The sequence below is a fragment of the Nelumbo nucifera genome, chromosome 3 (genome assembly GCF_055504915.1).
Source record: "Nelumbo nucifera cultivar China Antique chromosome 3, China Antique-T2T, whole genome shotgun sequence".
NCBI classification, from domain to species: domain Eukaryota; kingdom Viridiplantae; phylum Streptophyta; class Magnoliopsida; order Proteales; family Nelumbonaceae; genus Nelumbo; species Nelumbo nucifera.
The window spans coordinates 7755880-7810845 of record NC_142651.1 but is presented as its reverse complement, the minus strand read 5'-3'; the positions used below and the strand labels follow the sequence as shown (position 1 = coordinate 7810845).

At 43.0% G+C, this 54966-nt stretch overlaps 3 protein-coding genes across 4 annotated transcripts; 1 reads left to right on the top strand and 2 right to left on the bottom strand.

Moving 5' to 3' along the window:
• Window positions 1–25668: 25668 nt before the first annotated feature.
• On the bottom strand, window positions 25669–27995 carry LOC104593102 (uncharacterized). The gene has a single exon (XM_010252788.3). The coding sequence runs from the start codon at window positions 27783–27785 to the stop codon at window positions 25971–25973; it is 1815 nt and encodes a 604-aa protein (XP_010251090.1). The 5' UTR covers window positions 27786–27995; the 3' UTR covers window positions 25669–25970.
• A 3812-nt stretch (window positions 27996–31807) lies between these two features.
• Window positions 31808–48132, bottom strand: LOC104593101 (spermidine copper dependent amine oxidase 1). 2 transcript variants are annotated; one of them, XM_010252787.3, is made up of 13 exons: window positions 47581–48127; window positions 45508–45617; window positions 45061–45366; window positions 44560–44672; window positions 44215–44333; window positions 44003–44136; window positions 43689–43904; window positions 43328–43564; window positions 42520–42705; window positions 41353–41493; window positions 40662–40930; window positions 33283–33364; window positions 31808–32127 (listed from the first exon to the last, which is right to left on the bottom strand). In XM_010252787.3, exons 1-13 carry the CDS (start codon window positions 47768–47770, stop codon window positions 32008–32010), a joined length of 2223 nt encoding a protein of 740 aa, XP_010251089.1. In that variant the 5' UTR covers window positions 47771–48127; the 3' UTR covers window positions 31808–32007. The 2 variants fall into 2 exon arrangements, with proteins under 2 accessions (XP_010251089.1, XP_010251088.1); XM_010252786.3 differs by having other exon boundaries at window positions 44003–44333; window positions 47581–48132.
• Window positions 48133–51269: 3137 nt separating this feature from the next.
• LOC104593299 (uncharacterized) lies at window positions 51270–52217 on the top strand. Its single transcript, XM_010253054.1, has one exon. The coding sequence runs from the start codon at window positions 51270–51272 to the stop codon at window positions 52215–52217; it is 948 nt and encodes a 315-aa protein (XP_010251356.1).
• Window positions 52218–54966: the final 2749 nt, after the last annotated feature.

Here is a 54966-nt window from a genome sequence, read left to right as displayed (position 1 = left end):
GCCCGCCTCACGACAGTTCGGGACACTCCCCTATCCGAACTCAATACTTCATCTCGTTCACCACTCCAGCACTTCGCCTCTAGGACGGTAGACTGAACAAACGTACCATACCTGACACCGAGGATGTTCGTATCCAAGGGCGGCGCACCCGACTGACCTGGGATCTGACGCTTGACAACCGCACTTCAACGGCCACCTGCCGCCGCCACCAGCCACCGTCGTCACCAGCCGCAGAGACGGCTTCGACAAAGAGAGCAGTGGCGGTTTCGCCCAGCCAGAGGGGATGACATCCGAACTGGCAGGAGCTCAGAAATAATCATACCCGATCTGACAGAAGCTTAGAAGTGAGTGCGCGAGGTGGTTATAAAAGGCTCCCTACCCCCAAAAACAAGGTATGTGAACTTTGCGTCATCTGGTTTTATCTTGCCTTTGAGAGAATTCTAACTTGAGCTTCGGAGCATTCATACCGGGTTCCCCCCGGAGTTTCCTCATCTTCTCCGTTTTCAGGCTCCCTGTAGCTCCGTTCAGAGGCAAGGTCGTTGATAGCTAGGACCAGCCGGATTGCGCACCATCAATTGGCGCCGTTTGTGGGAAACGCTTCTAAAAGCCTCCCTCTAAAACTCTCATAACCTCTTTTCTCCAAAAACCCCAACACTCATGGCTTCTTCCAGCAACGTCGGACGTAGCACGGAGACAAACACCACCGGGGAACAACTTCAAGTCCCCGTGGTGTGCGTCGGACAGTTCACCATCCCCCTTCCGGTGGATGGGATCCCCAGCTTGAATGCGCCACAAGCAGTGGCACCCGTAAACCTTTCTGCCATGAGCATCCCCTTTCCTCTCCCTATCGAAACAACCTTTACTGAACCAATTGTTGTCCCCCTGGCAACCAGCCAGAACCAGTTGGACGACCTGATGCAATACATGCGGGCAATGCAAGCCCAAATGCAACATCAGCTCCAGCAACACCAAGTAGTGCACAACATCTCCCAGTATCACTATCAGCAGCAGTTCCCCCAACTGCCTCTGAACCAACCACTACTTCCACCTTGGCACCCTGCTCCGAAGCCGGTTAAGGCCTCCCCTCAGGGTCGACGCCCCCACTAGGGAGAAATCGCCCGGCCCCAGAACCCCCCTAACAGCCAGGCCTCATCCCTAGGCCGAAGGGAAAGAAAAATCACCCCCGCCTCGCAGCTCGTAGGCGGGTCAGGAACCTCGCCCGCAAGGTCAGCACCTCGGCGCTTCAGGCTCGAGTTCCCACTCACGGAGAACCGATTCAGCACCCTGGCAGCAGACTACCAACATTTCGGGCCCATCGAGCTCAACAACACAGAGGCCAACAGGGCCAGTACCAGGCCCACTCGACAACGAAGGCGCCGGCGAAGTCGCCGAACTGCCACCCGTGTGCTGCCCGAGCTCAGAGGTAAAGAAGAGATGAGCTCGGACGAGGTAAAAGCTGCCACAATTCTCTCAGTTCCTTCCCCCCTCGCATCAGAACTCCTGGCAGTCCCCATGCCCAGAGACTTCAAGCTCCCACCTTTGGACAAGTATGATGGGTCCTTTGACCCCAACGACCACGTTGATGCTTTCCAATCCCAAATGCACATCGCCAGGGCCAGTGAATCGTGCATGTGCGTGGCCTTCCCCACCACCTTCAGGGGGTAGCCCACACTTGGTACAGGAACCTGAACCCCGGGTCGATAAGAAGCTAGACCCAGTTCGTGCAGGTCTTCACAGCACACTTCGTTACCAGCAAGCGGTGCCCCAGAACTGAGGAAAGCATCTTCAGAGTAGTCCAGAGAGAAAGAGAATCCATCCGGGGCTACATTAAGCAGTTCAATGAAGCATGCTTGCAGATACCGCGGTTAGACCCCGCGGTACAGCTCGCGGCGGCCAAGAGAGAAGTAACGCACAAGGAGTTCAAATGGCACATGGTAGCCAGCCAGCCCGCGACCGTGGCCGAATTTCTCAAGCTCGCGGACAAGTTCATGAGAACAGAGGAAGAGATCAACCAAAGGACCGAAGGCGGGGTCGAGAAAAGGAAAAGAGAAAGTGAGCCCTCCAACCCAGGTGACAGAAGAAACCCGGCCCGAGAGGCGAAGCCGAGCCAGCTGTCCCAAGCTCCCTTAGCAGTTCGGACGAATTACACGCCGTTAAACGCGAGGCGGACCGAGATCTTGATGATGATCAAGGATGCCCCATACGTAAAGTGGCCACCTCGCCTAAAGGGGGATCCGAACGAGAGAAATAAAAATTTGTATTGTAGTTTCCATAGAGACCACGGTCATAGTACCGAACAGTGTAATAATCTCTGGGACGAGATAGAGGGACTCATCCATCGCGGATACTTGAGGAATTTTGTACAGCATGATAATAATAATAACAATAAGGCAGGTCGGCAAGGGGAGCACGGAAATGATGCTCCAGAATCTAGTAGCAGACCAGTCGAACCGTCGCAACGACAGCCTCCGGAAGAGAGGCCAGTTCGGGGAACCATCCATGTAATAGTGGGAGGTTCGATGGTAGCAGGGTGTACTTCGGCAGCGGCTCGGACATCAGTTCGCGAAGCAGCCCGAGAGGAACAGAACCTCCAAAGAGACCGAAGACTGAAGAGCCGATCTTCTTCACGGAAGACGATGTGCGAGGGGTCCACTTCGAGGTCAGGCGCGTACTCGTGGATTCGGGCAGCTCGGCGGACATCCTCTTCAAGTCAGCATTTGACCAGCTACAGTTGTAGAAGAGCGAGCTAAAGCCCGCGAACACTCCTCTGGTGGGCTTCAGCGGAGAGGAAGTTAGGCCCCTCGAAAAATAATAGTACATGTGGAAGTCGGCACATGGCCTTGTGCGGTCAGACTCAACCATGATTTCCTGGTGGTCGCGACCCCTTCCCCATACAATGCCATAATAGGGCGGCCAACTACGCATATCCTGCGGGCAGTGGTCTCCACATACTATTTGGCAATGAAGTTCCCTACAGACTTCGGTGTGGGGGTAGCGCGGGGCAACCAGTTTGAGTCCCACAAGTGTTATGTTGCCGCCCTGAAGGGAAAAACCAAGCGGCCGACGACCTTGAACTGGAGCGGCCTACAGAGCAAGGTGAGGAACGAGCTTCACCCACAGAGGAAACGGTTGCAGTCCCGACTTCGGCTACAAACCCAGCTCGCACGCTACAGATCGGTGCTTCCGTCGAGGAACCACTACGAACCGAAATGGTGAGTTTTTTACTTCAAAATTTAGATATTTTTGCCTGGTCCGCGGCCGACATGCCCGGTATTGACCCCAACCTTATAACTCACAAACTTAATACTGACTCTGTAGTCAGACCCGTTAGACAGGAGAAACGCAACTTAGCCCTAGAGCGCTGGAGGGCGGTTGACGAGGAGGTCGAAAAGCTCCTCGCAGCAGACTTCATAAGGGAAGTTCATTACCCGAGCTGGGTAGCCAACCCATTGCTGGTGAAAAAGGCAAACGACAAGTGGCACATGTGCGTCGACTACACCGACCTGAACCGAGCTTGCCCAAAAGATTGCTTTCCCCTCCCCAGAATTGACCGTCTAGTGGACGCGACCTCGAGACATGAGTTGCTAAGCTTCCTGGACGCCTACTCGGGCTACAACCAAATCAGGATGGACCAGTCCGATGAGGAAAAAACCAGCTTCATAACCGAGTTCGGCCTGTACTGCTACAAGGTCATGCCCTTCGGATTAAAAAATGCCGGGGTGACCTTCCAAAGACTTGTAAATAGGCTGTTTTGGCCCTTAATTGGCACGAAAATAGAATGTTATGTAGACGACATGGTCGTCAAGATGCAGTCTTCACAGGAATTAATACAAGACTTAGATTCTGTCTTCCAAATCCTGCGTCAATTTAGCATGAAACTGAACCCTAACAAATGTGTCTTCGGTGTCACCTCGGGCAAGTTCCTAGGGTACATTGTCTACCGACGCGGTATTGAGGCCAACCCGGACAAGATAAAGGCCATCCTAGATATGAGACCACCCCGGAAAGTAAAAGAAGTTCAGAGGCTAAACGGTCGTATAACCGCTCTGAGCCGCTTCATGTCCAAATCAGCAGACCACTGCCTGCCTTTCTTCAAAGCAATCAAAGGCAAAGGGTTCGAGTGGACCCGAGACTGCCAACTCGCATTCGACGAGCTAAAAAGCTACCTCGTTAGTGTGCCAACCTTAGCCCGGCCCGAGGAGGGCGAGGTCTTGGAACTGTACCTCTCGGCAAGCGACGAGGTGGTCAGTTCGGTACTAATAAAAGAAGTAGATCAGGTCCAACGACCCATCTATTATGTTAGTAAAATTTTGCAGGGAGCAGAGACAAGGTACCCGCAGATAGAAAAGCTAGCATACGCACTAGTGATAGCAGCCCGGAAACTCCGCCCATACTTCCAGGCTCACACTGTCATCGTCTTGACTGACAAACCTCTGAGGCAAGTTTTACTCAAGCCCGAGGTTTCCGGTTGACTGACGAAATGGGCCATCGAACTCAGCGAGTACGACCTCCAGTACAAGCCACGAACTGCTATTAAGGCCCAAGTCTTAGCAGATTTTATCGCCGAGTGCACGTTTAGCCTCGAAGCCCCTAGGCCGGTCGAGCCTGAGATCCCCAGTTCGGGCGAGCCCGGAGCTCCCAAGCAATAGAGTCTGAACCCCGTGAAGTAGTAGCCAGTGTGGCATCTCTCCTGGTTAGGCCAAACGCGAACTGGGATGAGGAGCCCTGGATCCTTCACGTAGATGGCTCCTCGAACCAGCAAGGCAGCGGAGCTGGAATAGTGCTATGCGGCCCGAGTGGCATGAAATTGGAATACGCACTACGCTTTGAATTCGCGGCATCCAACAATGAGGCGGAGTACGAGGCACTGATAGCCGGGCTGAACCTAGCGCACAAGGTAAGAGCAAAGCACGTAGTTATCTGCAGTGATTCCCAGCTCGTGGTCAACCAGGTTACGGGCGAATACGAAGCACGCGAGCTCACTATGATTGTATACTTGGCAAAAGTAAAGGAGGCTCTGCTCAACTTCCAGTCACACTTCATCAGGCAAATCCCGAGGTCAGAGAACACTGAGGCCGACGCCCTGTCCCGGTTAGCCAGCACGAGTCACAACACCATGAGAACCGTGTACATAGAGGATTTACCTCGGCCTAGCATTCTCGGTGGGGCAGAGGAGGTCGCTCCCGTCCTTGAAGGAGAGCCGAGCTGGATCGACCCACTCGCGAGCTTCTTGCTAGATGGAACCCTCCCTGAGGACCGCAATGTAGCCAAGAGGGTGCAGCGCCAGGCAGCCAAATACGTCATAATAGACGAACGGTTGTACCGACGGTCCTACACGCTCCCCTACCTGCGTTTCTTGCAATCTGCCGAAGCCGAGCTCATACTCCGCGACACTCATGAAGGTCTGTGCGGCGGACACCTGGGGGGCAGAGCCCTCGCCCAAAAGGCACTTCGACAAGGATACTACTAGCCAACGATGAAGGCAAAAGCTGTCGAGCTCATCAGAAAATGCGACAAGTGTCAGAAGCATGCCAATATCCACCATCAGCCTGCTGCCGACCTCAAGTACCTCACCAGTCCATGGCCCTTTTTACAATGGGGCATCGACCTCCTGGGGCCATTCCCGCCAGCAACAGGTGGGAGAAAGTTCCTAGTGGTGGCAGTAGATTACTTCACAAAGTGGATAGAAGCGGAACCTTTGGCAACAGTCACGGCCCGAAACATACAGAACTTCTTTTGGAAGAACATAGTATGTCGCTTCGGGCTACCTCGAGTACTGATCTCCGACAACGACAAACAGTTCGAGGATATCAAGTTCCAAGAATGGTGCTAAGATATGGGAATTCGTCAGAACTTCACATCGGTCGCACACCCGCAGGCAAACGGTCAGACAGAAGTAATGAACAGAGTCATCCTCCGCGGACTGAAAGCACGACTAGACCGAGCTAAAGGGTTGTGGGCGGACGAGCTACCAAGTGTTCTATGGGCTCACCGAACTACGGAAAAAAACCGCCACGGGAGAGACCCCCTTTAACCTCACCTATGGCACTGAAGCGGTAATCCCGGCGAAAATCAAAATACCTACACTACGACTAGAAGCATATGACGATCAGACAAATGGAGACGAGTTACACACCAACCTCGACCTACTGGATGAGGTAAGAGACATCGCGCACATCTGAACAGCGGTCTACCAGCAAAAAGTAGCTCAGTACTACAACGCCAGAGTAAAGAAGCGGAGCTTCCGCGTCGACGACCTGGTTCTCCGTAAGATCATGGTACCCGAACCCGGTGTGGGCAAACTCGGACCAAATTGGGAAGGACCCTACAGAGTAAAGAAAGCACTCGGGGGGGGGGGGGCATACGAGCTCGAAACCTTAGAGGGTAAGCAAGTACCCCGAGCATGGAACATCGTCAACTTAAGGCGATACTACCTATAGACCACCAAGTGAAGTGGATAAAATCGCCACTAAAGTCTAAGGGATAGGATGCCGAGCTAACGAAGGAACCTCGGCATACACAAGCAAAGAAAAGTCAGCCAAAAGGCGAAATGGAGACAATGAACTAATAGGGACATCGGCATCTCAGAGACAGTTAACACCGAAACAGGCCGCGCGAGTGCGGTAACCCCGGCAGGAAACAGACTAGACGTATGGTCAGTTCGGCAAATACGTTCAGTTCGGGAGAAAGAACAACCAACACTTAACCAAAAGAAAAGTCATTCTATTTCAAAATAAGGGAGTACATTTCGAAAAAAAAAATTTATAGGCCCGGAGCTACTTCTTCATTATCGGAAGACACTTCAACGATACCCGAAGGCCCTGCCTCGCCCTCGGAATCTGGCTCACCATCAGCAGCATTGGCCATCTCCTGAGTTATGCGCGAAGTGGATATGGCACTGATATCGAGCTCGGGGTACGTATTCCGGATCATCCACCGGCTTAGCTTGAAACCCCTTCGGTACAGGTCCACCATTAGGTTGTCAAAGCTCGGCGAGGCGATGTACTCATTAACAGCCTTCTTTTTGGCATCTTCAATACATTGAGAAAAGATCTGCGTCCTCTCCCTAATGTCCTCCTGAAGGTATTCGACCTGATGCTGCAAATCCAACCTCAGGTCCGCCATGTGCTTCACTACGACTCCCATGGCCTCGGCATCTCTCTGAGACCTCGCCTGCCTGGCCTCTGCAGCACGAGCAGCCGCCTCAACAGCTCGGGAAGTCATCTCGGCAGCTCGCGCTTGCCTCAATCTCCTTCCACCTGGACCGCCAAGGCATGGATAGAAGAGTTCACCTACCAAAAAGAAAGAACAAGTGATCAAAAGAACGACAGCAAGAAGGATAAAAGCAAAAGAGCTCGATAAAAAGTCTGACTTACCACCATGGCATGAGTAACAGCACGATAGGCCACCTGGTGCAGAGGGAGATCAGTCCACGCCGCGACCTCCTCAGGGAAAATGGCCTCCTTACTCTTCTGAAGAGCGTGGGTCGGTGACAGCACACTCCTGAATTCCCCTAGGGCCCCCGAGCCCGAGGGCCCAGCTCGCGTATGAGCAGACCCAGAGTAAGCAAGAGCACCAGAGTAGGTGGGAGCCCCCGTGTAAGTAGTCTCAGCATACGGGTCCCCTACCGCTTCTTGCATTGGAGGAGCCATCTCGGGCTCCCTGGGCGGATCCTTTGACGGGTAGTCTGGTACCTCGGGCTCCGCATCCCGGGGCAGCTCGGCGCGAGTTCGCTTGGCGACTCGCTTCCTCCTCTTCATGCCTTGAAACAAGTGCCCACCATGAGTCCTTCCTGAAACCATCACACCTACAAAAAAGAGTTCGGCATCAGAAAAAAGCAAGAGACAGAGCAAAATAGAACCTCTAAGTAAGGAACCTACCCGAACTCAGGCCGACCGCAATGAGCTTGGCCTCCGTCAGATACTATTGGCACTTTAGCCCAAGCCGCGCCCATTGCCGGAGGCCCTTCACCGTCTCTTTGTCAAACGTAACACCGGAGTCAGGGGCAGCCATCCCCCACCCGGTCTGAAACGGCCACCCCAGCACACTTCGCACCCCGAAGTAGTCCCGCTTCCACGTCGGGACCTTGTTAGGAAGTTCATGTAAAAGCTTAAAACCCGGGCGAGGAGACATGTAGTATGCCCACCTACGCCCGGGGAGGAGACCCGCTTGCTTCTTAAGCATTAAGATGGAAGAGAAGATCTCCAAGTTTAAAGGAAAGCCCTATTCGCAAAATAGGGAGATTGTCCCCACCAAATTATGAATGGAGTTCGGGTGAAGCTGGCCGACCGTAACGCCGAAGTGATTCAAGACCTCGACAAGGAGGGGATGGAAAGGCAATCGCAGCCCCGCAGCGAGCTGCTCCCGGAATATCACGATCTCATAAGGACCGTGTTCCCAAGGAAAGCTACCCGAAGGTATGAAATAAGCGTACTCCCCAGGCAAATTGTAATAGGTAATAAGGGATTGGAGCCCCTCAGGCGTCATGGTCGAGGGGCCAAACTTGTCTAACGTCTGACCCCGACGAGAGGTGGACGCCAAACTACCTGAGGTGACTCGACCTACGGGTTCGAACTCTTCCTCGGGCTCTACCTCCGGCTCGCTAGAACTATCAGGGGATGCAACTCAGTTCGTGGAACCTGCATCTGACCCACTTGAAGAACCGTCTGAGCTATCCGACCTAGACATCGAGGAGAGAAGGTGGATTCCAGGAAGGTACTCACCCGGAAAAAAGTTTGAACAAGACTACGGGAACTTGAACGAGCAAAAACCTTGAACGCGAACTAAAAGCCTGGACGCGAGCTGAAACTTGGACGCGAGCTCAAGAGGCAAAGCACAGAAGTGGCAAAGCGACTGGGGTCCCCCACTATTTATACCCACAGTGACCGAGAAGCAACAGCATAGATCAAAGCCAATCTGACGGCCCATAGTCGCGTTGACCGCACGTACCCTGAAACCGATACGTGATTGGCGCACGTCTTTCTGAAACTGACAGAGCACCGACGCACGTCTTTCTGAAACTGACAGAGCGCCGACGCACGTCTTTCTGAAACTGACAGAGCGCCGACGCACATCTTTTTGAAACTGACAGAACGCCAGTGCACGTCTCCTTACATTAAAGGCAGCAGCGGCATGTTTTCAAAATTTGAAAAGACGCCTACTGTCACGTCTCCCAGCGGCGTGGTTTTTGAAATAAAGTGCGCGCTGTCACGTTTGTCAACATTTGTAGGCAGGTCGGCGCATTTCCCGCCTTGTGGGCGCTCAAAGAAACCCAAAGAACCCTGACAACGCACCTCGCGCTATCAGTCAATCGAGATTCGAAGTACGGGACAAATCCACCTGCCACCTTGCGAACTCCCCGCACCAAGGCAAGACCCTTAGCACGAGGAGTGGGGGGCAATTGATGAAGGAAGATTTGGCCCAACCTCGTAATCACTCAACACGTGGCAAAGGCAAACAGCTCGGCACAACAGCGCGCCCAGGGCGCGAGCACCAAAGGGAGGAACCAGCAGTCCGAACTCCCTATAAGGAGCCTGAACTCCCTACAAGGAGCCCAAGCTCTCCCTGAGGCCCCGAGCCTCACACAAGACAATGACCCGAACTGGCCCGCCTCACGACAGTTCGGGACACTCCCCTATCCGAACTCAAGACTTCATCTCGCTCACCACTCCAGCACTTCGCCCCCAGAATGCTAGACTGAACAACCGTACCATACCTGACACCGAGGATGTCCGTATCCAAGGGCGGCGCACCCGACTAACTTGGGATCTGACGCTTGACAGCCGCACTTCAATGGCCACCCGCCGCCGCTACCTGCCACCGTCGTCACCAACCGCAGAGACGGCTCCGACAAAGAGAGCAGTGGCGGTTCTGCCCAGCCAGAGGGGATGACATCCGAACTGGCAGGAGCTCAGAAATAATCATACCCGATCTGACAGAAGCTTAGAAGTGAGTGCGCGAGGTGGTTATAAAAGGCTCCCTACCCCCCAAGAACATGGTATGTGAACTTTGCGTCATCTGGTTTGATCTTGCCTTTGAGAGAATTCTAACTTGAGCTTCGGAGCATTCATACCGGGTTCCCCCCGGAGTTTCCTCATCTTCTCCGTTTCAGGCTCCCTGTAGCTCCGTTCAGAGGCAAGGTCGTTGACAGCTAGGACCAGCCGGATTGCGCACCATCAATTGGCGCCGTCTGTGGGAAATGCTTCTAAAAGCCTCCCTCTAAAACTCTCATAACCTCTTTTCTCCAAAAACCCCAACACTCATGGCTTCGTCCAGCAACGTCGGGCGTGGCACGGAGACAAACACCACCGAGGAACAACTTCAAGTCCCCGTGGTGTGCGTCGGACAGTTCACCATCCCCCTTCCGGTGGATGGGATCCCCAGCTTGAATGCGCCACAAGCAGTGGCACCCGTAAACCTTTTGCCATGAGCATCCCCTTTCCTCTCCCTATCGAAACAACCTTTACTGAATCAACTGTTGTCCCCCTGGAAACCAGCCAGAACTAGTTGGACGACCTGATGCAATACATGCGAGCAATGCAAGCCCAAATGCAACATCAGCTCCAGCAACACCAAGTAGTGCACAACATCTCCCAGTATCACTATCAGCAGCAGTTCCCCCAACTGCCTCTGAACCAACCACTACTTCCACCTCGACACCCTGCTCCGAAGCCGGTTAAGGCCTTTCCTCAGGGTGGACGCCCCCACCAGGGAAAAGTCACCCGGCCCTAGAACCCCCCTAACAGCCAGCCCTCATCCCCAGGCCGAGGGGAAAGAAAAATCACCCCCGCCTCGCAGCTCGCAGGCGGGTCAGGAACCTCACTTGCAAGGTCAGCACCTCGGCGTTCCAGGCCTGAGTTCCCGCTCACGGAGAACCGATTCAGCACCCTGGCAGTAGACTACCAACATTTTGGGCCCATCAAGCTCAGCAACACAGAGGCCAGCAGCGCCAGTACCAGGCCCACTCAACAACGAAGGCGCCGGCGAAGTCACCGAGTTAATGACAAGTTAACTGCTAATTAACGACAAGTTAACTGCTAATTAATAACAGGTACTGGATTGTTACGTTTTGAAAGTCCAAGTATCGAATTGTCGCATTTTAAAGTTTCATGGACCAAAGTGACACTAGGCACAAAGTACATGGTACTAATTAGAAATTTTCCCTTATTTTTACACACAAAAATACAAAAAAAGTTATAGAAAAAATTGAACACATCTAATAATTCTATATTTTACACTACTATTAAAAAATGAATAAGATTGTGGAACTTTCTTTTGACTAAGATACTCATTTTTTAATTTACTCACTATTTAATTATGAGGTTTAAGTTGTAAATTGAACTACTACTTTTCACTCTATTCAATTCACTCTATTTAAATCTTACATGTTTTTTTGATAAATGAAGAAAATAAAAAAAAACACAAAAAGGATTAAATATTGCAAAAAAGATAAATCTAACTAAGCAAGTAAGCCTATCAATGATACTTGAAACTTCATAACTCGATTCGGTTATCACATATTTGCATGAGGTGTTTACGTAATCAAATTTGGATTTTCAATTTGCATCCGATTAATAATAAAAAACAAAAAATAAATGATATATAAAGTTTATAAAAGAATTTGGATACATTATTACTATCATTATCATCATCTAGAATTACTACTTGCAAAGCACGTGCATACTTACTAGTAATATTATATAGAGAAAATTGTAGGTTAATACCATGTACTTTGGGCCTAGTCCTACTTTGGTCTCCGAACTTCAAAATCTGCCAATCCAGTACCTAATCTTCCAAAACATGCCAATTTAGTACAAAACCGTTAACAACCATTAAGTGGCATGTGAAATGACACAAATGTCCTTTGAGTGTCATCTAATTTTCTTTACCAACCATCCAAATGCCTAAATCTATTAGAAGCCAACATAGAAAAGCAATCTGTCAAAAACTGATATGTTGCTTTGGTTCAATCTTAATTTTTGATAAAAAAAGATGATGAATAGTGTTGAAGGATAATTTTGATATTTTCAAAAGTTTTAAGTTGTACATGTCATCACATGATAGAAATAATTGACGAATTGCTAATAGTAGGGACTAAACTAGCACATTTTTAAAGTTTGGGTACTAGATTGTTATGTTTTGAATTTCGGGGACCAAAGTGAGACTAGGCCCATAGTACAGAGTACTAATCTGCAATTCTCCCTACTATATATTATATATACAATAATTTCTATGTTGGGCTAGTAGGGTTGTCAGTGGGTTAGGTCTAAGTTGGGTCCAAGTACAACTAGTCCCAAACCAATTATTAACTGGGACAAATCATTGACCCAGAAATTGCCATGGTCTAAGTCAACTAGGTCTAGACCCAATAGACCTGATTTTGCTGAAAACTGCACTTGTTTATTTAAACAATAACTAAAAATTTAAAATTGATTCTATAACCTTAATAAAAATGATAGAACCATACAAAATTATTTATATGTTGATAAATTAAACATTTTTAACTAATATTGTCTTATTTATTATCCATCAAACTTATCATTTCAAATGTAAAGTATGATAAAAATTACAAAAATATTATATATTTGACAAAATGATTGGTTTCAAGTTTGAATCGATTCGGGATAGGCAAGAATCAAAACTGGCCCAATTATTAAATGAGACAAAATCATGGAACTAGAACTTCATAATCGGTTCAGTTGGTTCAAGTCCTATCAAGTAGACTCGATCCATTGACAGCCCTACAGGCCATGCCAGCCAGGCCTAAGGTTTGCTTTGCCGAGGCCTAGCCCGCATTGTGTGCAAACTTGATGCAGATCTAGATCGACTTGGGCTTGACATAAATATGGCCGCTTAGGCCCATAAATTTACAAGCCAAGCAAGACAAGCCAGACATGATCATCCCTAATCAAAGCTCTTCTTGTATCTTGTCATAGGTAGCATAGGTTTTGTGTATATCATAAATAATCATCCCTAATCAATGCTTTTCTTGGATCATGTCTTTTGGGTAGCATGGATTTTTCCAAAGAAAATAAAAAAAATATCAATTTTACCCCAAAGTTTTGTTTCTAGAAGGAAAGCAACAACTGCCTAGAGTATTTTCAAAATAAGAAAATTTGGTCCAAACCCTTTTACATTTTTCACTTGTTTTGAGAGATTATATGACCATTCTTAAAGGAAAATACAAATAGGGGTGCAAATGGACCGGATCATGATCTGAAGTCCAATCCTATTTTGTCATTCAGATATTTCTATCTTGGATATTCGGATCGAATCAGATCAGATAATCGGATCTGATTAGAAAACGGATTGGATTCAGATAACTTATATATATATATATATATATATATATATATATATATATATGTTATATATGTATATGTGTGTGATTTATTTATTTATAAATATGTTATTTATATTGTATTTTTGTAAAAATAAAATCAGATTGAATATCCAACGTCCTGATCGGATTCAAATTCAAATCCGTATTTATGAGATCTGATAAATCTTCAGATTAGATTCGGATATACCTTAATTTGAATCGATCCGATCCATTTGCATCCCTAAATACAAACAGTTATTGTCAATTAAATAGAGTAGCAAGAAGAGTTTTTTAGTAATATACAAATTATAATGACCCAACAATAAAAGCAAAAGCTAACCAACTGATGGTTCACTTGGTTATGTCTCTGGTTCATTGTAGTAGAGACTGGGATCAAATCCCATTCTCACCAAGCTAACCAACCGATGGTGATTGACTTGGTTCTGTGCATTCCATTATTCCGACATTCCTCAATTCTCGTGACACTCGTTCTCAACCGACCGCCCTCTAGAAAGATTTTTTTTTTCATCTCGTTCATCCTCAATTGACTGTGACACATCTCTCCTACTTTCTTCAGCTCACCCCTTCTCTCTCTCTTTGAAACCGTGAAACTGACCAGAGCATTTGCAAATCTACATCTCCAAATTGGTGCTCAATAACGATCAAAGAAATTAAACCCGAGTAGAAAAATCATGGTAAGTACATAATCATCATATGCAACTCTCTTTGTCTACTAATTAACTTTCAAGTATTGTTACCATTGTTAATCAGGTGGTAGCAGCCTGACAGGTATAGAAGACGATGACAACAGGTGGCTGCCCCCCTCTGGCCCTCTTCTCCTAGGGTTCACATTGGCTCTTCACAGCACACCCCACAGCACATCTATTTGTCACAGGGAGATATTCCCAATGCACAATTGAGAGGTGCTGTGGATGCATGTAGGTGTGTTTTGTGGGGAGTCAATGCAAATTACTTTTCCCAGCCCTTTCTTTCTTTTTTTTTCTCAAATCAAGTTCATGCTGATTCCTACAAGAGTAAATGCAACATGTATTGCTTGAATTGCATGAATGGGGCTCCATGTTCTCTTTGCCTCACATCCATTTCTTGACTCCAGCACCAAAATGAGGGGCAATCTCCATGCGGGTTTTGCCTAACACCAACCTCACAACACATCGCAACTGTGCATTACAAGTATCTTTTCATGATTGACAAAATCAAGTATGGGAGATGCTTTTGGTGTGAAGTGCACTTTGTGAAAAGCAAATCCCATTGATGGAAGTTAATGGAGATTCTAGGACATGAATGGAATAATGTCTTAGGCTACATTTGGCATTCCTTATTTTAAGGATTTATCTCCTTTTGCAGTTAAAATGCTCCTATGAACTGAGTTTTTAAAAGCAAAAAAAGAGGTAAGTCGTTTTAGTTCCATTGTTGTTTAGTGGGCGCTTGTGTTCCATAAGCCTAGGCCTGATGGCTGATGCAATTTAAAATTTTCAAATCAGGTATCCAACTTAAATTCTTCAAAGCTGACTTTGAAAATTTAAATGTCTGACCCAGGGCATGGAAATAGTTGCAGTGGGTAAATAGAAATGCTAATTCTTTTAAATTCTTTTACTGACAGATTTGTGAAATAAAGAGTGGAAAGGGATGGTTTGTTTTGGGCTTTGTTGTAATTTGATTTCCCTTTTGGGGAGGGTTAAGAGAGTTTACCTCTCCCCTTGCTTTCTTGTATTTGTTTTTTTAATGATATTTAATAAAAGTTTCTATTATTGATAAAAAAACCTATATCCCTTCCACCATGTGAACGGATCAAGAAGTAAAAAACTAAAGTGAAAATACAAGGATGTAATAGAGAGGAATGCCAAGGCGAATAGCTGCGCAATCAACAACATCACGGAATCTCAATTGTTATCTGCAAGCAAAGTTGGGAAGAAGACACCATAAGTAGCTAATTTCAATATGGAAACTAGTTATCTACATAGAGAAATTAAAATAACATAAAATGTAAAAATTGCAGTTCGTTGTGAACAATATTAGTAAGAAGTTGAACCCTGATTTCTGATTTTCTAATTTCTGCGATAAATGGGAAACCTAATTAGTATATTATACATGTAATTTGCTGAGAATTAAAAGGAAACATGATCTATTATAAGAAGGATACTATTCAAAGTTGGTCCTCTCTATCTGGGGTCTTGATAGGAATAAGAAAACAACCTAATCTTGGCAATTTCTTGCACAAAGGTGCTTGCTACCAGACTTTGTTAACCGAGAGTTGGGATAAAAGCTTGGATGATGATGATGATGATATTGTTAGCAATTTATTGATTCATAATTTCCCCCGAGCAATACCATATTTTGGTTCTTCTATAAACCACTTCACACATACTAGGTCGCCAATTTGTAGAAGCATGAGCACAGGGAAAAGTGAGGAGGAAAAAGATAAAATCAGCCTTTGGAGGAACAAACCAAAGCCATAATTTCCGCCCTTACCTTGAATGGGGTCATAGGTTAAACCTCCTCTGGTTCACAATGCCATGGATTTGGTAGGTAGCCAAGATTGAATATGAACCAACATCTCCACCTCCTCCCAAAACATCAAATCTATTTTATCAAAACCTGTTCCCCATATTCTTATCTTCCTTCACCCCTTTAGTGGTTATTTTACAGATATATTCTGTTTTTGTCAATAGAGTAATGCACATTCAACATCCTTCATAGCAATTAGGATGTAGGACAGACTTCTAGGGCAGTTAGGTCGAAAGACTAGAGTGACAAAAGAAAAAACCTCATCCTTCATAGCAATTGGGATGTAGGACAAACTTCTAGGGCAGTTGGGTTGAAAGACAGAGTTGCAAAAATAAGAAAAAAGATCATTCTTCATAGCAATTGGGATGCAGGTAAAACTTCTGGGGCTGTTGGGTTGAAAGACTAGTAACTTTATTCAATAGAGAGAAAAGGCACATGAGGAGATGTACATGGGACTAACTTTAAATGGAACCTGGAAACTGATTGAGGTGGTTTTTTTTTTGTGAGAAAAGGTACATGAGGAGATGTACACGAGACTAAGCACTCAAAGAGTAATACAGGAAGAATACTATCACAAAAAAAGTAATCCCTGTGAACACCAGCCTTTGCTAGACCGTCAGCTACAGAGTTTAAGCTCCCTCAGGACCCAGCTCAAATGTGCATTCAAAGTGGAAAGAATGTCTCTCGCTTCAGCCAAGTAATGAGCTAAGGCCCAAGGACCACCGTCAGGATTAGCTAGCCAATTAATAGTATCGGCAAAATTTCCTTTAATGGTGAGATTCAAGTAACCCAGGTCTCTTGCAATCCTGATGCCAGGTAAGGCTGCCATGACTTCAGCCTTTGTTGAAGAGGCTATCCCAATCGGTCCACTGAAGACTCAACTAATAATGCCATCTCTTCTTCTAAAGACTGACTGAGGTAGTTTTAGTCTGTACAAAACCCATTCACAAACTCAGAAAGCATTCAAGAGAAGAAAATTAAACCAACTACAACTTTACACCTAAGTTTATTAATTTACCTCCATTTCCCACAAAGGGCTTGCAACATTCATCTCAAGATCGCAGTTTCTTATTCAAAACATAAGAAGACAGGATGAGGAAAGAGGTAGAATAGAATGCTAGAATAAAATAACTCATAACGTACCATTATGTGGCAACCTTCCTCAAACTTATTAAGAAAACCTGCAATCCAACAACCAGCATTCTCAACCCACTCTCCATGATGCATACCAGCTGTCTTTGCCACAGTATGCAACTGAAAACAGGGCAGCAAGGCCATGAAAAAGCTCCCCAATTCTCCATGAAACAATTCTTGGTATCAAGTTACAAAGCAGATATATATATATATATATATATATATATATATATATATATATATTAGTTTACTTATTTTATTTAACTATGTACAACCCCTGAAATGAAAATACCTGAATGATCATTTATATGAGAGATCATGTGTGACATAGTAAAAGCAACCACTGAAGAATAATGCGTTCTAAAATATTAAAATATTAGATCTATTGAGTCCATGGAAGAAGAGAACAAGATCCTGAATCCAATGAAATATGAGTCTGGCTTTCACTGGTCATGCAAGCAAGTCAGAAGTTCAAGGATTCATTTGAAGTTGCAGGTGTACGTCTAACTTGGGGACAAAAGAACCTGATTTGAAAACTGAAGTGAACATTACAAAAAATTGGGTTACAACTATTGAATCAAACAAAAATGAATATCTCTGTTTTGAATAACAAAACAAGGACTCGACAATAGAAGCAACAGGTCAATATAGGAGTTGGTATTTCTTACCTGCTTGGGGAGGCAGCTCCAAGTTGCTTCAATCACAAACTCATGCTTTTTGATCGGTGGCATAGTTTTCAAGGCACCAAGGGGAGGCTAGGCGACAGGGGGGTGCCTTGTCGCCTAGGCGATGGATTTTTTTTAAGTAAAAACATGTATCCTGTTATGGGCCCGGGAATAGGATATCGTCACGGGTCGGTCCACGGGGAAAACCTCATGTTTTCCCTTGTTCCTCCCCTTTCTTACAGAACCTATCTTGGCGTCCTAAGGGTGATTTGTCCAAGAGATCACCTAACTCTCCTTTTGCTCTCTTTCTTGACTGAAATTTGATGCCTTTATTCAATAATCTCAGCTCCTTAAATAGGAGATTACAAGGGGTAAGAGTCCTCTTTGTAGGAAGACTCACTGTTAAACTATACTGCTTACAGATAAGATAGATAAGACTCCTAGATAAGACTCCCTACTCAAGAAGGATAAGACTTCCTAAGATAGATAAGACTCTCTACTAATCCTTACCGAAACAGATAAGATAAGAATAAGATAAGAAAACAGATAAGATAAGATAAGGTGAATTGTGACTAGCTAGATAATCCGATGAGGACACCACATCACTGCTGCTGCCGGCAGCGGTACTTCTTCCCAATAAATGCGTCCACAACATTACTCCCCTCCTGGACTACGAGCTTGTCCTCAAGCTCGAAATCTGGGTATGTGTCTCGGAGTTCAGTCAAGGGAATCCAGGTGGCCTCGGCTGATGGTAAGCTGTCCCATTCCACCAGGACTTCAAGAACACCTCGATTGATTCTGGATCGGACAAGAGCCCGAGGTTGGGGGATGAGTCTACCGTCTTTCAAGGGTGGTAGGGGGGGGTACTTGGTCAGGAGGAGTACCCGTAAATGGCTTGAGCAAGGAAATGTGGAAAATATCATGGATTTTGCTGTGCTCTAGCAGTTCTAGCTAATATGCAACTGTGCCGATCCGCCGTAAAACCTTGAAGGGTCCATAAAATTTAGGAGCTAATTTAGGGCAGCCTTGTGTCTTAAGGAGCGTTGCTGATAGGGCTGAAGCTTCAACCACACAAACTGTCCTGGTTCAAGTGTTAATTCCCGATGATGCTGGTCATAGAGCTTCATGCGTAATTGCGCTTGGTGCAAGCGGAGAGAAACTTCAGCTAGGAGGGCATCGCGCTCTTGTAGGGAACGATCAATTTCATCAAATTGAGTCGAACCGGGCTCATAGGATAACAAGCGAGGAGGGTCTCGGCCATAGACGACCCGGAAGGGTGTCATGCCAAGGGAAGAATGATAGGCCGTGTTATAACAATATTCGGCCCAAGGAAGCCAATCAACCCATCGACGCGGTTGGTCGCCAACAAAACAGCGGAGATACATCTCGATCATACGGTTTACTACCTCTGTTTGGCCGTCTGTCTGAGGATGGTAAGCGGAGGAAAAAGCTAAGGTCGTACCATGCAACCGAAACAGTTCCTTCCAAAAGGCACTAGTAAAAACTAGGTCCCTGTCGCTGATGATGGATTCCAGTAACCCATGTAAACGGAAAACATGCATAAAGAAAACGTGGGCAACTGAAGTAGCACTGTACGGATGTGACAGAGGGATGAAATTGGCATACTTAGAAAAGCGATCCACCACCACGAATAAAACAGATTTCCCGCCAACCTTGGGTAGGCCCTCAATGAAATCCATGGAGATATCAGCCCAGATTTGTGTTGGAATTGAGAGGGGCTGAAGAAGGCCAGTCGGGTGTAGGTTCTCCCATTTGTGTTGTTGGCACGTGGAGCAATTATGGATGAAGTCCCTAATAGAAGTTTTCATACCTGGTCAATGGAAATCAGCTCGGACGCGATGCAATGTCTTCTAAATGCCTTCATGGGTGGAGTTATGTATACTGGAGATGACAGAGGGAATTAAAGAAGAATCGACTGGGAGGTATATCCGTCCTTTGTATAGCACCAACCCGTCGTGAATGGACCAATTTGAGTCGGTTGTCCCAGACTGTATTTTCTGAACAAGGTCCGTCCACTCTAGTGATTGTGGCAGCGCATTCCTAATGTCTTCTAACAGGGTGACTCGGGGATGTGAAATCGCACAAAGGAGCATAGTATCTTCGTCTCGTCTAAACAAGGCATCTGGGGCACGATTTAAGGATCCCGCCTTGTAGTCTACCCGGAAATCAAAACCAAGCAATTTGCTAACCCAATGTTGCTGAGGCGAAGTGGTAAGCCGTTGCTCTAACAAATACTTGAGGCTGTAGTGATCAGTCTTGACGACGAAGGACCTTCCCCACAAGTATGGTCTCCAGTGTTGCACTGCTCTAGCTAGCCCAATCAGTTCGTGCTCGTAGGCGGGTAATTTTAGATGTCGGTCAGCCAGTTTGCGGCTAAAGAAGTTAATCAAGTGTCCTTGTTGCTGCAATACGGCTCCAACACCTATACCTGATGCATCGCATTCGACTGTAAATTCGAGGTCAAAATTCGACAACTGCAGAACTGGTGTGGAGGAGAGGGCATCCCTTAAATTTGCAAAGGCTGCATCAGCTGTGTCGTCCCAATGGAAGGCATTTTTCTTTAGCATATTGGTTAATGGGGCAGCCAATAGTCCATAATTTTGTACAAACTTGCGGTAGTATCCTGTCAGACCTAGGAACCCGCGGAGAGCCTTGGCGGATTGAGGTTTGGGCCATTCCTTGATTGCTTGAATTTTGGAACCATCCACCGTGACACCTTGCCCACTGATTATATGTCCTAAGTAAAGAACCTGGCGCTCCCCAAAAGAGCATTTGGACCGCTTAAGGAAGAGCTTGTGTTGGTGCAGGAGTTCAAAAATAATCTGTAGATGATGCACGTGTTCTATTCATGATTTACTGTAAACTAGGATGTCATCAAAGAACACTAAGACAAATCTGCGAAGGTGGGACTGAAATACCTCGTTCATCAAAGACTAGAATGTGGATGGGGCGTTGGTGAGACCGAACGGCATAACTAGAAATTCAAAGTGACCATGATGCGTTCTGAAGGTAGTTTTCTCTACATCCTCGGAAGCCATCCGGACCTGAAAATATCCCGACCTGAGGTCTAATTTCGAGAAGTACTGGGCTCCATGGAGTTCATCCAACAACTCGTCCACAATGGGGATAGGGAATTTATCCTTGACGGTCCGGTTATTGAGCTCTCTGTAGTCCACACAAAATCTCCAAGTACCGTCTCGCTTTGGCACCAACAGAACCGGCGAGGAGAAGGGAGAGCGGCTAAGACGGATGATTCCCTGTTTCATCATGTCCGTACACTGCTTCTCTATCTCGTCCTTCTACAGATGTGGGTAGCGATAAGGCCGGACGACGACTGGTTCTGAACCCGTCACCAGAGGGATCCGATGATCGCAAGCTCGGGAGGGTGGAAGTCCCTTGGGTTCTTGGAATACATCTGAGAAATCGGTGAGGAGTCTTTCCATATCTGTTGTGTGTACTGTTTCGCCATGAAGTGCATGCACCTACGGTTTTTTTGCCTTTACTCTGGTTCCCTGCCAAGTTACTTGTTTTCCATTCAAGCGGAATGTCATTGTTAGGGCGCTGAAATCCCATAGGATTGGGCCTAGGGTGATCAACCATTTAACTCCAAGAACTATATCAAATTCATCCAAGGATAGCACAAATAAATCAGCAGAGAAGGATTTGGATTCAACCTGTATTTGGATGCTCTTATAGATTCCGGGACTGTGAACCCTCTCTCCGTTTGCTACGGCTACCTGCAGCTGTGGTCTGATTTCCATAGGTAATTCCAACTGGAGGGCAGCTTGCTCACTTACAAAATTGTGCGTGCTTCCCGAATCAACGGGGATACGTACTGGTTTCCCTGCCACCTGCACCCGTAATTGCATAGTTTGAGAGGTCTTTATCCCGGTGATCGCATGGAGGGGGATCTCGGGTTCTAACGCTGCGGGTTCATCCTCGTCTTCCTCTTGTTCGTCCACCAGAAGGCAGAATAGCCTCTTGCATCTGTGCCCCGCCGAATATAGATCATTGCAGTTGAAGCACTGTCCCCTTGCTCGGCGATCTACCATCTCGGCTCTGGACAAACGTTTAATGGGTGGTGCTGCCATGCTGCTTCTCATGCTTGATGCCGACCTGGGAACATTACCTGTATGAAGTTTTTGTTCCCTACTAGTTGCTGAAGAAGGGGCCACCCCGGTTGAATTCAAAGGTGTCCATGATGTCGGCGGTCGACCCATACTGAAGGTACCGCGGCTGAGTTGTAGCTTACGTTCAAAGGCGCAGGCTAGGTTCATGGCTGTGACCAGGTTTGGAGGGTGTTGCATCTCCACATCCACCCGCAAGGGTTCTGCTAATCCTGCGGTGAACATGTCTACCAGCTAATCCGGTCGTACCGAGGCTGCTCTGGCAAGGAGGGTCTAAAATTGGCGCTGGTACTCAGCCACGATTCCTGTCTGCTTGAGGTTGATCAATTCACCTAGCGGGTTGCTCGTCAATGGGGGCCCAAACCTGAGGAGGCAGTAGGATTTGAATTGGCCCCAACTGAGCCTGGGTTCCTCCTGCTCCAATCGGTAGAACCAGAACTGTGCCTCCTCCGTTAGATGGAATGAGACCAGGCTGACCTTATCTCTGTTTTCCGTACGCTGATTGCGAAAGAACTGTTCACAACGGTATAGCTAACCCAGCGGATCTCCGGTGCCATTGTAAGAAGGGAACTCCAGTCTGTTGTACCTGGGAACAACCGCGGCTGCCAGGGCAACGATCTGCTGTTCGCCGGACGACTCCGTCAAATCTGGTCGGCGGCTGTTGGTGGTTGCAGTCCCTTCGGAACTCTTCTCCTTGTTAGAGAAATACAACTCCAGCAAGCGTCGTAGCTCTCGAACATCGTCCTTGACTTCACGTACCTCTGCATTGTTCTCCACGAGCCTGTGCTCCAGTTCGTGGACCCTGGACAACAACTGCTCCAGATCGCCCATGACGTTTGGCTCTGATACCAAAATGTTATGGGCCCGGGAATAGGATCTCGTCACGGGTCAGTCCACAGGGAAAACCTCCTGTTTTCCCTTGTTCCTCCCCTTTCTTGTAGAACCTATCTTGGCGCCCTAAGGGTGATTTGTCCAAGAGATCACCTAACTCTCCTTTTGCTCTCTTTCTTGACTGAAATTCAATGCCTTTATTCAATAATCTCAGCTCCTTAAATAGGAGATTACAAGGGGTAAGAGTCCTCTTTGTAGAAAGACTCCCTGTTAAACTATACTGCTTACAGATAAGATAGATAAGACTCCCTACTCAAGAAGGATAAGACTCCCTAAGATAGATAAGACTCTCTACTAATCCTTACTGGAATAGATAAGATAAGAATAAGATAAGAAAACAGATAAGATAAGATAAGGTGAATTGTGACTAGCTAGATAATCCGATGAGGACACCACATCACTGCTGCTGCCGGCGGCGGTACTTCTTCCCAATAAATGCGTCCACAACATATCCTAGGGTAGTTCCCTAGGTTCCCTAATCATATTTCCTTGATAAATATCCATAATTTTCATAAGAAAAGTATAAACTTCATGTTTAAGTATAGAAAATCAACATATTCCAATATATTCATGAGAAGAAAAAAAAGAAAATTAAAAAAATATAGGGGCTGAACCCCTATTTCTGTTATAGGGTAAGAAGAAAAGAAATCAGTATACACACACACAAAATTAGTAAAGAAAAGGAAGAAAATGTGTTGATTGGACAACATTTTATGTTCTTCCTTACTTATTGGTTCAGGTTTTGAAGTCTTTGAGGGTTCGATACAGCATTTAGCAATGTTTGTGTTGATTAAACCCTAACAAATAAGAAAATAATAAAAAGAAATTAGTATACAAACACAAAATGAATATTTTAGTTTAAAAATGTCTATTTTATAATTATAACCTCAAAAAATTAAGAATATAAAGGTTTTTTATAACACGCTATAGAAAACTTCTTGGCGATTAGGTGAGGCAAGCCTCCAATGCCACCTAGGCGTCACCTTGACAACTATGATCGGTGGATGACTGAAGCAATTCAAGTGGCAGCACCAAATCAGTGGATGACAGAAGCAACAACTTCAAATCACAGTTCAAGTTGCAGCTCTTCCAACCAAAATTCCAAAACCCTAACATGTTTTGGTAGGAGTCTGCCTACCACAGGTGTCCCTTCGAGGGAGACACAACCTCCTGAAGATTTTGAAGAGAAGAAGAAGAGAGATTTTGAAGGTAATTTGATATGCATTAATCCTTAGGCTAGGCCCTTTTTATGGATGGACCCGAAACAAAAAGAAACAAGGTAAAAGCGTAAAACCAAAAAGCAAATCTCCCTAATCATCCGGTGGTTACAAGGATATTCCCTGTCAAGTTAGTTATTCGGTGGCAGGAAAATATCCTCCAACGGTCTCGATAATGCAAACTTGCTGATGAGGTCTTCTAGAATAGACCCGAGCTATGATGGGGCTATAAATGATCTGGGCCAACGGGGCAACCTGGCTGGTATGTGAGTCGTTCTCAGGTTGGGCCCTAACATGTTCTGTTTTGTATCAGTTAACATTGAAATTGGAAGGGATTTTTAATGGACCCAATTTGATAAAATCCAACCCAATCTGATAATATAATGGTCAATCCAATTCAATAAGTTTAATGGATGTCCAAATCCAATTTTATTGGATTGGGTTCAGATTAGATCCAATCCAAATCAGGTTTATTGAAAGCACAACTAGGGGTGGATTCGAGCCGAGCCGAATAGCTAGCTATTCGAGCTCGGCTCGCCAAGGCAATACGAGGCTTGAGCTTGAGCTTTGCTCGAGTCAAAAGCTCGTAACCTCGAGCTCGTCTCGGCTCAAGCTCGACTTGAGAAAAATGTTTTATAAAAATAAAAAATATATATGAAAATATTTTTATTTGATATTTAAAAAATTAAGAATTATAATAATTAGTTATTATTATATATAAAAATAAAAATATTATGTATATAATATTTTCTATAGCTATTCGAGCTCGGCTCACGAGCCGAGCTTTTCACAAGCTAAGCTCAAATAGCTCGTAAAGAGCTCGGCTCGTGGCCACCCCTAAGTGCAACCAACATGTACTTTCTATACTGTCTTTTCATATATATGTATGTATGTTTGCGTATTGTGTGTTAATCAATGGTATACTTTGATTATTATATAATTTCCATTTTGAGTTGATGCCACAAGACCCACAATAGGTCTTGCAGTTGCTCTCAAAAACATAACAATTTATACAGATGAAAGAACTTTTAGAGATGTATCAATTAATAAATGTATGAATTTAAGGTGATCTTAGACGTATAAGTAAAGATGGCATATGTGCAATGCTTCCATTCACCCCTTGATTATTTTGGTTTTTTCCATAAAGTAAATACTATCCAACATTCACCAAGGGAAGATATCAGTCATGGAAAATAGAAGAGAAAGGAAGTTTCCAAGAAGTAGCCGGATCAAACAAGAATAAGAAACTAAAATGGATACAAAAGAAAGTGTTTTGTATTCATGAATAACGTATTTCATTAGGTATCCTAAAGGACAACCACACACTTTTGATGCAACAATAGATTTAGCAGTTGTGAGTACATCACTAGGAAATGTAAGGTACACCATTATTTATCTATAGGTTGGATGAGAAGTAAGAATAAAGTACAACATTAATGATGCAAGTAAATTACAAAAAAATCAACTAAATCTTAGGAAAGCTAAATATAGTATAAAAGCACTGCAAATATTAGTTTCCTTCTCCATGACATTGCAAATTGAAGTTACCATGCAACACTAAGATAAGTGATTCAGCTTATGAACAACAGTCGTTCTAAATCACAAAAGCCTAATTGTGTAGAACTTAAGAAAGAATGTCAGTAAGGTAGAAAGCCAAAGTCAAAGAGTGAAATGTGCAGTACTTGCTGCATCATATAATAATCTGCAAGTGGCTACATGAATAATGCATTTGCCAAGTGAAAGCATATGAAGCATATAAACAGGAGTTAAAGCACAAGGAAAACAAAAATTCTGTATTCTTTCCATGAAATCAAGCAAATCCAAATATGTGCATTTAACAAGAGATACATTCTCCAAACCTCCTACTAATCCATTTTAAGACAAGGATTATTGCATTGCCTCAATAATTTTGAATTAGAAGAACAAACACTTTCCTTGATTTCCAACCATCTGCACATCAATCAGCCTTGCTTGTGTTTGTTCATACAGGCACCAAACTGGTCCAAGTATCTTGAAATCCAAGTAAACTGGATGAATTATCTGGTCTAGTAGCTCGATAAAGTGTTATTTACGGTGCATAAGACTGCCGATGAAGATGGTTTCCTGCCTGATACACCTCGAGGTGGCATATGGCCTTATGAACCAATTCTTTCAAAGAAGAATTTTGGGCTGCCACTGTACGAACAACCCCCTCAAGAGCCATCAATGCCCTTGATCGTTCCAGAGCCTCACTATCGCCCACATGCAATGCCAGGTAACAGAGGAGTGCCACTCCGTGCAACTGAGCCCGTTCATTGCCCCTTAGTAATCTCATAAGAGGCGGAACCCCTCCGAAGTCGATGATCGCCTTTGAGTGCTCCACGCAAAGGAAATTATCAGGACAAGCAAACTTGACCAAAGCAATGGCAGCTTCTGTAGCCACATCAGGGTTCCTGTTGCTGAGCTGTGACACTAAGGGACCAATAACTCTCGTCTCTCTCGCCGGGAATGTACGAGCCAATGAACCAATGGATTTTATGGCGGGAATTTGCAACGACGGAGTGCTTATCTCCCGAATCACCCTTAGAAGCTGATCAACAACTGCCTTTGCAGGAGGAGAGTTGGTCTTGAAAGCTGCCCGTCTGAGGTCAGCATTGGTCTCCGCCGCTGCAGTTATCTCCATTACCGTCAACAAGCAATTGAGCTGCAATTCCCCCTGCTGGCTCTCAATGAGCTTCGCCAGGCAAAAAAGGCCTTTGGTCTCAGTGATCCTGCGGCTGTTGGAGACACTCTCTTTGGAGAGCCTCCATAGTGCCTCGGCACAGCTAACCTTGAGCTTCAGCTTTACTTCAGGCTTCTCGTTCTCCCGCTCTTTTCTGTTGTGGCCACCCCTGTTAAAACCCTCCGAATGCAAAGAAGAAGAATTCGAGTGGGAATGACGATTCTTTATTGCCAACGACTTTCCCCCCAACTCCTTGTTAATCTGAACTATAGAATGAATACTGTGCGGCTTACCCGGTTGGGGCTTTGGATCATCCAAGAACATATCGAACGACAGCAAGGACACGAGCGGCCTAATTGCATTCTCCCTCGCGAACTCCTCCTTGGCAAGTTGGTCGTGCTCCGCCATCCTCGAAACCAAATTGGCGACGGAAACCTGAACTCTCATCGGAGAATCACAGAGAACCTGGACAATTATGGGAATCCCAAGCTCGGTGGCGATGTGCCTGACCCTCTGCTGGTCAGTCGCCAAGTTAGAAAGAGCAGTGGCAGCGGCAATTTGGGCATCGGGGGAGGCCCCTTCTTTCAAGAGCTTCAGTAGAGGGGGAACCCCACCTTCTTCGACAATAATTTTCTTGTTGCGGTCATTGTCACGGGCGAGCGAGGCGATCTCGTTGGCGCCCTCCACTCGTTCGGGAAGAGGACCCATTTGAATGGCGGCGACGAAGGACCAGACGTAGGAGAGGATAGGGTCGTTGCTAGCGATAGGGGGGAGGGTACCGCCACCGGAGCCGTCGGAGTCCAAGATGCTGAGGAGCCACTTCATGTCGCCGATGGAGGCGTCGAGGAGGTTGAAGAGCTTGCGGAAATCGGTGGCGCTGGTGATGGTGACGACTCTGCGGAGGACGCCGCTGCGCTTGCACTTACGGACGAGGGCCAAGGCACGTTCGAGATTCTTGGAGACTTCGGCGACGATACGACGGACAGGGCGTTCGTAGAGGGAAGGGTTGGAGTTGGCGAGTCGGACAGCGGAGCGAAGCATTTGGGAGAGACGGTCGACTTGCTTACCTACTTCAGAGCAGTCGAGCTTGAAGGACTCTGCTTCTTCGACGGCTTTCCGTACTCTTTCAGCGAGTAGGATTGGAGAGTATAGCTCATCTTCGATGCTCTTCTCTTCCGCCATCGTTTATCAATGGATGGATTCTCTTCTTCTTTTCCTTCTCTTTTTTCTTTTCTTTGATCAATACATGTACCCTTACATTTGTATGTCCTTCTCCGCTTCTCAGCAGCAGCAGCAAATGCGTTTGAATCAACCAGAAAACCTGAGCAAAATAGATCTCACCATCGTCTCTGTTTCTTCTTCCTGCACCCTCCCAAATAAAGTATTAAAGTAGCGTCTTTTCCTTTCTTTTTTAATATATAGATTTTTTTTTTTTCCGAGGGAGCAGTAGTGGTCCTACTCTCCAACATTCCATTCCTAGACGAGTTTCCTTGGCTGAAGCGACTGAAGTTGGATTGGGTTGGGGTGATCAGCTATTAATTTTAGGAAAAGGTACAGAAACACACGATGCAGAATTTTGAATTCCAGCCCCCTTACAATTAGCCCTCTTCCCATATAAACCGCCGCATCCTGTCCATAAATTTGGCATCAATTCACGGTCAGATGCATTCCCCTGTACTTTAGCTTAATAAATTCTGATCTGGGCTGATTGGTGCTTCTCCCATTTTATCCTTATCCGTTAAAATTTGAAAGGCGAAAAGAAATAAAAGCTATTCAGTTCAGTCGTTTCAGCTCACGTTTCCAATACTAACCCCACCCAATTCCTCTTTTTTCTCCCACACTCCTACTTTTGTTTCGTTTTTTTTTTCGTATATACCATTGTATTTTTTACGTATCAACAAATTAGATTAATTACGACTCCAAAAATGCTCCATCAGATTCCTCTCTCTCTATCTCTCTCTTTCCAGCACAAAAATCGTTGATGATGGCCAAGCCAATATACATAATACACTAGTACCAACCACATGCACATCATTTACTGTATGCATTAATCCAAGCCGTTCAATCCCCTGGATCTTGTTTCAAGAATGATCAGAACCCTACCCTCTGTTGAGTGCTGAATACTTGAAATGAATGCCGATAAAAATAAGCCCACTCTTGTTTTAGCTAAAAGCCTAAAACCAATGTCGTTGGAAGACTCTGGCCCAAAAGTAATTAAAGGGTCAGGGCCCCAATACTTGGCCTAACAGTGGAAGGAGACGGATATGCTTGTCGTGGGTAGACGAGTCATATCCCAGGTGAAACGGAAACTATACATACATTTATTTTATTTTGGGTCAAAATAAGTTGGCCCAAAACCAAAAGACCTTGCCTTGCCGTGTGGTCCAAGAGAGTCAGACTCATTGAACACATGACCGTTTCAGTGGACATCCTGTCTTATAGATGACCTCCACGTGGCAAATAGGTAGGATTGTTTAAGGAATTTTCACAGTAATTATGGAAAGTGGAAACAGACTCATGACTCATGACGTTTAAGCCGGTATTTTGAAAACCAGATTGGAGCAATGGTCAAACTGGGTTAACAGGAAATTAGTCCAGTTACTAATGAACTGCCAATCTTCCATTCTCATTAAAATTGAATGCCAAACCATCGGTTCGAACAACCATATGTGATAATTTCCATCTAGTTCTAAAATTTGTAACAGATGTCTACTGAGTCTGAAATAGCCCACACGGTTCAAGCTGTGGTATAACATCTAAATCCATCAACTTTCACAACTGACCCATTAAATTCTTTTTTCAGAGAACTGGCCCATTACATTCTCACTTTGTTCCTTTTCTTTTAACCATTTAGGTGTTTGGTACAGTGGTGCAGCATTTTTGGATTGATAAAAATTTTTCTACTTGAAATGTTTGAACTGAGGATACAAATGGCTATTTTCTACACAAAAATGTTAAATTTGATGTTTATCCTAAGATGTGACAATACATATTTGATATTTCTGATGCTGTGATGCACATATATTTTCCAAGACCACAGTACTACCAGACACTCCCTGATGATGTGGATAAGGCAGTAAAAACTAAAGGAAAAAAAAACGATGTGGGTTCAGTCCGTGCAATGGTGCGCCTCTGACGTTCTATGTTCCAACAAAACCTGACAATGTTTGGTTGTCCACTTTGTGTGTGGGGGGGGAAGAATTCGATCTAGCCAAGTCAGTAGCTATCTATTGATGTTGGTGGCACGCACCCAAGACTCAACAGCAGTACGGTACAAAACAACGAAAACACACCACACCATCTACTTTGTTGGACAAACATCGCAAGTTCCTCCTTCAAATCATCAAATCAAAAACATCCAAACTGCTTCTCTTTGTACTTGTGTACGTTGCAATTCGCATAAGAAGCAATGCTTCTAGTTCCAATGTAGCGTGGCACGGCCGGACGGCCGGACGGGACCTCTCAAAAAGTTGGAACATCAACGTCCAAACGTTGTTTTCTTTTCACATACAAAACATGGCCTCCAGGGCCCAACTGCACAACTGCACTACAGAAAATAACAGAGCAATCAAAGCTAGCAACTTCCACACGCTGTTCCCAATTCCCAAAGGCCTCTCTCTCAATAAAGTTAAGGTGCATTGACTGACTAGTAGTTAGCTGATTTCAAGCCTAACCTGTCAAAACAGCAGACTATATCAAATGGATATAGAGAACTAGTGTCAATCCAAAAACAATAGTGGTTCTTCCTGTGCAAAGATATTTTTTCTTGAAACGCAAAAACAGGGTATGGGGGCTCTGCTTTTACCCATCTTTTTCTATTCCATCACTTCTCATTCTGGAGCTTAGTTTTTCATTCATTCAAATACGAACCAAATCGATATTGACAACTCTGGACAGAGTGACTCGTCCTCAATTGAACTCGCCTGGACTTTGACAGACGCCTCTTTAGAGCAAAGAATAATATACTCCTAAAGTCCAATATAGAGAAAGGCTCATTTGCCTTCGTAATTATCTTATGGCACAGTTCTACTTGATTCTAGTTAACCGGTTCTTGTGAACAAAAATCAGTTTGTCTGTATGATTCGCAAAAGATACAACATTTTTCTTTTGGATGAAGAGCACCACTGGCCTTTGACAGCAAGCTTAAGCTGAGGTTATGGTTGATACTATTGTTATTTCCACCTGAGACATTTTTTGGTTGATCAATACAAATTGGTGAGAAACATGTTTTGCCACTTCACATATAAGAGCCACTTCAACTAGAAAAATGTATGCACGAGACTGATCAGTGAGGTTTATAAATTATAATTGAAAGATCAAATTTAACGTTTCAGATAGAAAGAACAATTTGTATTGATCAACGCAAAACCTTTCAGGTAGAACAACAATGATATCAAAGACAACCTTGATCATTTCCTAGCATTGCATATTTGCATACAAGACTAAAAGGACAAATAGATTCCACAACACCTTTATCATCCAAACTACTTGGCAACCCCCATTCAAAATGTCTCCACTCAACAGGTCCAGAGAAGCTAATTGGGACAAGTTTCACTTGTGTTCAAAATCATTTTAGATTAACTAACAGGATTCAAGAATTAAATCAAGAACTTAATAGCATGTCCTCTGATGAGTGCCGCTCAACATAAATCAATTGCGTGTTGAGCAAGCAATTCACAACAATCTTTACATGGATTAATTGAAATAAATTGTCTTGAATAAATATCCAATCAACCAAGGGGTGGTTGACAACATGGTTTTGCTTTTGGGAAAAAAAAAACTGCCACATTAGCAAAATTACACTGTTTTCGCTAATGTGGCAGTTATTTTTGTTTTTAAAAGCAAAACCAACCATGTTGTTGCCCAATGTGAGTTCCCCCCCCTAGTTGCAAGTTTCAAAAACAAAACAAAACCAGCTGGTTTGAAAACAAATTGGTTCTTAAAACAAAAACACAGAAAACATGTTCTTGAATTTCTAGCTTAAAGAACATGTCTTCATCTGGCTAGTTAATATCATATTCCACAAATTACTACAAAATTTGTGTTTGTTTTAGAAACCATCATTTTGATGGTTTCATAAACATGTATTGTTTTTTGAAACAAAACCAACTTGCTTTTGCTTTTCAAAATCAGAAACACAGTTAAGAACATGTTTTTTGTTTTGTTTTTTTTTTTTTGGCTGATGGGGCAATTTCAAAAACAAATGAAAATAAAAGCATTCAGTGTAGAACGCCTCCTAAATGTGAAGTTCACAAAGAAACGTCAATAAATTCCAATAAACAGTACACTAAGATGTTTGAGCCCATTAATAAACTGAATGATGTCGAGCAACACACTGCAAATAGTCATCCTACCTAACAAAGAAGCAAAAATAAAATTTGGGACCCATTCATCTTCGACAACTTCAGAGCTTTGCAAGCAATCCATTCTGAATAGGCTTCGTCACAATGTTATCTTTGAGATCCAAATCACTTGTACTGGGTGGGACATCCACTGCAGGAGAGCAATTGAAGAACCCATGCGGCTGTTGCACATACATCAAAATGCCAACATAAGGGCAACTAGTAAAGCCTATTAAGAGTGAAGCTTTGACCATTATAGTGATCTACATATTTTCATATGATAAAAAATTTATACATGTATTATTAACATGATGCCTGAGCTTTTTTATATGCAAACATACAATCTCAAGTACGCATATGTCTCAACTTGTACAATATGTTAATAATTAATTGTGTATGTTTTGGTAAACATAATTAATTGTGTATAAATGTAACCTTTTAGGGTGTGCTTGCCAATGCACATTGTTTTTGCTGATGTTGCAGTTGTTTTTGTTTTCAGAAACAAAACCATACACATTGGCAAACACCCCTTTAGCCATCCAAAAGGATTACATGACATCATGATGGATCAAACATTTTCATCTATTCAGCCTGTCATAAAAAATTAAAATAAGCTGCAAGGTGTGCAGATTTAGTAGTTCCATCTGCAATTTTTCCCTGTAAAATTACTATTATTTCTTTATTAACTTTGTCAATGACATATCCCCCCCCCCTCTCCACACAATACACAAATACAGAGAGAAAAAGGTTCAGCCATGTTGTGCCCTGCTAAACTGCATGTTTTATGGGTCCAAAAGTGTGAAGGCCAAAAAGGATTTTAGTTGAGGTAGTCCAAAAAATTTTTTAGTGGAAAGATATAGCCAAGATTCATGTAGAAGATACCAAATAGAGGGAATACAGATTGAAAGTGGATGTACATTATTAACAATGTTAATAATGATGGAATTCCAATAAGGAATTAGCTCCAACATTAATGGATTTCCCATAAACATGATGATAAGGATGACTATTGAACATTAGTTTCAACTCATGGATTTCCCAGAAGAGATTATAAAACCAATGCCAACAAAAGATGATGCATTTATACACACTAAAAATCTATTGCCTCATTAGTAGCTTCTTAATGAGTACCCTTGCAGCAAGCACTCGTTAAGATTTTTTTTTTCTTTTTTGGTAATCAAACACTTATTAAGATAACTTAAATCTTTTTCCACATTTTCCCAAAAAAACTGAATATGTAAAGTGCCTGGCCCAAAAAATGCCATGATTACTTGTCCATAGTGTTTAAATTTTAAAATCATGTTCAAATGAAAATAGAAGATTGATGAGTAGATTACCATGAGCATAAAACCAATTCTCTCAACTGGCATGACTGGCCAATCTTCAAGTCGAGGAATATGTGTAATTCCAAATATATACCTGCAAAAGTTACCAATATGATGGGTATCTCAATGAGATTTATTTCAAGCTAGGACAGAAATAAACCTTAGAGGAAAAAATAAATTACAAAATTCATAAGATAGACTACACAATAACTGAAAGTGAACAGAAGCAAAATGAGCCCCAAAAATTTTATTTTTACTTTTGTCTTATATCAATTTAACATTTAGGTGATAATAATGATAACAGACAACCATTCCATGAAAATTGGTTCAGTTGACAAATAAAATAAATAGAAAATTAGAGCACTGTGGATCTAAATCCTAATAGTTTCCATGCTCTGAGATCCAAAACTTCACATGTTAAGTCAAAACCATAATGGCCATACAAGATTAATTCAAATTATTCTCCATTATAAATGGACCTAGGTTTATAAAATTGACAAGAAAAAGCACATAGACACCTGGACAAGAACTGTTGAAAGGTTATTATTCTGTAAGTTTAGTACCGCAGGGGTACTTTGGTACTTTCAGCATCTTTTATTTTAAGTTGTCGCCCTAGTATAAATAATAAAAAGCTGGTGCTGCCAGCATCTCTTTGAGATTCCAAATCTCTTTTCTTTCTTCTCACTTCTCTCTTCCTTTCTTCCTTCTTCTCTTCTAGACAACATGGCATCAGAGCGGGACTGTCAGATCTGAAAGAAGAGATCGGGCAAACCTTTTCTGTCTTCTTCCTTCGCCAGCTACAGTGAGATTTATTGAAGATCCAGATCCAATTTTCTTTTCTGCATCAGACTGAAGTACTCTCTCTCCCTTTCTCCATTTTTTATTTTTTTTTCTGGTCATGTGCCAGAACAGAACCTGTAATAGATTCAGTCAGTTAATGTGAGGTGAGCAGCACCCCCTTCTTTCCTTTTTTATGGGATCGGCTGATCCCTGTAACAGACTGTAGGTCGGTGATGACCTTTATATGCTGCGACAGCAGCCTTCAGATGAATTTGTAGGTCAGGGGATGACCTGTATATGCTGCGACAGCAGACATGCCTGATTTATGGTAGGCCAGTGATGACCTGTTAGTTCTGTAACAGCAGCTGATTTTGTTTGAAGAACTAAGATTTAAAAGGGGGAAAAGGAGGGGAGTTGTCTCTAACTCCCTGGTGCAAAGAGTTTTATTGGGGTGTTCGTCTGTTTTTTTTTTTTTTTTTTTTTTTTTTGGGGGGGGGGGTTTGTGTTCACTTGGAGTGTAACCTGAAGTTTTGATTATGAGTGGTGAAGACTCTGCCACATCTGGAGTCTCCTCAATGCAGAACGGAAAGTGGGGGTATAGATTTATCCTTCCCTATGACTGTTATACCCCTAGATGGCTTGAATTATTTAGAATGGTCAAGGGGAATCAAGTTATACATTACTGCAAGGGGAAAGATAGGGTATATAAATGGGAGAATTAAAAAACCGAATTCTGGGAGTGCTGAGTATGACAGATGGAACTAGGAAAACAACATGGTTGTCCTGGCTTTTGGTGTCAATGAAACCTCAGGTGAGAAGGAACTTTATGTGGGCTGAAATGGCTTATGAGATTTGGGAGCAGGCAAAATCGACCTATTCTAAACTGCACCACTATGCAAAAATCTATTAGTTACAGGCAGAATCATCCACTTGTAAATAGGGGGAGAGGAACCTTTCTGCATACTATTCAGATTTGACCTCCGTCTGAAAGTAGTTAGATCACTATCAGAGTGTAGACTGGAAGTGTGATGAAGATGCTAAAGCGTACAAGAAGCTTGTTTCCCAACAAAGAGTGTTTGCATTTCTCCATGGCTTAAACCCAGTGTATGAATCCGTCAGAGTCCAGATCCTAGACAATAAGGATCTTCCATCTGCCCAGGAGTTTTATGCATTAATACAGTCAGAAGAAAGTAGAAGAAATTTAACGAACAGCTCCGGAGGGGATGCAATTGTGTTGGCAACAAAAGGGAATGTTACTATAGGTGGGGGAAATTTTTTTTAAGAAGGGGACCTTTAAAAAAGGGTGGAAGACAAAGACAAACTATAGTGCACCCATTGCCAGAAACCTTGACACACCCATGAAACATGTTGGGATCTTCATGAGAAGCCAAAATGGGCCCAGGAATTGAGCAAGAAGCAAGGTTCAGATCTGAATAAGAAGTCAGGTCAGCAAGGTCCAAGAAAGTTCACCACAACAAATATGGCTTCTCAAGAGAATCAGCCCCCCACTACTACTATGACTCAGACACACTTCTAGTTCTAACCCGAGGGGGGATATTATTAATTCCTTCCGCGACTATTTAGAACTCTATGGTAGAGCAATTCGTCATATGGATTCTTCTCCTCCTCCAACTTCATTTGCGTCTACATCAGGTAGTTGTACCACAGCTTTCCATGTATCGTCTCATTCCCCTGACTCTCCTTGGATAATTGATTCTGGAGCATCAAAACATATGACTGGTAAGTCCACTTATTTCCAGACCTACCACCTCCTCTTTGGAAGAGACAAGGTAAGACTAGCAGATGGTTCATGTTCTACCATAGCTGGTCAAGGAACCATTTCTCTTCCCTTTGGCCTCACCCTGACTAATGTCTTACATGTTCCAAAATTCCCTATTAATTTGTTCTCTGTTAGTAGTATCACTAATTCTTTAAACTGCTTAGTAACCTTTTTCCCTTCTTATTGTGTACTCTAGGATTTGGCCTCAAGGAAGACAATTGGTAGAGGACGTATGGTGGATGGACTCTACATGCTGGAGAATAAGGCTGGTCTTACAGTCACAGAGTCTAAGAGTAAGTCTAGTACGAGTCAGATCTATTTGTGGCACAGTTGTCTCGGTCATTTGTCTGTTGAATCTTTAAAATTGGTATTTCCAGAGTTATTTAAGTCAGTGTTAGTGTCACATTTTACATGTCAAACTTGTCAGTTGAGTAAGCATTGTAGAACTCATTTTTCTTCAAAGAATAATAAATCTGAATTTCCTTTCCATATTATTCATTCTGACATTTGGAGCCTTGTTACTTTACCGTCCGAGAGTGGCTACAAATATTTTATTACCTCTATTAATGATCACTCCGGATACACAGGGATATATCCCATGCAAACTAGGGATGAAGTACCAAAAATTATCCAAGATTTCCACCGAATGATCTTCACCCAATTTCAAACTGAGATCTAAATTTTCCAATCCGATAATGCCAATGAATATTTTCATAATGATCTCACGGAATTCTTTTCTTCCCATGGATCACTTCACCGTAGCTCATGTGCCCAAACACCACAACAAAATGGTGTTGCTAAAAGAAAGAACCGACACCTTCTTGAAGTGGCCAGGGGTTTACTCATTCATATGAATGTCCCGAAACGTTTTTGGCTTGAGGTTGTCCTTTGTGCTACCTATCTCATTAATCGTATGCCCTCTCGCTGGTTTGAGTGCAAAGCCCCACATCAGCTTCTTTTTCCTAAGGCTCCTCTTCTTTCTATTCCTCCTTGTGTGTTTGGTTGTTGTTGCTTTGTTCAAAATCTGGTGCCCACCCATGGAAAATTGGATCCTCGTGCTATTCCTTGCATCTTCTTGGGGTACTCCCTCACTCAAAAGGGGTACCGATGCTTTGATCCCGTCTCTCGGAGATATTATGTTCCTATGGATGTCTCTTTCTTTAAGAGTAAGCCTTTCTTCCCAATGTCTCCTCAGGGGGAGTGTAGGAATGAGGAGAAATTGGTTCAACTACCTCCTCCTCCTGATCCTCCTCCCTTTCGTGTTTTCTTTCAACGTCACAAAGGCCAGCCAAGTTCAAGAGTTGTGGAGCATCCAGAAGTTGTACCACCAATGCCATCAAACTCTCAGGGGGTGGATCCTTCCCAACTAGGTACCTTGATTCCCATTGATGTTCCTGACCCTATTGCCATTGATACCTCTATTGCTGATGACCTTGACCTTCCTATTGCTCACCAGAAAGGTGTTAGGTCGTGCACCACTAACACCCCATGTCCCACTTTGTTTCCTATGAGAACATTTCACCTTCCTTTCGGGCCTTTATCTCTTCCATTGACAATGTTCCTATTCCTAAGAATGTGGCAGAAGCTCTTTTGATACCTGAATGGGCAGATGCTATGAAGGAAAAGATTAATGCTTTACATAAAAATGGCACATGGGAACTTGTAGATCTTCCTGAGGGGAAGGAACCAGTCGGGTGTAAATGGGTTTTCACAGTAAAACATAGGGTTGATGGCATAGTGGAGTGGTATAAAGCTCGTTTAGTGGGAAAGGGGTTTACACAAGTGTATGGAGTGAATTATGCAGAAACTTTTGCACCCATTGCTAAGATGAACTCCATTAGAGTTCTTTTCTCCTTAGCTGCTAATCTTGACTGGGACCTTCATCAACTTGACATCAAGAATGCATTCTTAAATGGTGACCTTGAAGAAGAAGTATACATGGTACAACCCCCTGGTTTCCGGGCTCAAGGTAATGAACAGAAAGTGTGCAGGTTAAAAAAATCATTATATGGCCTGAAACAATCACCGAGAGCCTGGTTTAGTAGGTTCCATGTAGTAGTTCAGCAAAGAGGATACAAGCAGTGTCAATATGATCACACACTATTTGTAAAAAGAGGGGAAGGAAAGATTGCAGCACTGATAGTATATGTTGATGATATAGTTATTACTGGTGATTGGAATGTGAAATTCAAAAGTTGAAGAATTTCCTTGCTACCTAGTTTGAAGTGAAGGATCTAGGTCCTCTAAGGTACTTCCTTGGGATTGAAGGGGCCCGCTCACAAAAAGGGTATCTTCATTTCCCAAAGAAAGTATGTCCTAGATCTACTCCAGGATACAGCAAAATTGGGAGTGAAGCTTGTTGGTTCCCCTATTGATCCTAATCACAAATTAGGAGACTGCCAAGGTGAACCCATCGAGGATGTGAAACAGTTTTAGAGACTTGTAGGAAGACTGCTATATCTTTCTATGACCCAACCAGACATTGCTTATGCAGTGGGTGTTCTTAGCCAGTTCATGCATGCCCCTAAGACTACCCACCTTGAAGTAGTAGAAAGAGTTCTCAGATATCTTAAGACGTTCCCAAGTGTAGGCTTGTTGTTTCAAAAGCATGGGCATTTGAAAGTTGAAGTGTATACCGATGTAGATTGGGCAAGATCCTTGAATGACAAGAAGTCAACCAGTAGCTATTGTACCTTTATATGAGGGAACCTAGTTACCTGGAGAAGCAAAAAGCAGAATGTGGTACCTAGGTCTAGTGCAAAAGCTGAATATCGAGCAATGTCTCATGGAGTGGCTGAAATTATGTGGCTAAAAAATTTGTTGAGTGAGTTGAGCTTTCCAATTGATAGACCTATGACTCTTTACTGTGATAACAAAGCAGCCATAAACATCGTTGCTAATCCTATGCTGCATGATAGAACTAAGCATATCGAAGTTAACAAACATTTCATCAGAGAAAAGATTGTCACAAGGGAAGTGTGAACTCCCTATGTAAGTTTTGAAGACCAACTTGCAGATATCTTCACAAAAGGGTTACATCATTTGCGACATTATGATTTATGTGACAAGTTGGGCATGATTGATATCCATGTCCCAATTTGAGGGGGAGTGTTGAAAGGTTATTATTCTGTAAGTTTAGTACCGCAGGGGTACTTTAGTACTTTCAACATCTTTTATTTTAAGTTGTGTCACCCTAGTATAAATAATAAAAAGCTGGCGCCGCCAACATCTCTTTGAGACTCGAAATCTCTTTTCTTTCTTCTCTCTACTCTCTTCTCTCTTCCTTTCTTCCTTCTTCTCTTTTGGACAACAAGAACTATACCAGAGAGATCTCATCTACATTCTTTTATTTTTAATGATAGAAATTTCCATATATGTAATTATCTGGAAAAAAAACCTACTTCCCATTTCTTATGGTTTTCCATTCCCCTTAATAATTTTTTTGGACAACCACATAGACAAAAAGATTCACAGTAGACAAAAAGGTTAAACTCCTAGATCATTACCTGAGGCCCAAACCAGGAAACTCAATGTACAGTCAAGTCTGAGTTGACTTGGCAAGACATTCATCTTTTATATGTCTTCTGGCTAAGAGATCGGAAATGTCTGAAAAATATAAAAAATAGATTTATTTATTATTTTTTGTATTTTTAGCAAATTTCTTTGCTTCCTTGTGGCAAACAGATTAGATAGTCAAACAATAATTTTTCAACAACCAAATCAATACAGATCATCATCTTGTATGGTATATGTAAACTGTAGCATCAACAACAAATATAGAGTTCATCACAGTGAGAGTAGTCATTGTGTGTCAACTTCTGAATACTTCAAGGGAATCACTATGGACAAGTTGATGCGAGCTGACAGCCTGGCAAGTAGTTGCAGGGTACTCAGAGAGCAGGGATTCGAGGAATGGATGGCTGTGGAGCAAGATAACCTAAGTGCTTCAGATGTTGGAGGGGTGGATGATAGGGGAAACCTTATTCTTAGCTTCTCAGGGCCAGTTGAAGTGGGAAATTTCTCAAGGGTAGAACTTCTGGCTGTTCTACAAGAGCTAAAATTGGTATGATTGTTGGATGGACAAATGTACAGGTCGCATGTGACTGCAAAATAGTCCGGATTGCAACAGAACAAGAAGTACCATGGGTATTAAGATTCCCAGTTAGAGATGCAAGAGTTCTTGCTATGAACCTCAATTGCCCATTCAAGTGGGTCCCCAGAGCTGCAAATCGCTTGGCAGATTCACTAACAAGGAGCAGGTGTCAGAAGGGATAATATTATTTGGGGTAATCTGGGTATTGGGAGGAGATTTGTAACAAATAATTTTGTAAGAAAATAGTGGTATCAGGCTATCAGCAATATGTTGTTTTCTTTGCATCCTTATGATGGGTTTGACTATGATGCAGAAAAGACAAGATACCAGAAAAACTTGTAACCAAATCAGCAGGCATCATAAAAGTGGCAACCAAACAGGTGAGTTTTCATCAAAATTCACAGGGGGTTTTGATTGGTCAAAAACTTTCCGGTATTGTGTCTTTCCAACATCATAGATTTTCCCACCATATGATACATGGATGTGGATAGTAGGATTCTTCTTTACCATTCTAATGAAATCCTTTTTACTATTTTCTATCAAAAAAATTATGTTTTTTAACTATGCTCTCTTTTCACTAAATTCTAAGTAAGAAGTTACTTTTTTATTTAAAACGAAAATAATTTCTGTTCAGTATCCAATATTATACCAGGAAGAGTATTAGGAAGTTGCTTAATGTGTCCAATAGGACCACACAATTATCATAATATCATTAACAAAAAGGTAGGTGAAACCAACCAGAGAACTATATCAGTTTCTTCAAGAGGTCGATCCTGCTTAACCCATGTAGCCAATCCCTCACCAACACGTGGATTTTGATTAGGAAATTCTCCACCAGGATACATCTCATCACGTGAATACGGTGTAACCCAGAGATTATGCTTCAAGAAAGAAGCCCTTCTCAAAACTTTTGCCTCAGAACCAGCTAAAGGTAAACAATTTGAACCCGGTACTAGTTTATAGCCTGTTAGCTGGCCAGTTCGGTTAACGCTTCTTGTGTTCCTCACCTGAAACATGAATGGCACATGACAACAGTCGATTTAATACATATCACATCCTGATTGCATACACACACAGACACGGACAGAGAGACAAACTCCCCTACCATAACCCATAAATGCCTAGAGGAAAAAGGAAAAGGGCATCACAAATCCAACTAAAGAATCATTAGCATAGACAAGTAGAAACAAATAGGCTAATTTGGAGCAGTCAGGAAAAGAATAAAATAAAAAAAAATAAAAAAAAAACAGAAAAGAGATAATAATTTAATCAGTGTTAGACAGTTACAGTATAAAATGTTAGGAATAATAACTGATGATAAAATGTTTCAAAATAGAGGGGGAAAAGAAAATAAAGAAAAGGTCATACAGATTTCTGACAAAGTAAATGAAAAAGAGCAACTTCAATAAACAGGGTAAGGATTCCTTACAATCCAATGGCGAGCAGATAAAGGATTACAATCACGCATTGCTTGCAATTCAGATCTAAGTAGTTCCTCTTCAGCATAGAATGCATTATTGTGAACATTATCTTTTCCTGGTTCTTCAACCTTAACATTCAACTCAACAACCTGCACAAACAAGAGTTTACACGTCGAAATATTGCCTTGAAAAAACAATACTTTTATATCTATTAACTACAGAGCCAACAAAAATAACAACTCATAAATGCAGATGCATACAGGCACCTTTAAACATACAATAGCAACAATTCACCTGATAACTACTAAATTGATCGATGAGCTATGTGAATGAGCAGCAATAAACATGTTTGTCACAATAAACATGTCTAATATCATGAAGCAAGTAGTGTGTAGCATATTGAGGCAACATACTTTGGGTTGGTTCCAACATTGGTACGCCCTATCTATCAAATTCAATACAATGTGATAATCTTCAACAGCCCATCTCTAATGAGCATGCCACTACTACCCAAAATAGTTAAGAAAGATAAAATGTTCCAATCGTTTGTTTCACCTTAGTTTACAGTATAGTTCTCTTTAACCAGTAATCAGCTTAATAAGTTAATTTAATTTAGTAAAAAAAAAAGACTCAAAGCAATTAGTTGTATCTTAATTTCTTAAGGAGTGATTTGCCCATCTCATTTGATAGTTTCATATTCTATTTCTTTCCTTGGGATTTAAATTTTGACATTGAAAGTAAATAGCATGTTAAATCGCTTACATAAAAGGACCATTACCCAATGACGGTCCCAGTTATCCAGCGCCTTGGGAGGGATAGACTGGATATGAACTTTGGTTTTATTTTATCTTATTTATTTATTTTGGCACAAAGTGGCAACTCTTAGACTCAAACCCATGTTCTTATGCTAGTCAACCCAAGATCAACATCTTCATATCGAGCCAAAATTGATATTCATTAACAAGAACTTCCAACAGATAAGGTAAATATAAATAACAGCACAACCAACCAAAAAAAATGATCAAAAGATAGAATAGCATTCTACAGGGAAGTCCATGTATCATTGTTTTAAATCAATAACCAATTAGACATCACCTATATAGAATAGCATTCTCCAGAAAATGATCAAAATATAGGAAAATGAAAACCACATTTCATGAGTGTATACTGTATACCTGATTGAATGGTTCACCAGGCTTACAATCAACAGCCATATCCATACGGGCAACAAAAAAGTGTTGATGAACTGGTGCATATAATCCTGGTGCAATTGTTGTTCCATATTTTCTGAACTCTCCTGGCTGTAATGCTCCTAGGCTAAGAATTCCTGTAAGCTTAACCTCAGCTTCAATTTTTCCATCCTGTTACCAAACAAGGGGGGAAATTGCATAAGCATAAAAAATTTGAAAGGTTTTAGAATAATTTAGGGATCCAACCAACAAATAACCATAACTTTATATATTTAGTTGAACATAGGGTTGAACAAATGTATGGCACAAAAAGCCAAAAAAGAATATAAGGAAAAATAAAGTTCAAATGAAAAGAAAACTATGACAAAATTCATTATATTCACAGAGAACCTAACATTCCTTTTCAACTAGCAACTTAGGCCTCATGTCAATGCGAAGTTGTAAAAATATGTGATACAAGGGTATGCAGATACACCGGAAATTTTCCAGAGAATAAATGGGTTGAGGTAATGGTAACTAGTAAAACAGAGATGAAACTGATGAATGTGAGGTAATAGCGATAAGTAAAATTTTCAAGCTATAACCTCAAATCCTAGATCTCATACACATTTAACAAGAAAAAATCAGCTAGAAAATAGGAAATTCTAGCACAAAACAAAATCACAAATGGGTTAGATCTTAGTTACTTCCATTCACAGGATAGCAAAATGTTTTGTTAATAAACAAATAGCAGAAAATAATCAACAAAATAATCTAAATAATCAACTAAAAACAAAGTAAAACCTCAACTTGCCTGATAAAAGTGCCAGAAGAATCCATACTCATAATTTGCAACAGTACATATAAAGGACACTGTTAACCGCCTAGACCGCCGAACTTCTGCTAAGCCCGTTCTCCAGTCTTGATGCTTCCATAGGATTCCATGATCCTCTTCGTGCAAACAAACACAATTTTCAATTGTTTCAACACCTCCAGTAAAATTTGTAAAGTGGGCATCAAAGTATTTGATATAACCCAAACAATCACATCCCTGATGCAAAGGGGAAACATAGAAAATAAATAAATTACTTCTGACAAGAATAACTTGGAAAAACAAAGGAAGTGAATGTCAATATTCCAATAAATTGGCAAAAGCATGAAAGAAGTAATTTCACCTTCTTAAGAGAATGTGCATTTTTACCAAGGCCATCTTCTCCAGCATCAAATGCATTCTTCCTATAATGTGGTTCATTTGGATCTCCATAAGGAACCACCATCTCAACAAAGCTCAACCTATGGGCTACAGACCTCCGACCTCGACTGCCATCAATATATGCAACAGAGTAGATAACTAGACCCTCCCTGGGAGTGAAACCAATGCGAAAATTCCACTGCCAACCAACAAAGAAATAAAGATACATTTCAAATTGAAACCTTAAGCCTACTAGCTAAAGCTAATAATAACAAATATGGACCACCTAGGGTGTACCTTCTGCCATTCTACAAAATGCCCATTAACACGAAAGCTCGGACCTTCAGGCTGAATAATATGTAGGGGTTTCACATCACTCCGGTCAACACCTCCTCGTGTTTCTCCGGGAGTATAATTTCTCAATGGATCAGCTGGAGGTAAGGGAACAAGTTTACGGTCTTCAAACTCAATTACCACCATGTTTTGCATGTCAACAACTACATAGATACCTTCAACTGGACGAGCATAGCCATTTTCCATCGGGCAGTCACTCTCAGTTCTACAAAAGATGAGTGGTTTGGCAAGCCTGCGGCTAGGAGCATCAGCTTCACTATGATAACCAACACACCTGCAGAAAAGTTTATGGGTCAAAGCTTAAATAAAAGGGTAAAACATAAGCTAGCACCATACAATAACAAATTAGGGGTGTATGATAGTTTGGGCTTCAATTTCAATTGGTGAGACAGAACTAAGGCCCAGTCAAAATTCAACAAGTGGTCACTTAGGCCCTACCACTTGCACCACTACTCACGGTATATCACAAAGAAAGAGTATAAGGTGCACAATTGACTAACCAGGCATCTACCATCACCAGATCCATGTCTTCAATACCCCTCTTCTTCATCGCCTCCCGAAATGGAGGATACTCTTTAACAACAGCTTCACATTCAGCATACTCCACAGCATCCTGCAGTTGAAAAATGATGGAAAATGAACATTGAGATTTTAAGTATATACATACATACATACATACAATTAACAAGAAACTGGATATATGTTAAGAAAAACAAAAATAAGAAACATATTGTTTAAAGCTTCTATGAAAAAGGATCAAAAGATAAGATACTGTTAAAACAAAATAGGTTTTACTTGACATGCATATAGATATAGCCAGTTGTAAATTGGTGGGCCATGCTCTAGTACAAACTTCAACTAAATCAATCATGTATGGAAAAACTAAAATTTAGCCCATCATAAAACCAGATTTGATCTTCATGAGTTTAAATGTATATGGGTAAAGTTCCTTAAGAAGCATTCAGTGGGTTCAACAAAATGTCAGAAAAAGTGATACATACCATGGGAGGCTGAACATCTGGAACAACTTTTGATGAAATGACTTTTCCCCTATGATGTCCACCTCGAGTTGCTGCATGTACTTCTGATAGCTCAACCACCCAGATACTTGTCTCATTTGATCTTTTGTTGTATACAACTAGTCTAGCCCGCCTTGGAGGAAGTTTACTAGGAATGACAGGTCCGCCTTTGCTTTTGGGGAGTAATGATGGCTGGAATGGGGGGAAGAAATATGCATCTGCTAAGGCAACAACATTTTTATCTGGTTCCAATAAAACCACTTCAATAAAGCGCATGCTGTCTCTCACCTTGAAATGAAGAAAAAAAATAAAATGTCACCATAACTTCAAGAATGAGTTTCCAAATCAATTCCTAGCATTGGTTTCATGCTATATTATTATTCAAACATATCTCAAAAGATAAGTAAGATGTAAGAACTAAAAGATAACCTCAGGGGTGGCGCCAGCAGCCCTGACAGTTGCCACTGCCACTGAGATTTCAGCAGCCGATAGGGGGTCCAAAGGGTGGCTAGTCTGAGCCCTCATCATGACCTGGATACCTGTGAAAAATGTGGATAATAATAACAACAGCAATAACAAATTACTCAACTAAGCAAAAGACATGCATTCTCAAGCTCTGTGAAATTAGAGACAAAGGAAAAGAGAGACCACTTGCACATGGAAAGCATCCAAAAGAAACATGATTATGCATCAAACTTTCCATAAAGATCCATCAGAAAATTTTCATCTTAATACCACTTACTCTATAAAATGATTTATCATGGCAAGGTCCTCCATAACTTCTGAATGCATATTGCTTTTTTAAGAAGCAATAGAATATGCATGAATCAATTCACTATTTACAAAAAAAAAAAGAAAAGAAAGAAAAAGAAACAACCGCAAAATATTAATAGGTCAGACTTCTATAAATATTCATTTTGTATGTCATTTAAAAAATCAAGCATCTTCCTATGCTTTGGTCTCTGTTACTTAATGAAAGGTCAGACTTCTATAAATACTGGAACTAAATGATGTAATCACCTCAATATGCTACTTAGGATATGAACTCATCATTCATAAAGATAAGATGAAAGTAACTCTAGAAAATTGGCATGCACTTTAATGGGTAAAGGCATCTTCTAGCATTGGTATCGTCTATAATGCAACTCAAATGTATTAAAGCCAAAAGCAAGAACCTTATAGGGAAAAAAATAAGATGAATCATGTATGACTAAGGTAAGACAACAAAAGGAAGGTAGCACAATGTAAACCTAAAAACAACAGACAAGAACATAATGCCTTACTGAATCCACAAAAACAAATTAAGAATTGTTTGCATGCCCTGTTCAGCAGAGTGTTTGGATGTCAAGAAGAATCATGTCCTACCAAAGTAAGACAGAAAAAGGTAGGTAGCACCATGTAAACTGAAAAACAACAAACAAGAACGTAATGCCTTACTGAATCCACAAAAACAAATTATGCATCATCTTCATGCCCTATCCAGCAGAGTGTTTTGGATGTCAATTACCCATTATTCCAATCAGAAGCACATGGAACACAAACAGTATTATACAATCATGGACTTAAAACTCATGGTCTTCAATTTTGGAAAGTGGTCGATTGTCTACCCAAAATCTGAAATGAAATAAAAAAAAAGGGTGAATTTTTGACAATATTTTTTATTTTATTAATATTTTTAAAATTTTATAATATTTCCTGTAGTTATGTTATTTATTTTTATAGACCTAATAAAAAACTATGAAATTCTGGATGAAACATATAATAAAATTCTAGTTTTTAGGAAAGATTCTGGAATTTGCAAAATTTCGCGAAACGTTGGAACCATAATAACAAAGTAATATTGAGTAATGAAGGGTCTGTTACATCTTTTCAAATTCTAACATTCATTTAGTCCCTCAATTTGCATCCAGAACCTCAAATTTAAATTGAGATATCTACAGCATCGTGGTCTGCAATCCTGGGATGTTCCTTGAATTATATTATCTTTCAAAATGAAAAGCATATGCCATTTAACCATCTTGCACTTCAAAATAAAAGCAAGATTGACAGTAATGGGTTTCTCATGAGAGATACAGTTGGAAAATAGTATCTAGAGATTCCGTATTGTTGCAATAGGAGCTAGAATTGAATAGCATACGTCCAACAGATCTAAAACAAAAGTTAAGACTTCATCGCCGGTACTTCATTTAACAATCGGATCTTTAACGATCATTCGGATGAAAGTTTGCATTACAACAAATGTGCTCAAGGTACCATTCGACGACAAAGAAGAAAATATAGTTTGGGATAAAACTTCAGCATGCATAGTTTTATTTTCAAATTTCATACCAATCGGCTTGATTAAATCCATAAGATGAATTAAGCTGCAAAATATGACAACAGAATATTCTCACGCAACGCAACTAGGAAAAGAATCACGGGATCAAGATGGATAAACTTGAAGACAAGGAAAAATGGATATGAAAAGAAGAGGGAGACAAATGGAGGAAAAGCATATCATACCTTTGGTAGAAACATTAGCAGAAGGCTCAGGCATTGAATCAACTGGCCCAATCAATGTCGATATAGTAGCTCTTTTGTGATGCTGATCGCTACTTCGATCAACTGCGTTTACCACAGTCCAATCCTGAACAACATTGGCTACTGCTGAAGCTGCAGCCATAGTCGTCGCCTTTTCCTCAGTTGTGGCCATTGTAGTGGATTTACAAGCTCACCGACCCCGCCGTAGTAACCCTCGCTGCAATCTACTGACATACAGCAAGTTTCAGTCCACCAAAACCCTTCCACCACCCCCTACTCTCCCTCGCCTGCTTTGCTCCTGTATCTCACCACTCCGCCCTTAATTCTCTTAAATAAACCTCCGCAAACCCTAAAAAGAAACAAGAAAAATCGCAAAGGAACAAGTACTCTGAACCGGATAGAGAATAACTGTAAGACAATTAATAAAGAGATCAAGACATCTGGTTTGAATTATTTTTAAGCTAACAAGCTCCACGGGAAGAAGAGATCAAGATTCAAGAGGGAAATGAATAGAATTCACGTGGAATTCGCTGTTATGTAGTCCCTGGTTCTATAAATATTATAATCTAATCCGAAGCGTTGGATTTTCATGTCCCAAAAATTCGGTCGGATGCATGGGTCCAGTATTCTGTTTATATGGCTTCGATTACCTGAAATGAACTAGAACTATTAGGTTTATAATAGGATGGGTGTAGCAAATTAATAAACATTTATCCGGAATCTGGATACAAGTAACAAGTTCTCTTGTTTTATAAAAAGCAGCGCTTATCGCGGTGACCAACGAGATTCGGAGGGGTGATATGAGCATCTACTTGTCAAAGAAAACGTCGTGCTAGAAAAGACATTAAGAATTTGACTTTTAGCGAATGAGAGCCCGCGGGTGTAAAAGCTTGCTTTTAGTGCCTAGAAATCTAGAATATTCCACTGGTCGGATTGGCTAATATCTCTACACCATCACTGGTCGGATTGACATTAAGAATTTGTACAGTTCAGTCCACCCCCATAAAGCATCTAATTATTTTACCAGCGTCCAGCCTCCAGCGGGTAGGTAGCTGATTCCATTAAATATGATGACAAAAAATATTATTAAGAATGTAGATCATTATTAAGAATGGATTTGGCCTTTCCGGTCTAAAAAAATAAAAAAGGCATTGATATTTATTTCATCCAATTCATGAGATGTTAAATGGCGCCTAAGATACGAGATCACATCTCCTTCCTACAACGCTTCACAGTACATTCCCGCCATGTATTGAAAATATCTCCCGATCATTAAGATTATTTAGAGATGCTATCAATACACAGCAGGGATGTGCTGTGCGGCGGAGACGTGAATTCCTACGATACGAAGGAAGAAGCTGCAAAAGAATCTCTCTTTTGGTGGTATCAACTTAAATAAAGAAAACATAAGAAATTAATTAAAAACAAAACTTGAACCACAGAAGGACAATATTTAGCACGCCGTAACCACCTGCTTTTGTACCGAATCCCAGAGGTTATATTTTGTTCTGTTGTGAACTTGTGATTTGGCATCTAACAAGGCCCGTGATGCTGGTTTTTATTTACAAAATAGCCTTCTAAGTTTTAATCTATGTGCCAATACACGTAGACAATAAACATGTCTTAACAAGGTATCAACATGGAATCAAACTCTAAAGTGATTACAAGGTGTCTCCTCTCTTGCCTCTTTGGGTTTTAATCAAATACCAATATGTCCCCTACAATAAGGTGTGACGAAAAGTCGAAAAAAAAATCGAGAAAACAAAATAAAACACATTGATATGATAAAACAGCATTTTGTGTATGTTTTTAGAGGCAAAATTAAGGGTCTATTTGATTTGAGGTCAGAATTGGAATCGAAATTTTTTGGAATTAAAATCAGAATCATCGATTTCTCCCTCTATTTGATTTGATGAGGGGTGATTTGGCCCGACCTAGTAAAAAGAGAACACGTGGACACGACCTGATTAAGAAATGACAACTTAGCATGACAAGTTCAGATCGCAGCGGTAGAGCTAGCGTATTCAGTCACCTCGGCTTAAGGCCCACCTCGGAGTAGGGTCACCTCGGTGCAAGTCTCACCCCGACATCGAGGCGTCTCGGTATTCAAGCCAGTTCGGAACTAAAAGACCGAAGTACCAGTTCGGAACCAGCAACTCGAAGCGCCAGGTAACTACTGTGTAACCCATTCCGGAGGTCTCTCCAACGAATTCCGAGTCCTTCGAGATCACGATGAGTTGCCAGACCCCGACTTTTCCGGGATCACGATAAGCACTTATCCTCACTCCGCCGGAAATCGGAGGAGGAACAAGATAAGCCTTACCTGTATGTTGTTCCTTCGGAAGTGGAGCGAACTCCATCTCCACATCGCGGATACCCCGGAACTCTTTCATGTGCCCCACGAATACTCAACTATATAAAGGCTCCAACCCCGATGACATGAGGTACGCGTGATTTCTCTACTCTCTAACTCTCTACATTCTCAAAGCTATTCAGCTCGCAACAGCTTACTAACTTAAGCATCGGAGCGACCTCGCCGGGCTAGCCACCCCGAGTTCTCTGATCTTATTTTGCAGATTTACCTAGCTCGCCGTCCAACTAGAAGCTAGACCATCCTCCAGCAGGGAGCAGCTAGATCGCGCTACATCAATTGGCGTCGTCTGTGGGAAGACGATCAAAAAGCCTTCTTCACAATCAATAGTCTTCATCTGAAATCAATGGCCTCTTCTAGTCACGCCGGAAGGAGCAGTGAAATGAACGTCTCTAGGGGGGCAACCTCAGTTCCCATCAGTGTGCATTGGTCAGTTCACCATACCGCTTACTGCGGCTGGGGTCCAAACACTGACTGCGCCACAAAAACGCTACACAGGTGAACGCCCCGCTCCCTCCAGTGGTGGGCGCAACCTCCGCTGAACCGTCTGTGGTTCCCCCTAGAGTCGGGCGATCCCAATTCGATGACCTAGTATGCTGCGTGCGAGCCATTCAGATCCAAATGCAACAGGTCCAACAGTTTCAGTAATACTACCAACATGTGTTTTACCAATACTACCAGCAACAGTTCCCTCCACTACCGCAAAGCCAGTAGTCGATTCCACCTCAGCACCCAGCAATTCAATAGAACCGACCTCGTGTGCAAAAAACATCACTCGATCTCCCCACTAAGGCGAGGAAACTTCCCTGGTCCCACTTCCTCTCGGGAGGCAAGTCTTACCTTGTGACAGGAGAGACGGACAGATCACCCCGCCTGCTTCGCAAGGCAACATCGAAAACAGGTCCGGGGACACTCAGCCCAATAGAGCTATTCTTTCTCGGCGTTCGCATCAAGAAGGTGGATCACTCGCAGGTAACCGGTTTGGGGTTTTGGCAGCGAACTCAAGGCAAGGCCCTTCTATCCGCGACAGTCAGCCTCAAAACCCAAGGAACAAAGAGCTACCTCGCAGTAGAGCAATACCGGATCATACAGAGGTTAGCAGCACCAATGCAGAGCCGATGAAGAAGCAACAACGAAGGTGTCGCAAGGCACGCCGAACTTCAGTTCATAACAGCCAGCTCGCGAGGCCAAACCAACAGGAACAGGTTAAAGGTAAAGAAGAGGCGAGCTCGATAGCTACAAAGACCGCTCCCCTACTCTTCGGGTCGTCCCCTTTGTCTCCCGAGCTCTTGGCGACCCCATGTCCAAGGACTTCAAGATGCCTCCCCTCGATAAGTATGACGGATCTTTTGATCCCAATGACCACGTGGACTCCTTTCAGTCCCAGATGCACCTAGTTGGGGTTGACGAGTCCTGCATGTGCGTGGCTTTCTCCACCACATTCAAAGGAGTAGTTCGCACATGGTATCGGAACCTCACACCAGGATCGATCAAGAGTTGGGCACAGTTCATGGAGTTATTCACCTCGCACTTCATCACCAGCAAGAAGTGTTCGAGGTTCCAAGAGAGTCTCCTTAATGTAGTTCAAAGAGAAGGGGAGTCCATCAGAAGCTACATCAAACGTTTCAATGACACATGCCTACAGATACCCAACTTAGATCCAACGGTGAGACTCACGGCAGCAAAAAAGGGCATAACTCACAGGGAATTCAAATGGCATGTGGTGGCCAACAAGCCAAAAAATATCACGGCATTCCTCAAGCTCACCGACCAGTTAATTGGAACCGAGGAAGAGATGAACCCGAAGACCGACAATCTAGCTGAGAAGAGAAAAAGAGATGGTGACAATACCGGTAACGACAGTCATAAGAGAAGAAAGAGCAAGTCTCCGAGCAGGGGAAGAAACAAGTCTAGAAGTCGATCTCCTTTGCGATCTCACAAGTCAGGTCAACGCTCCAGAACCCCACCTGTTGAAAGGACGAGCTACACACCCCTCAACGCTAAACGAGGTGAAATCCTGTTGGCCATCAAAGACTCCTTTTTTGTCAAGTGGCCACCTAAGTTGAGGGGAGATCTTGCAACCAGAAACCGAAACGTCTACTATCACTTTCACAGAGACCATGGACACAGTACAGAGAACTGTAGAAACCTCCGCGACGAGATAGAGGAGCTCATCCGCCACGGATATTTGAAGAACTTCATACAACGAGAAGGAAGAAGCCAAGCAGACTGCCAACCAGACCGATAGGGGGACCAGAGAAAGAATGCCCCGAGTCCAGCAGTAGACAGAATGAGCAGCCGCCATGGCAGATGCCCGAGGAAAGGCCGATCCGCGGAGTCATCAATATGATTACTGGCGGGTCCATCATCGTAGGGTGCACTTCGGCAGCAGGATGAACTTCAGTCTATGAATTAGAAAGCGAAGAGCAGAACCCACCAAAGCGACCTAGAATTGAAGAGCCGATCTATTTCACGAAGGATGATGCGCGAGGGATCCAGTATCCACATGACGACGCTCTGTTGATAAAGCTAAGGCTCAACGACTTCGAAGTCAAGCGCGTCCTAGTGGACTTAGGTAGCTCAGCTGACATACTGTTCAAGGACGTCTTCGACAAGCTCCAGCTCCAGGAAAGCGACCTAAAGCCGACGGATACCCCCGTGGTAGGCTTCAGCGGCGAGGAAGTCATACCCCTAGGGTGAGTTTCAGTACCTGTGGAGGTCGATACGTGGCCGAACATAGCGAGGTTCGAGCACATGTTTCTAGTAGTCGCAACCCCATCTCCCTACAATGCCATAGTAGGTCGGCCCATTATGCACTCCCTACATGCGATAGTATCCACCTACTACCTGGCAATGAAGTTCCCTACGGACTATGGAGTAGGGGTTGCGTGAGGAGATCAGCTTGAATCTCGCAAATGCTACATAGCCGCCCTCAAGGGGAAAGCCAAACTAGCGGCTGACATCGAACTCGAGTGACCTACGGAGTATGCTGAGGAGCGAGCTACACCGACAGAGGAGACGGTTCATATCTCGTTCTCGACAGATGATCCAACTAAGACCCTCCAGATCGGCGCTTCCATCGAGGAGCCACTTCGCTCTCAGCTGGTAAGTTTTTTACTTCAGAATTTAGATGTATTTGCTTGGTCTGCAGTAGAAATGCCCGGAATAAACTCTAAAATTTTAACTCACAAGTTAAACATCGATCCTTTAGTCAAGCCAATTAGACAGAAAAAGTGCAACCTCACCCCGGAACACTGGAGGATAGTCGATGAAGAGGTTGAGAAGCTCTTAGCAGCAGACTTCATCAAAGAAATCCATTACCCGAGCTGGGTAGCTAACCCAGTTCTGGTGAAAAAGGCCAACGGTAAATGGCGCATGTGCGTCGATTATACCGATCTGAATAGAGTCTGCCCAAAGGACTACTTCCCGCTGCCCAAGATCAACCGCCTAGTGGATGCGACCTCAAGGCATGCGTTGCTGAGCTTTCTGGATGCATACTCTGGTTACAACTTACAACCAGATCAGGATGGACCCCGTCGATGAAGAAAATACGACCTTTATAATTGAGCTCAGATTGTACTGCTATAAGGTTATGCCCTTCGGACTAAAAATGCCAGGGCAACCTTTCAAAGACTTGTAAACAGGATTTTTGAGCCGTTAATCGGCAATAAAGTTGAATGTTATGTAGATGACATGGTCGTTAAGACCCAATTTTCAAAATTTTTATTAAATGATTTGCAAAATGTTTTTGAAATTTTACGAAAGTACAACTTGAAATTAAATCCCAACAAGTGTGTCTTCGAGGTCACCTCGGGTAAATTCTTGGGCTACATAGTCAACCAACGTGGCATCGAAACCAAACCGGAAAAGATAAAGGCCATCTTAGATATGAGACCACATCGCAAAATAAAAGAGGTTCAGAGGTTGAATGGCCGCATAGCTGCTCTAAGTCGTTTTATGTCTAAGTCGGCAGATCGTTGTCTACCTTTCTTTAAGGCTATAAAGAAAAGTAAAGACTTCGAGTGGACCGTGGAGTGTCAGCTCGCCTTCAACGAGCTAAAAAGATACTTAGCTAGTACCCCGGTTCTGACCCGACCCGAGGAAGGGGATATTTTAAAGTTGTACCTCTCTGTGAGTGACGAGGTGGTTAACTCGGTACTGATAAAAGAAGTAGATCGGGTCCAACGACCCATCTACTATGTTAGCAAGGTTTTGTAGGATGCTGAAAACAAGGTATCCGGAGATCGAAAAACTGGCGTATGCGCTAGTCATAGCAGCTCGGAAGCTTCGTCCGTACTTCCAAGCCCACACCGTCGTTGTCCTCACCAACAAGCCTCTGAGGCAGATTGACAAAGTGGGCTATCGAACTTAGCAAGTACGACATCCGGTATGAACCTCGGACGACAATTAAAGCCCAAGCCTTGGGCGATTTCGTGGCAGAATGTACGTTTAGTACCACAACTCCCGATCTGGCCGAGCTCGAGCACACGGTGGAGAGCCCTGGATCCTCCACGTTGACGGCTCGTCCAACCAACAAGGAAGTAGTGCAGGAATAATTCTGTATGGTCTAAGCGGGGTGAAGCTGGAATACATGCTCCGGTTCGGGTTTGCAGCATCGAACAACGAAGCAAAGTACGAAGCATTAGTCATCGGGCTCACTCTAGCAAAGGAAGTGAAGGCCAAACATCTTGTCATATGCAGCGATTCCCAACTCGTGGTCAACCAAGTCAACAGTGAATATGAAGCCCGCGACCCCACCATGGCAGCCTATTTAGCCAAAGTCAGGGAGATACTGCGCGGCTTCATCTCCTATTTCATCAGGCAAATCCCGAGATCCGAGAACGCTGAGGCCGATGCCTTGTCCCAGTTAGCTAGCACAAGCAACAACACCATGCAGACCGTGTACATAGAGGATTTACCTCGGCCTAGCATTCTCGGGGGGGCAGGAGAGGTCGCTCCTGTAGCACAAGCAGAGCCACGCTGGATTGACCCGCTCA

What these genes read in the sequence shown, in the direction of transcription:
- LOC104593299 (XM_010253054.1), top strand. Translation starts at nt 51,270, where the DNA reads ATGTCCAAGGACTTCAAGATGCCTCCCCTCGATAAGTATGACGGATCT.
- LOC104593102 (XM_010252788.3), bottom strand. Translation starts at nt 27,785, where the DNA reads ATGGCGGAAGAGAAGAGCATCGAAGATGAGCTATACTCTCCAATCCTA.
- LOC104593101 (XM_010252786.3), bottom strand. Translation starts at nt 47,770, where the DNA reads ATGGCCACAACTGAGGAAAAGGCGACGACTATGGCTGCAGCTTCAGCA. An exon ending in CTGGTGATGGTAGATGCCTG is followed by an intron (nt 44,334 to 44,559) that starts GTTAGTCAATTG and finishes ACTTTTCTGCAG; the next exon opens with GTGTGTTGGTTATCATAGTG. An exon ending in CTGGTGAACCATTCAATCAG is followed by an intron (nt 41,494 to 42,519) that starts GTATACAGTATA and finishes TTGTTTGTGCAG; the next exon opens with GTTGTTGAGTTGAATGTTAA.